General features: G+C 42.2%; 6 protein-coding genes across 12 annotated transcripts; 2 read left to right on the top strand and 4 right to left on the bottom strand.

The window, feature by feature from the left end:
- Positions 1-9,419: 9,419 nt before the first annotated feature.
- Positions 9,420-13,026, top strand: glrx2 (glutaredoxin 2). 4 transcript variants are annotated; one of them, XM_069153008.1, is made up of 4 exons: positions 9,420-9,439; positions 10,632-10,698; positions 11,242-11,418; positions 12,246-13,026. In XM_069153008.1, the coding sequence occupies exons 2-4, from the start codon at positions 10,633-10,635 to the stop codon at positions 12,402-12,404; spliced, it is 402 nt and encodes a 133-aa protein (XP_069009109.1). In that variant the 5' UTR covers positions 9,420-9,439; position 10,632; the 3' UTR covers positions 12,405-13,026. The 4 variants fall into 4 exon arrangements, with proteins under 4 accessions (XP_069009109.1, XP_069009105.1, XP_069009108.1 ...); XM_069153004.1 differs by lacking the exon at positions 9,420-9,439 and adding an exon at positions 9,450-9,676; XM_069153007.1 differs by lacking the exon at positions 9,420-9,439 and adding an exon at positions 9,474-9,650.
- A 335-nt stretch (positions 13,027-13,361) lies between these two features.
- On the top strand, positions 13,362-19,195 carry uchl5 (ubiquitin carboxyl-terminal hydrolase L5). The gene is made up of 11 exons (XM_069153001.1): positions 13,362-13,557; positions 13,946-14,009; positions 14,106-14,211; positions 14,510-14,635; positions 15,403-15,464; positions 15,905-16,035; positions 16,310-16,373; positions 16,487-16,589; positions 17,596-17,709; positions 17,936-18,034; positions 18,762-19,195. The coding sequence occupies exons 1-11, from the start codon at positions 13,482-13,484 to the stop codon at positions 18,804-18,806; spliced, it is 990 nt and encodes a 329-aa protein (XP_069009102.1). The 5' UTR covers positions 13,362-13,481; the 3' UTR covers positions 18,807-19,195.
- Positions 19,196-22,702: 3,507 nt separating this feature from the next.
- Positions 22,703-25,030, bottom strand: LOC138200391 (regulator of G-protein signaling 2-like). Its single transcript, XM_069153002.1, has 5 exons — positions 24,538-25,030; positions 24,329-24,418; positions 23,909-23,970; positions 23,569-23,735; positions 22,703-23,461 (listed from the first exon to the last, which is right to left on the bottom strand). The coding sequence occupies exons 1-5, from the start codon at positions 24,618-24,620 to the stop codon at positions 23,288-23,290; spliced, it is 576 nt and encodes a 191-aa protein (XP_069009103.1). The 5' UTR covers positions 24,621-25,030; the 3' UTR covers positions 22,703-23,287.
- Positions 25,031-33,674: 8,644 nt separating this feature from the next.
- LOC138200389 (regulator of G-protein signaling 5-like) lies at positions 33,675-36,264 on the bottom strand. Of its 4 annotated transcripts, none has more exons than XM_069152998.1 (5): positions 35,514-36,264; positions 35,112-35,171; positions 34,746-34,807; positions 34,389-34,555; positions 33,675-34,092 (listed from the first exon to the last, which is right to left on the bottom strand). In XM_069152998.1, exons 1-5 carry the CDS (start codon positions 35,591-35,593, stop codon positions 33,904-33,906), a joined length of 558 nt encoding a protein of 185 aa, XP_069009099.1. In that variant the 5' UTR covers positions 35,594-36,264; the 3' UTR covers positions 33,675-33,903. The 4 variants fall into 4 exon arrangements, with proteins under 4 accessions (XP_069009099.1, XP_069009098.1, XP_069009100.1 ...); XM_069152997.1 differs by having other exon boundaries at positions 34,746-34,810; positions 35,514-36,262; XM_069152999.1 differs by lacking the exon at positions 35,112-35,171 and having other exon boundaries at positions 34,746-34,810; positions 35,514-36,263.
- A 3,413-nt stretch (positions 36,265-39,677) lies between these two features.
- Positions 39,678-43,718, bottom strand: LOC138200388 (regulator of G-protein signaling 21). Its single transcript, XM_069152994.1, has 5 exons — positions 43,562-43,718; positions 43,344-43,439; positions 43,202-43,257; positions 42,941-43,107; positions 39,678-41,508 (listed from the first exon to the last, which is right to left on the bottom strand). Exons 1-5 carry the CDS (start codon positions 43,636-43,638, stop codon positions 41,323-41,325), a joined length of 582 nt encoding a protein of 193 aa, XP_069009095.1. The 5' UTR covers positions 43,639-43,718; the 3' UTR covers positions 39,678-41,322.
- Positions 43,719-57,173: 13,455 nt separating this feature from the next.
- Positions 57,174-64,276, bottom strand: LOC138200304 (regulator of G-protein signaling 5-like). Its single transcript, XM_069152870.1, has 5 exons — positions 64,188-64,276; positions 60,739-60,809; positions 60,411-60,472; positions 58,781-58,947; positions 57,174-58,539 (listed from the first exon to the last, which is right to left on the bottom strand). Coding segments are annotated over exons 2-5 (408 nt in total). The 5' UTR covers positions 60,741-60,809; positions 64,188-64,276; the 3' UTR covers positions 57,174-58,362.
- Positions 64,277-69,650: the final 5,374 nt, after the last annotated feature.

The raw sequence follows: 69,650 nt of genomic DNA, 5'->3' as shown, positions 1-69,650 counted from the left end.
ACCACAATGCTGTATCAGTCATTGTCCTGTTTATGTTCGCTTTTTACAAACAAGTCTGGGCTTCAATTTGAAAAAAAAGAAATGCATCTTCCAGGTTTTCTTAAATAAAAGCAAATGAGTGTTAACTCTAAATATGAACAGAGGGAATTTGCAACAGTGTCGGCGGTTTTAGTTGTTTCAGCTGCAAACTACGTTTTTAACCTCCCAGTTGATTAGATTAGTTTGTACACTACATTCAGTATGAGGCGTTGTTGTACAACAAAGCAACTCTGCCCTCTTCAGTGTGAAAGGAAAATTGCACAAAACAGCGAGTTCGGCCTCGACTGGAGAATTGATAAGAGATCAGGTAGAAAAAATAGTAACACTGTGAAATTACAGCTTATTTCTGTCAACATTTTAAGGTGTCTCATTATTCTTGTTGAAAGAAAAAAAAATAATGTGATGAATTTTAAATGCTTTGAATCACTTTTAAAATCATAATGTAGCTTATCTCAGACTTTGAAATAAAACACGTGTTGATCCCCAGCACTGCATCTGCATTAAATGTCAATCCAATATGAATGCAACAAAATGAGGGAAATCACAAGGTTTGCAGCCCAATTGAGCACCTTTGAACATTAAATGAGTGCGTGCACGCGTTAACACTTTAACGTGAAGCTCGCGTGATTGCCTGATAAATATATCTAATCAGTTCAGAGGAAAATAACAGCGTACAGCGAGGTGCCGCTGACCTTATTTGTAGGGGGACAAGAGCACTTCCCACTGCGGAGCGACACAGATCAGGGGAAGTAGGGTTCAGTGAGTGTTTCAGCATCTTCCAAGGGGCCGTTTTATTTGCCATCTTGTATCAAGAGCTCCAGGATTACTGTGCTCAAGGAGCTGTGAAATCTCTTCCGACACCTCGAGCCACTGAAACAACTGGTGTCCGCCTCTCCTATCACAGAAACACACACTGGCCGGCGTCCATCCTGAATAACAAGGAGACAACTCCCCCCCCCCCCATCCTCCCGGACCCCCTCCATCCCTCACACACACACACACACACACACACACACACACACACACACACACACACAAACCTCTGTCTCTCTCTCTGACACACACACACAGTCAAAAGAATTGGGACCTGTCCTTTTTAGACTTTCTAAACACTAACCTGACATGCCACCAATCCAATTTGTGTCAACTGCGGTCCGTCCACCCATCCCCTCCACAACAAAAACAGCAATTTGTGTTGACAGCAGTCAGGAGAATACTTACTTGACACATAACCTTCCCTAAAACAAATGTCACCGGCGATGGCACAGCCCGTCTCAGCTGACACAAGCCATGTCCTCTCTTTTAGCGGAGGCGTTTCAAAAACTAAAGATGACACATGAGCAGCAGAGGAATTCACTTAAAGCACACAAATAGAATTGTGAGCTCGTGTTTCTAATTTGTTTTTAATTTGTTTTTTAGTCTGGATGACAACGTGGTGGATTTATGTGATATAAGAAAACATATTTGCGCTCTTATTGAAGATTGTCCAAGATAACACCACGTAAAAACGTGTATTTTGGAGGGTTTAGACTCCTTTGTGATGTATAATTGAAAAAAATAAACAGGCTGTGCCCAACCCAAGGAAATATTCCTAATATATAAAGAAAATTGTTCCCCTGTAAAGTGTTCGCATCAAAACCAGTGCATTCATTTTTAATCGAACAACGCAAAGATCACAGAGAGCGCTGAAACATACATAAACAGACACCGTCCCAACAATTGATGAAGAGGTGCGGCTTAGACCTGTCACAAACATTTAGCATACTCATTGGAATCTTTCCATCTGTGTAAAAACAGCTGGACAGAAATGTCAACATTTCCACATCATTTTCCGCTGTTTGAGGTTAGATCGTTACTCTTTTGATGACGTCGTTGCATTTAATGGCACGGGAGTTGATATTTAGCGCCGACAACCATTTATCTTGAGGCGCCTGAACCTCTAAGTTTTGACCGACTGTATTTCAATGAGCATCTATCGACACAAACATCAGTGATTTTAGTTGCGAAGCCAAACACCAACAGCACTGCTGTGGGAAGATTTTGAATTTTAGCCAGAGGAAAAAGGACGGGCCAGTAACCTGGAGGGGGCGAGCTGTTGGATTTGCAGCAAAAAGCTTGCAGTCAAAGTAAGACGAAAAGAAAAAGACAATCAAATTTAGTTGTATACTAAAATCACCTTGTTTTAAAGTTACATTTTTATGTTCGCTGAGGCTAAATCAGTCCAGCAGTGGTTGTGGGGAGCAACTACTGGGTTGTTTTAGCCAAAACATTTGTGCAATTTTAAGGAACCAAAGTTCCACTGATTGTTTTCCCTCAGAACGTCACAGTCACACTCGCTGTTGACAGTCTGACCCTCGGGGGGGCGACTTCGCGCCGCACGACTCCCTCAAATGTCAAAGAAAACCCACCTGGTTGCTCCTGACCTGACGCACCGTCTTCGGTCTTGGACCAACAGGAAACAGGAATGCCGAGAGATTTTACTCTGAACCACAAATGTCATCCCGCTGCTGGCAATAGAGGAAATGTAAGAGAACCACTTAGTTCATTAGGATTCGCCAGAGGAACCATGAAACATTTCATCAGTGAATGTGAACAGAAGGTTACAGCAACAAAGGTTTCAGGTTACAGCAGAAAAACCTTCTGGTTATGTTGAAAACCGTTTTTTTTTTTTTTTTTTTTAATTTTTTTTTATCAAGTATTAGAGCCAGTCTTTTGTACGTGAGTCCTGGCTGTCACCGCCTGACTGCAACAAACTTTTCAATGACTTTGGTATTAAAACTTCCATCTTCCTTCCTCTTAATAATTGTATTTTTCGTGGGTTCATTTGCATTTCAAAGCATCGCGCTCACTCTTTTCTTCGAAACTTCAGGAGACAATGCTGCACCAAAAAACAAAAAAAAACAAAACAAAAAAAAAAGACAACAACTTGAAAATTGAAGCAAAGAAAGACGACCTGCATTTGTGATTGCACGCCGACGGCCAATCGGCAAGCTGAGTCACGAGTGTAAATCAGGAATGGCTGCTGGATCTGCCTCGTCCTGTTGGCGAGCCGCTGATTGTCCACGGTTGGGGTTGGGAATGGGAGGAGATGGGGGTGGGGGGGGGGGGGTAGACGGGGGTAACAGTGGAGCCAACGAGATTCATGGCCTCTTCTTGCAGAATCTTGTGGACTGATTACATGTCCAAGAAAATGCACACGGCAAACGGATATTAAATCAGCGCAGCTTATTGCCATGCCGGTACAGGAACCGGGCCTGAGCGCGGGCCAAATGCATCTGCAGCTAACCCCTATAAACACTCGAGGCAGTGGCAGAATTACATTTCTATGAGGGGGGGGGGGGGGGGGGCTTCGCACGTCCTTTCCGTTGCAATGATTAATAGTGATGGTACCATAAATTGCTCCGTCTGAGAATCTGTTGTTTTGCGCCGGGAAGCCTCTCTCTGCTTTTGAGGGCAGCGGTCGGATAAGCATGTCAACAGAATCCGTGCACTCACCCCTGCAGGAGGGGCCGAGGTTTGATCCGTCAAAATCTGACCGTCTGTCGCCAAGCACGGACTTTTGATGTGAAGCTAAGCTCTCCAAGACAAAGACTAAACACCGAGAAATCTGGCGGCATTATCTCATTTCATCTCTAACCCCGTGTGCTCTGACGGCGTTGTCTGCTGTCATCTGGACAAAAAGGAGTCTCTATTTTTAGCCGACTGCGGGGCTTATAGTCGCACTTCACTCCGGTCCCCTGACCGTTCTCTGAATCTGTCTGAATCATTGTTCAAAGTTGAGTCAGACGTGTGTAATGCGCGACCGCGTGGTCTCTGCTCGCAGCGTTGTCCCCACAGGACTACAGTACATGACCGAATGTATTTTATTCCATCGCATTGCACAGCATCAATTTATGGATGAATAATGGAGAAAGTTGTTTGCCTCTTAAAATCTATTTAATTTGTTAATTCGTCAAATTTGTGTTTTAAGGGATTTGGTTTGAGCTTAATCTTAAACGAAAGCTTAAATTAGCTTTGACTTTGTGATTTTAACGTGGTTGTTTTTTCTGTGTAGTGCTTGTGTAATTTCCCATTGAATATCTTTACATAGTCATGTACCCCTCTAAATGTAATTAACTCTTTTAATTGATAGTCCTTGATTCACCTAAAAGATTATTTTATCGAAACATAAATAGTTTAAAAGGTCTTCAAATGTCTGAAGAAACGTCTAAATGTCTTAAAGCTGCATTAATGAATTTTTGGCCACTAGGGGGCAAAATATAATTAAAGGTGGCAAACACACAAACACACGATTTGTGGCTTTTTTTGGGGGCAAATAGTTGCTTACTTCAATATCCAGCAATCAGTATTTACTTGAGGTTGGCGCCTCCGAACAAATGTTCATCCAATATTTATTTACCGGCAGGTTATCTTTTCTTAGCTCTGAGAAACAGACTTGCTATCTGTTAGATGTCAGGCAAGAGAAATTTGCCATTTGGGAAGCAGCTGTTTTATATTATTTTTGCCCGAATCATCTCAACTTTAAAGTGAAATTGTGGCAATAACATCAAATTAATGAGTGTTGGCAAAGGTTTTTGATAACTGCAAACATTAAAAACTGCCAACTGTTTTTTAATAATGCCCCCAAACGCCCAAATTGTTTATATTGACGAAAGTACCCCTCCCCAAAATATGTTTTACATTTCCACAGATTTTTAAGTTTGAAAAATATAATTCAGTACAATCTTTACAACCAATATTAGTTCTTAATAGGCCTTGATTTTCTCTCCTGTAGCCACAGCTCAGTCCTTCGGACCTGATCTGTCTTAAGCAGATCTGGATTTATCCCAGGCTCTCCTGACTGCAGTCAGTTCTGACTAACAGTTTTATCAACACATAAAAACAGAGAATCTGACAGCAGCTGAGCTCTATTTCTGACTGAAACTCACACAGAGTGAAAAATCACAGTGAGACATACTTTACTTATCTGCATGATAAGTGTTATAGATTTTAGTGTTAGCTTATTGATGAACTGACTAAAAAAATGTGAATTATTACGCTCTTTGCCAATTGCCTGTTAAGCAGAAACGCCACAGCACTCAATCATGCTGCGGCCGACAGCAACGCTTTGATCAATGGAGACTGCGGTTCTTTCAACTTCGGGCTACTTAGCCCGAAGCGACTGCAAACCGAAAAGAAAACACGATCACGAGCAGAGAAACTCACAAAACAAACAACTGAAAGCTCACCACTCGCTCTCCTCGAAGGCTGAGACAAGACGACAGAAATGAAATGATGTGTTAAAAATATAACAACTGACAACAGTCTGTTTGCACTTCGGTTTTCAAAGCTGGCAGAAAATAAATCAAAAAGGAAGACAAACAACTGAGCTTCAATAGGATTTCAATTAAAAATCAAATTACAGACACTGCTTAGTAAAATACTCATCAAATAAAGAGTCATCATAACACAATCCCATTAAAGTACTTTTCAAAAAAAGTCAATCTGAAATCTGAGTCAATCAAAGAGGCTGATTCTTAACCAGAGTCTCTCCACAGGAGGAAGAGGAGGCGGCGTCAGACAACCTGTCTCATCACTCACTTTTTACACGTAAAATTAAACACATATATTCCTGAAAGCTGTCAGTGTGCCTCTTCAGGAGTGTTTGTCAAACGATCAGGAAGCTTTCGAGCGTCTCCTATGTGAAAATGTGTGTTTTTATCCCCATATTTAGACGATAATGTGTCTCCTTTTATGTCGTTTCACTCGAGGGTGGTCGTTTTCGAACAACCCTCGACCCTTGACCTCAACCCTTTTAGTTTACATGTACTTTGTGTCCGTGTGGGCTTTCCTCGACCGAATCCAACGACACAAACGCAATCAGGTGGGACTCGAGGAGATGAATTGCTGATACGCGTGAGCGTGGCGGTTTTCTGTTTTCGTATGCCGGGATTGACTCTGACCCAGCGTGACCTCGACGAGGAGGAAATGACGCGGATAAATGGAGTCCGCGGAAAGACCCTCGGCAGATCTCTATCGCAAACGGTGTTAAACCAGAAGAAGCGATGTCAACGCATACCCCACGCTGGCTCCAATTTGTCAAAGTGAGGCCTAATGACAACGAGATGTGCGATATAGATCACACTTAATGGCGGCTCGTTCTTTTCCCAAAGACAAATGACCCGCTGCGAACAAAATCCATTTTAAGCTTCTCTTAAAATGTCCTAATCATCTGATGTAGTACCTAACAACCGTCCGTGTATGAGTTTCAGCTCCCTGTGAAGTTGTGATACTTCACCGATATCACAGAATATACATTCACCAAAAACATAAAGGCAACTCTTTTGTTTTTGCTCTCATTTTTTTGAGTTGAAGTTCGAGATTTAAGACTTCTTTTATGCACACAAAAGGTTTATTTCTCTCAAATTATGTTCACCGATTTTGAAAAAAAAAAAAAAATCGGTGTTTGAGAGCGCCTCAGCGTTGCCACGGTAACCAGTCCAGTGGCGCATTAAACGGCATGAATGTTGCACAGATGTGCGTTGGACTGGTCACAATAAAAGGCCTCTCTTGAATGTACAGTTGGACCGCACCCCCGGTCACGGAGCTGCATGTGGATTCCCGGCCCCACCGACAGTTCGTTGTCTTGGGTCTCCATGCTGCCCTTTTCCCCTCTCTGCTCTCCCCTCGCTCCAACCGGTCGAGGCAGACGGACGCGCACTCATCAGCCCGGCTCTGTCGGATGTTTTTCTTCCCGTTAAAAGGGGAGCTTGCTTTTTCCCGATTCCCACCGACATCCAGCAAGTTCACGCAGCCGCCGAAGAGGAGTGGATCAAAAGGAGTGTTTTATCTCGTGAAAAATAGGAACAAAAACAAACGTTTTCCCATTCATATTTTTGTCGAGTGTACATTCAACGCCGAGGGAACTGCATAGATGTTATGGAGGCCTTTCCATCGCATGCATCGTAGATTAGACGGTTCTGTGGTGCTCAGTCGTGCGAATACGTCCACCAACAATTTGTCAACAAGTGCCCGTTCCACACGTCGGCATTTCATCGCGGCTTGAAATGTTTTTCCACGCCTCATTACCGACCTGTTTTACATGAGGGAGTCGCACACATTTTCCTGACGGCGCCGGAAACAGTTCGTGATTTAAGCTGTTTTTGAATTCATGTCACCTTTAAAGTGTTGCAGCCTATTATCATATCTTCTGGCGAGCAGCTTCAAACAGCATTTTCGTCCATTTGTTCGTGTCTTTCTGCAGCTGTACTTGAAAAACACGGAGCTGTTCCATCTGAGTCAGCATATGAGCTGAGACTCCTCTGTGATGCTTAATTAGTCCGATAATAGAAGACGTAACGCTTTTTCTATCTAAGATCATAAAATCTAATTATGACGCAAATGCATTAAGATGTTATGTGCCTTTAAGTGGCTATTGCCATGGCAACGATCAGGCCAGCCAGTGGAAATTGGTTTTGCTCTCGCCTCCCGAACCAACCTTTGGGGAAGGTGCGATAAGTCCAATACGGGTGATGTTAAACTTCATCTACTTTAAAGAGAGACGATTCTTAGATCGCAGATCTGAAAACGTGTAATCTACATACGGACTCTCTCGGATGACGATGATGGACGAAGGCGTCTCACAACAGGAAGCATCCGGTCTCACAGAAATGACTGCGGTTGGACATTCGGTCTGCTTTATCCGATCCTTCTCATCACGTATAGCGATGCCGTGAGCAGGTGTTTGAACTCTAATTCTATTCTCCACATCTTTTATAACACTTTCTGCCTTTGTGTCTGAATATTATGCACTTCGGGGCAAAAACCCCTGATTTCTTTTGATGGCTTGAATCCATCCTGAAATGATGCATTTTCTCCCTTTGGCTTTGAAAAAAAAAAAATTGGAGTAAAGCACTTCTGTGCTGCCTCATCAGATATCTTCAGATTTGGGATTGATTTCCCGGCCTGTGAGCGTTCTTCGGGCTAACATGATAAAATGGGAACGCAGAGGTCTGAACTAATGCATTTTCTCCCTGCATTTGAAGAGGGGACGGAGAAACGGAAACCTTTGAGGATAAAGGAAGAGCGAATCTGAATTTGTGGCGGAGCCGAGCAGATGGAGTGAGATCGGATCCGCCTGCTGGCCACGTGGGATCAAGAACTATGTAGTCATTATCTGTGTCGCAAATAATAACACCACAATAACAGTAAACCAGACTGTAAAACTGACTAACTCGGCCTCTGAATGACAATAAGTGCTGATGCTGCTTGTACCTGTTGGTTGAATGCTGTTTGTCATGTTTACCTGAACTGCTGGTAGATAATTGATGATCAGTATCTTCCTCGTGCATCTGGGTTTCTCCACGCAGGAATTTCAGCACCGTTCCTGTATTTATAAAGAGATACAACAGGATGAATTGGCACAGACACGCAGAGTTAAATATGTTTTTAAGATACTCAACCTTCAGGACGTAACTGGGCGACGAGAAAGTTTAACCTTTAGTTTGAATACAGTAATCAAACAGTTATGACAGCTTGTTATTACTCGAACCTAATAAACATGATAAATAGGCAACAATTGTTTTCCTTAATCTGAATAAAAACGTTGTAATCCATGACAGATTGTTTTAAATACAAACCTAAATATGAAATTTTTTTTATTTAAAGACATCTTAATTGTCTTCTGGTGGTTATAACTTGATTTCACCAGCAGGTGTCAGCCTACACCATACATCAAAACCAACCTAGTGTCCGGTACGCTCGACACCGCACATGATTTTAATTTGAAAAGCGGGCTTAAGACATTAAAGGGATACAGGAAGTTTTGGCATTCAGCCAACCAATGGCGACGTCATCCGTTAGTCATGTGGTAAAAAATGTAATTGGTGTTACACGGACAGTAAAATCTGTCACGGTGCATCTGTCACATGCAGTCGAAGGGTAAGTGTCTGTAAACGTACCGCCTACAAGTTAGTAAGAGTATATCTTCCGTTTACTACGCGGTAGTATTTCGCAATCATGACGATTTCTAGCATTGGCTACCTGGCTGAGGGTGTTTCCTCACAAATTTTACAGTATTTTAAGCATTAACATTTGAAGATTTAGCTGCAAAGCGATGCACGAGCAAAATCCTGCAGTGTCATCTTATTTTTTTTTAATCTTCTCACATATTGAACGTGTCTATCACAAACTTTCTTGCCTCCATTGATATGTAGCAAATAAAATATAAAAACATTCAATAAAAAAAATAAAAAAAATAAAAAAAGAAGGTTAAAATGAGACAGAGACTACATTTACACCCATCAAATGGCAAATAAAGCTTTGAATTCAAATGTTTGCCACGCTTCCACGTTCGCGTTGATGACGTAAGGACGTCCACAACGCGGCTTGCGTCGGGAACTACTTCCGGTGGTCACGTAAGGTAGGCACGATGCGTAAACATTACAAACAAGTGGCCAAAGCGAGCGTACCTCTACAGAGTGGGTGACGCGTAACTTCAGAGCCGCTTGGACACTAACCGCATGTTTCGTCCAGGGCAGAAGCTCGATGCTCTTTTTAGCCGTGTGTTCATTTTTCACCATGTTTTTTCGGGTAGGATGTCTTTCCCGGGCGGCATGGACCGGCTGCCGAAGGTCATTCCCGCCAGCTTGCCTTACAAGTAACAGCTCGTTTGCTCATCAATAAATCAACCCAGAGTAAAAACAAAACAAAACAAAAATAATTAAACATGTCTGTACGCGTAAAAAAAACAACAACAACAGGTACAGTAGTCGTTGGTGAATTATACAACATGGTTGGAAATCTTTGTAGGTTCACCAAAAAGCTGCGTAAGAGTGTACGCGTGCTTCATGATAAAGTCAAAGCATTTTAAGCTGAATCGACTTAAAAGTGACTTTCTCGTTGACTGATACGCGCGATTTTTCTATTCACGATTGAGTGCGTTCCTCAGACAAATTCGGCATACATATCATCCATCAATATTGCATTATTTCTTAAAATATCAACCATCATCGTTGCGACGCCTGTCAACGTTAACCGACGTTGGCTTTCCCTGTCGCAGTGAGCGCTTGGCTGTGGGCGGTAGCTAAGGAAGCAGAAACGTCTACGTTTTTTTTTATTTAAACAGGCACCTAATGCATTCAAACAAAAAGACGGTCACGTTTCATTCATCATTTTTAATATCAAGTTTTGTGACGCGTCATTTGTTCCCTAATTGGCGTGCCGCGCGCCCACATCCAAACTCTCCGTCTGCGCACCAGCGCAGTGAAAAGCATGTGTGCTCCTAATCCAGGATTAACTAAGGTTTCGCTAAAACCCTTAATTGTACGCGTAGTCGAGGCGTTATAAGAAGTAAAACGGTGCTGGTGAAAAGCTGGTTTTTGTAGCTGACTGTGACAAAGGACATGGGTCTCTCCAGAGCAGCAGTTCTCCTTCAGTTAGTTGTTTTGATGGGAATTGTCTGCCTTCAGTTCGTCTCTGCCTTTGCTTCCTCCACGTGTCTAAGGTTACTGCGTGGACCTGCGCATGTATTCTGTTTTGTGATAGTTTCCACTGGGTTTTAATGTCAGATTCGTACTGCATGCTCCCAACATTGTGATTTTTGTGTTTTTCAGAATGGGGAATCTGACATCCTCCACTGCTGGGGGTCTGTCTAGCACAACCTGTGTACAATATGTCCAGGTAAGGACGCGTTTGCAGATCTGTTGTTACTTTGGGTCGTAGGACTCTCTTATAACGGCATTTTGACTGGCTTGTGTTAGATAAATATGGTTATTTCTGGTGACACGTCTCCATATTAGGATTTTCCTGGTGTTTTTCTTGCTGTCCACCTCCTTTCCTTGGTTTCTTAGTCAGTTGTGCCTCCTGACTTCTTCCAGTCTATTACCTCCTGTATGGTGGTTGGTTTTTTTTTTGGGGGGGGGGTATATTTTTGAGTTAAAAATCTATAATAAAGTGGACCCAAAAGTAGCATCTGTGACCCCCTCATGTAAACAAACAGAAAATATTCATAAGTTATGATAGACAAGGCCCGAAATGATCCAGAAAGTAACGCAATGTGATGCTGATTCCCCGCCCATTGATGGTTTATTCAACAATCCTTCATTCTTTGAATTCCTTGCCATTGTTGGACTCGCTGATTAAGAATAGGATCAGCAGCGATTTTTGAATTCTTCCTCTATTTAACGAAATCGTTCTCCCCCTCTCCCCCCCTCGACATTTTAGGAGGTGATAAAGCAGAACTGTGTCGTGATATTTTCCAAGACCACCTGTCCTTATTGTAAAATGGCCAAAAATGTGTTCAATGAAATCGGCGCCAACTACAAAGTGATCGAACTGGACGAGCACAACGACGGGAGGAGACTGCAAGAGGCCTTAACTCAGATGACTGGTGCCAGAACGGTGAGAACCTCGTGGCTTATTTTAGGATCAGAATTTCACATAACTTAAGAGGCATTTCGAATACATTTTCTTTTTTTCTTTTTTTTTTTTAAAAGAGCAATCAAAAACATGCATCTCTGACAGCTTGTTTGTTCTGGCAGCTCTGCAGTCCAGTTAAATTTAGGTTGACTTGATAGTGTTTTTGTTGCGGCCGCAGCCAAGAATTAGGACTTTATCTGGACTCCAAATAGCTGAATCTGAGTCAAGACCTCAGTATGTTGCATCTGTTTAGACTATAATCTCAACTCTTTTATTATTATTTTTTTTTTTTACTCATTTTCCGTTATGAAATGCTTCTGAAACATATGTGGGAGAAAAGATTACCCATATAGCAAACGCTGTATATACAGTAAGGACGCTGAACAGGGTATGAAAGGTACCAAATTGATTTTGAATGAAAATGAGATAAAGAAGATGAGATATTGATTTTAATTTATACGACAAGTACGTGTCTGCGTATTCACGACCCATTAATACACTATTTTTCGCTTTTATTTGACTCCTTTGCAAATTTACTGTGTTCTTCCTCTACGTCTTTGACTGCTGAGTTGTCGTTCAGGGAATTTTTCTTTTACGAGTTAAAATAGAAACAATTCAACTGTTTTTTTTTTTCTTTCTTTTTGGTAAAGTTACTTATTCACATCAAAACCAATTTTAGTAGTTTAATTTTTAACACACGATCCTCCAGTACAACTGGACAACAGATCTACTCCGCATTAAGCCAAATCTCAGTTTCTAGTAACCCGATCGTCCGTGCTGCGCTGATGCCGTGTGATTCATTCGTTCAGGTGCCGAGAGTCTTCATCAACGGGAACTGCATTGGGGGCGGCTCCGACACCAAACAGCTCCATCAGCAGGGGAGGCTGGTGCCCCTGATCGAGCAGTGCGCTCCCTGCTGTGCCGCGTCCGGCTCCGAAGGCTCAGGCAGCGGACAGTCCGCCAAATGACTAACCGTTCTTTTAATGTTTCTCAATCCTGTACTCGTTAAATGTTTGCTCGACGTCACGCTACAAGTCGTACATCGCTGCAGCTTGACTATGTTATTTATTTGTCAAACGCAGCGGATACTTGATGTTTAAAATACCTACACTTTCATCCAGGGATGTACAGTATTATTATTATTGTTGTTATTATTATTATTAAAGCCGTCATCTTTCAATCAAAACCTTTCATACTTCTCTTGTGCACAATTGTTTGATTTCGCAATATTACATTCTTAAATAAGCATCAGACATCATTGAACTGTGAACATAATGCACCGATTGATTTTCTATTTTTGCATTTTATTTGAGGTAACTTCCCCCGAACCTTGAAAGAGTGAGAGAACTTTAATTTGTATATTTAGCACATTTTATTGCGCTCTTATTACATAATCAGCATGTGAATAAATGTAGTCATTTTGTATTCTTTTTTATTTTATTTCTTGAAGCATTTTCTATTATGATGTGGTTGATAAGAATATAAAGAATAAAGGGCATTTTGTATAAACTCACAACCACTGAAAAGTGTTACCTAATGCCCTAAATGTACATTTCCAATTATGAATAAATATTAATGAAAGTCCCGTTATCCGCTGCCAATGTCTTTCTCTGCGTGTTCACACAAGGATGATGGATTTTGTTACCCGCGTCTCGCAGGCGGGCGGGTACTAGTTCATGTCCATAAGAACGCTAATTGTCAGTAATGTAAGTTAGCCATTTTCTATTTACAAAGTCAGACGTGTATAATAATAATAATAATAATAATAAAATACGTTCGTTACCAATGCTTATATTTATTTGACAATTCATAGTCGCCTTCTGCGGCGCACGCCGCGGTGCAAAACACGCGCTCCCAAAGCTTTGCCCACCACCACGTCGCAGGCGCGTCACGCTGACGTCACTCCGGTGCTTCAGTTAAATTAGCTCGACTAGCGGGGGGGGTGCGCGCTGCTAAGCTAAGACGTTAGCATCTTAGTACATGTCGCACGGGAGGTTTGAACAAGCAACGTGTTTAAAAAAGAAAAGAAAAGAAGAGAAGAGACGATGTCTGGCAGCGCGGGAGAATGGTGTCTGATGGAGAGCGACCCCGGGGTGTTCACGGAGCTCATAAAAGGTTTCGGTGAGTCGAGTCGCGCTTTAGCTTCTCATTCAAAGTAACGCGTGGCTACGTTAGCTGGTCGGCTAGCCGCAACGGAGCGTAACGGCAACTAACAACAACAAAAAAATTAAGAAACCTGCTGGTTGTTTTTGTTGTTGTTTTCTCCGCCTAAAAAAAGGGGGAAAAAAACAAACAACAACAACCGCAGGCTTTCCTTCCGTGAGCGGTCGTAGCTGCGAGGGAAGCTAAGTGGGCTAGCATTAGTCAGCGGTCAAAACAACGGCGCGTGACAAACACGACTTGCATGGATGGTGATGATGACGTATGTTGTTGTTGTTGTGGTTTAAATGTAAACAGGAGAGGGGGGGGTGGTGTTCAATGAAATGAACGATGCTTTGCTCGTCGTCAGGCTACAAAGGAGCTCAGGTGGAGGAGATCTGGAGCATGGAGCCCGAGAACTTCGACAATTTGAAGTATGTGCACACGTGCATCTTCTACTTTCTTATTTTATTTTCTGCATGCATTTTTTTATTTATATATTTTTTTAATGCATGTGTGTTCTGTTCCAGACCAGTTCACGGGTTGATTTTCCTGTTCAAGTGGCAGCCAGGTGAAGAGCCAGCAGGATCAATTGTCCAGGATTCAAGACTGGACCACATCTTCTTTGCAAAACAGGTATGTCAACAACAACAACAACAACAAAAAAAAGGATTTTTAACTGTAAATTGCTCTGCAGCTGCACTACAAATATCCCCAAAAACAATATCCCTGCAATAAGACACCTATTCTTTCTCAATAGAAGATCTTTGTTCTACATTGTGCACGTAAAAACACCTTTTAAAAGATTTAAAGGTCAGTTTATGACAGATGTACCCTTTATTTATTTATCTTTTTTATATCATGCATCAATTAAGGGGCGCTCTCCTATCTGTCTTTAATTTAAATATTGTGCATTTCCCGTGTGTGTTTTCAGGTCATTAACAACGCCTGCGCCACCCAGGCGATCGTCAGCGTCCTGCTCAACTGCTCCCATTCAGACATGTTGCTCGGAGACACACTGACAGAGTTCAGAGAGTTTTCGCAGAGTTTTGACGCAGCTGTAAGTTAATCACGTTTTTTATGAAGGAAGAAAACAATAAAAAAAAATGGTTCTTGATTGAACTGTTTGATGTAAATTCAGGATGTAATGATTTTTTTTTTTTCTCAGAATATTTGTTACCTGGAAACTTATAAACATCAGGCTTTAAAGTTTGATTAAGGAATACATTATTCATTGTGCTTTCTAAAAATAACACCCTCCTCCCCCCTCGGAGCAGTAATTCATTACATCCATATCTCCCTATGTTTCCGGCACTGACTGTTTTTTTTATCCTTTTACCGTTTAAAAAAAAAAAAAAAAAAAAAAAAGTTTTGTAACTATGGTGACTCAGTCATCTGCCCTGCGTGTCTTCAGGAGAGTCACACTGACTTATGACGCTGGACTTGGTTGAGAAAAATCAAAAGTATTTTGTGTACTTCTTACTTTCGTGCTATTTTTGTTTATTTATTTAAGTCCAGGCCTGTTCAGAAATACTAACCATTGATTACGATGAAATCATTTTATCGTAGAATCTGTACTTTCATTGTCATTTATATAAAGTAGACGCAACAAATTGAGTCATTTACGAAATAGATTATTGGTAAATGGAAAATCTGATTTGAATGCTTGACTTGTTACTAGTACAAATGAATAACTGGTGTTTTCTCTCCAGCTATTTTTTTTTTTCTTCCACCACTGCATTTTGTAAGGCAGGCGGTTGTTCAGTCAGCATCATAATCCTGCATCTCTCCCCCACCCCTCCTCCCCCTCCTCCTCCCCCACCCCAGATGAAAGGTTTGGCTCTCAGCAACTCTGAAGTGATCCGACAAGTTCACAACAGCTTTGCCAGGTAAGCTCCCCCTCACATCACATCCAGCTGGAGAGGTTAGGTTTGATTGGCTTCATGTTATTTTTAGCTTCTCGTACGAACTTGGTGGAAAATGATTGGACCCCGTCCGTCCGTCCGTCCGACCGTCCGCTGTTGTAACTGTCTGGTTCGGCAAAATGGGCAAACGTGAGAAGGCTTCATCTGTTGGTCAGCGCTGATTCTCCGATTTGATCCAATGAGCGGAAAATCTAGAAAAAACATTCCTCACATGAAGCACATTTGTGCGCCATTTTTAGACACAAATATTTCAAATTCAATCGCTGGCTTTGCAGCAAATTTGTGTTTTCTCGGAGCAGGGTGCATACCGATGTCTGTACTTGCAGGTTTTTCAACAGACTAAACGCTGGCGTCTCTGTTTGCTCGCATGATAACTTATCTATTGTGACTTTTCCTTTCCGCAGACAGCAAATGTTTGAATTTGACGCAAAGTCGTCGGCGAAGGACGAGGACGCCTTCCACTTCGTGAGTTACGTCCCCGTCAACGGCAGACTATACGAGCTGGATGGACTTCGGGAGGGACCGATCGACCTGGGTAAGCAGGAAAATATCATGTTGGTATTTTTTCTTTTATTGCTTCAAGGTCTCGGCGCAAATTGTCAGTTTAACGTTTAAAGTCCCTCGGCGTGAGCCCCCCCCCCCCTCCCCACCCCGCACACAGCTGATTCATGCCTTCTTGGCCGTCGTCCATTTCCCATAAAACTGCCAGTTTTATGATTATGTACGGCCTTGTGCTTGCGGTTAGAGCAGATGTCCATATATACAGCAGTGTTTAGTCTTATTTTTATTTTAGTTTTGTTTATCACCAGGTGCGTGCAACCAGGATGACTGGATCAGCGCCGTGCGCCCGGTGATCGAGAAAAGAATACAGAAGTAAACATCTTCTTCTACGTAAAAATGTCCATCCATCGTAGGTTGACCGAATACTTTTCAAATTATCGTTTGTTGCCCCCCCCCCCCCCCCCCTTCCCTCCCTCCTCCCTCAGGTACAGTGAAGGAGAGATCCGATTCAACCTCATGGCCATCGTGTCAGACAGAAAGATGATATACGAGAGGAAGATCGCAGAGCTCCAGACTCAGCTCACCGAGGTGAGCGGCGGCGGCGAGAGAAGCTGAAATCCAGCGCCGACATGACGGAGAATAATTCATCCTTTTTGCTTTTCTCCCCTCGGAGGCTGCATGTAAAATGCATCAGCTCTCGGGGAAAAAAAAAAGTTTGGAGATCACAGCTGCCCAAGTTGAAAATCCACAGCGCCGCGTTTTGCATACTCCGTCTGATAGTTTGTTGGCTGCACGTCCAATACATCTGTTTTGGTTTGGAGGAAAGCGGTTTGTTATGAAACTGGAGATCTCGGAATATTATGATGTTTCTGATTGTTATGATGTTCAGGTTAGGAAATCAGTTTAAAGAATCGCGTGGATTTCGAAGAAGTAGTCATTGGGGAGGGAAAACAAAAATTACATTTAACACGCGTTTAATTGTGGAGTTAAATGGTAGTTGTCGCTTCTGTTTCTTCGTGGACAAAAACTGCTGATAATTGCTGAAGAGAGCGTTAAAAGACCGACTTCACTCCGAGCTGGAAATCCTTGTTTTTCTTCTGGCTGGCGCTACACCCCGTGTTGTTTTTGGATGCTGTCGTGACTAACCGCACCTAATAATGCCGTCAAGGTTTTACTGATCACAGCCCGGGCACATATCTGTGTTACCGCGGCAACGCGTGACACCTTCAACTAGAAATGATCTTAAAATCAACGGTCTAAAGGTCATCGGTGTTGTTCGATATACAGATTGTACACAGTGACACCACGTATTGGGTTGGTTTTTTTGCACTAAGAATGGTTTATATTGTTTTTTACTAATAAAATATATACATATCTAGTTTCTTTCCCCCATATTGCTTTTGAATGCAAATGGCAATTATATCAATATTAGAATGATGCGAGTTGCTTAAGAATCTCCATCACCATCTGTCCTCAAATCCGAGTGCACTTTTTTTTTTTTTTCTTCTTCTGCCAACTAAACTTGTGAGGATACACAGCATCTCCAAAAGATTAGAAACTTTTTTTCTGTTTTCTTTCTCCTCCTGTTTTCCAGGATGAGCCGATGGACACGGACCAGAGCAGCACGTTTCTCAGCTCCATCCAGTCAGAGATCGCCAAGTACCAGCTCCTTATCGAAGAGGAGAATCAGAAGCTTAAAAGATATAAGGTGGCTCTCTACTCGGCAATTACATTCCTTCTAGAAGTACATTTAGTGCATCACGTTTATTATGACGGCTCATGAGGGGGAAAAAAAACAACATCTTTTTAAATGAGGACATGTGCGGTAATTTTCAGCCACCTCCTTGAAGAACTTTTGAACCGCAGGGATTTTATATTGATGTCGGTTCGTTTATTTTCTTTCCCAGTTTGTTGATTTTTCTGTGTTTCTCCAGATCGAAAACATCCGACGAAAGCACAACTACCTTCCTTTCATCATGGAGCTGCTGAAGACGCTGGCAGAGTACCAGCAGTTAATACCGCTGGTGGAGAAGGTACATTTAGTTTTTTTTTTTCTTTTCTTCCTTTCTGCGGCCTTTGCAGCCCTGTTTACTCGTCTGGGAAGAAATAAGTACTTTGACATTTCAAAACCTCGGTGGGGAACCCGCCATTAAACATGCACATTATTTTTAATGAGCTATTTGAGTGCTCCCGACAGGTAGGTGCCTCGATGGAGACATAAACTTTGAAGCGTCTCTGCAAAGGGAAAAATAAATAACAAATGTGATGGAGGCGTTTTTTTGTTTTAGTTTTTTTTTTTTAGAAGTAAACACACAGAGTGTCAGTGGTTATTCTGTCCACTAGAGGGCGAACTTTCTTACCTATCTTGTTTATGGCCTTTATTTTTGTTTCTCAGTGCTGTGTGTGTGTGTGTGTGTGTGTGTGTGTGTGTGTGTGTGTGTGTATTGCTACAGCATTTATAGTTTAACATCTGAAAGTGTGTGATCTTAAGTGATTAGATTCTGTATTTTTTTTTTCTCCTAATTTCTGTGTGGATATGAAACATTTAATGGAAATGAGTCTAAAGTATTTAAATAATCGACATCCAGCTGGACAATAAAAACATGAATGCATGCAGTAACCCATAAATAAGTATCGCTCACTCACTGCATGATGTCGTAACGGCCGATAAGAAGAGGATTCATAAAAAGATGTTACAGATGAAAATCTCATGGTTCACGGCCGACAATAATGAAACTATCTCTGGGTTTGTCTCACCAGGCAAAGGAGAAACAAAGCGCCAAAAAAGCCCAGGAGGCCAAGTGAAACAACAACAACAACAACAACAACAACAACACACACTTCACCAGACCAGCCTCTGATTGCACGCACACACACACACACACACACACACACACACACACATCCATCCAGAACCCTACAGTCACTCTCTCATCAGTGAGCCGCACACACACACACACACACACAAGCTACACTGTACATCACCTTGTCATATCCACGGTAACGACCGCGGACGGTCTGCAGCTCGTTGTCCCTGTGGCATCCATCCATTTACGTTAAGAAGTGCACTGCAGGTGTAGCAGAGAGACCGTCTCTCCATGTGTGTCCCATCGGCCCCTAACGCATGATAGAAGGAAAAAGATGTGCTCAAAAGTATGTTCTGTCTTATTTTCATAATAAAATGTTTAGATGTTTGCGAACTGTTTGGTGTCATAGACGGATTTCCAAAAACAAATATCTCCCCTCCCTCCCCCCCTCATCTCAGCCTTTTATACTCAGGCTCGAAGCAGCTATTTGTCAGGTGGATCTTTGCTGCCACCTAGTGGTGCAGCAGTGGAATAACACAAAATGCTCAGTGCACTTTAAAAGGACATCTAACAAACTTAGTTTAGGAGTTATAAATTAATCAGTGAAGCTGCGGGATCTTTTTAATTTTTTTAATTTTTTTTTTAGAAAGAATAAGATGAAATCTTATGTAGAAATTGAATATTCTCACCTAATATGAGCATAAAATACAGCTGATTAGTGCAGCATAAGGTAACGAAGTCAGAAGTGACTTTTTTTTGTTTTGTTTTTTTGTATAGCACCTTTCACAGGTATAAAATCACAAATTGCTTCACGTGAATTAAAAAACAGCCGGCAAACAGGATTTTGAACAAATCACAGTTAAAATCACAACAACAGTTAAAATCACAACGACAACAAACAAACGAGCGCGCTATTGGAAATGTTTTAAATGTAGCGGGAGTGGAGAGATCGTCGTGACACGGGAGGAGAGCGGTGCGCGTCTTCGGCGCAAACGGTTTGAAAAGCTCGGTTTTAAAACGGGGTCGGAGGGGGCCGGGTCGGTACTTTTCGATCCTCCGACCTCAGCGTGCGTTTCGGCGTGCAGGTTTTGACCCGCGGAGAGCTCTCAAGGTTTCGCAGCAGTATTGTAAAATGAAAGTTTATTGGAACCCGGTGACGTGAGGACAGAATCGGACTGTGAGATCTTTTTATTTTTAGTTTTTTGGAAAGTTTAAACCCGGGTTCGAGGAGGCCTGACTTAAAACGGCAAAAGAAAAAAAGAGCCTTACAGTAGGAGAAGAAATCAAAACACGAATCATCATCTTAATCTCCGTAGAAAGGACTACGTGTGTGTGTGTGTGTGTTTTTTTTGCAGTACGTTGCTGTTTTGAAGACGGGAGTCTGTTCCTCCGAGGTTGTTTTCGGGATCGCACCGTACGGAGAGGCTCGGCTCGTTTTACCGGCTGCGCTCGAACACGATGTACCGAGGACGCCGGGTGAAGTCTGACGCATCTGCAAGTCGGCTGACCGAAGTAGGACGTGGCCCGTTTCTAATTTTGGATCTGGTGTTTACGTACGAGTACTCCTTGGACCCGATCCCAGTAGTCTTGTTGCGAAGATCGTGCGATGCAACGGTGTGTGTGTGTGTGTGTGTGTGTGTGTGTGTGTGCGTGCGTGTGTGTGTGTGTTTTACGATCCTGTGTCCGGCCGTGCGGATGAGCAAACAAAAAAAAAAGAGTACTCCAGCTCGCCAACACCTTTTACGTCGACTCGTGCGTTTTCATTAAACGCGCCCCTTTTCGTCGCTCTTGAGTCAGACGCTACCAAAAAGAAAAAAAGAATTTGGTCTCGTAAATAACTCGACTGCTGCGTGATGGAATGTGTGCCGGGTCGTCCCGCTTTAAGGTTCAAGGAAAGTTTATTTGTACAGCTCATTATCACATGCAAGCGCCTCAAAGTGTTTTTCGAGGCCCATGGCAACAACGGCTCGGTGTCCAGATGTGGAAACAAGTCTTTGAACAACAACATTCAGATAGATAGGTATGTTACAGCAGCGGCATGTACGGGGCAAAGCAATCAATTACAGAATGTAAAATAGAGGTAGTAAAAATATATATAAAAAAAAAAAGCATTTAGAGCTGCAAATCAAGACTTTTTTTGTTGTTTTTTTTAGCTTCGGTTACTTTTCTGACGAATACTTCTGTTATCTGAGGTCGGGAAAGGAAGCCGGCGTGGTCGGGAGATGCTTGTTTCTTTAGTTTGACCAGCTGTCCCAATATTCAAATCGATCAAATTTTTACGAAATACAAAAAGGTTAATAGTTTTTTTTTCTTCATAATTAACATTTACAAAAAAAAAAATTGATTGCAAAAAGCCTGAAGGAAGTCGCCCAAACAGAAATCCTCTGTTCACATGCCGGATGTGTAATCAGTGTGAAAGAAATTTACAAAAATGAGAAAAACAGAAGTTTCAACTTTTCATAAAAGAATTCCGATCAGACGGGATTTAGAAACGTTTGCATTTTCGAGACGCTTTGAGCGGAAGTGCTTTTTGAATAACGCTAATTAAACACGTTTTGTATGCATGAAAACAACAGTCTCAATCAAACAATCTCTTACATCTGTAACGTTGTGTGAAACTCGTGTAATTTAAGACTTCCTGAATGACTTGCATGATGAGTGATATCCTGTCGGACCACTGTTCTCCTCAACGGGCTCACTTTGTGTTTGTGTTTTTTTCCATCGGCCCGTCGGCGTGCGGTTTTGTTTTTTTTGATGAAAGAGAGACGTTGAAGAGCCTCCTTGACGCTAAATGCGGATTTACGTTTGCTGATTAAGCAAGTTTTGTTTGCAGAAATTCTGCAGGATAAAAAAAAAAAAAAAAGCTCTGAAAAACTGCTTTTTTTTGATCCAGCAGGCCTTGAGGAGAGACAGAGAGAGAGGAGGGAAGCTGTCGGGAGCATCGTCCGCCGTCCGCCTCAGCTCGTGAGTTCACGGCCTTCGTATCAGAGAGCAGACACACACTCTCTCTCTCTGCTGTCACTCAGGGTGCTCCTCTCTTCTCCCGGCTTCAAACACAGGGCGGCGATGTTACGGTACGGGGAACTCAAAAGTGCAACGGAAATGTTCCCAGAAAAGACGAGGCACGTTTTTGGTTGCGCAACATCGAACGCAACATCTCGTGGAAATAAGTCGGGTGTGGATGCGCGCACGAGTGTCGATCTTAGTGTCTTATTTCCACTTTTTAACACTGTAGATAGATAACAGGGTACATTTGCTCCAGATTTGTTGTTATTTTGCGGATCACATCGTGTCATCAGCTCATCGGCTTCCTCTTTGCCGCTTTGATTCGTTCTCAGCGCTCGTCGGCACCGTTTTCATCCAGTTAAAACCTGCTGCTCCACGACCTCACCGCCTCCAACTGGATCGGAGGTAAAGTTGGTGAGTAGCTGGTTTACTGATATTTCCACTGGGAGATTGGTGGTGACCGAAATTTGAATTAGGAGAGTGAATAGTGCACTTAATATCAAACACGACTCTGAAATGAATGTTTTTACCCGCGTCGGCTTTAAAGGGGATCGTTTGTTTATGCTGCCCCCAAGTGGCCAAAACGTTACCTCAGATAAAGTTAGTTGAGGTTTTTAATTGAATCAGGAATATAGATTTGTGAGTAAACTAGATGTTACAGCGTTGAAGTCATCAAGCAGTAGTTTGCTGAATGAAGATGGTGTCGTGGATGAAAGCCCAAAAAAAGCAAGTAAGTGAACCTTTGAGCCTAAATTATTTTCTTGACGCATACATGTTCTCAAAGAAGTCTCATTGTTGAATTTATAAACAAAAGCATCAGAAACGTTTCAGCACTGAAGAATACATTTTATTTCCCAGCAGTCCAGCTGCCCCCCCCCCCCCCCCCCCGCCCCGAGCTTCAACTCACATTAAACACATCCAGCAATATCACAATATTTACAGTGTTGTCACAGTTAATTTCAGGCCAAACACGGCCGTCGGTAGAAACAGTGAATATTATCATATAAATAAGATAAATAAGTTGCGCTTTTTGTGTGAACTGGCGCAAATACAGCAGAGAAGTTTACGTGAAAGTCTTCAAGTGGGTTTTCAAAACGGAAAATACATTCTGATGTCGGTTTAAAAGAGATGTTGAATTCGGCGTTTGGACTTCTCTGCTTCAACGACAACATATTTCTTGAGCTGCATCGTTGCGCAAAAAGAGCGAACACTTGTAACAAAGGTGCCCGGTGATGGAAATGTCACCTTTCTTTTTTTTTTAAATCCCAGCCGATGGAAATACATCTGCGCACCGCCCACGGCAACCAAAGCAGCGTCCGACCGCACCGTCCCAGCTTCCTCGTTGAACGGCTTCGGTTTTTGCATCCCCCCCCCCCCCCCCGCTCGTCGTTAACTTTGCATTTGAGGTTCTGTGACGCGGCGGCGGAGACGTCGTCTGCGTTCCCGGCAGTAAACTTTTAAAACGCGCTCGCTCTACGCCCGGGCGGCCGCGCACAGGTCTCTGTAGAGGTCGGAGTGGATGAACCTGGGGTAGGAGTTGTTCTCCATCAGGCTGTAGACTTTCCGCTGAGCCGCCAGGAAGCTGGTCGCCGTCGGCTGGTGGAGGATTTGGACGATGGCGTTTTTGGTTTGAAAATCCAAGTTAATCTGTGGAGAGAGCGAGAGAGAGAGAGAATGAGCCTTTTGATGTCCAAATTTGAATAAAGGAAAACTCACAGGTGCATAAAAATCAATTGCCGTCTGTTCTCCGCTACCTCTTTGGGTGCTTCGTTTTGAATGAACTCCTCGTAGATGCTGTTGGCCTTGGACGACAGGTCGCGGTGCGACGACAGCACCCTGAAATCCTCGCAGGCCGTCCAGAACTCGATGTTCTCCTCGCAGAACTCCGACTTCAGGAAGATGCAAAAGGCCGCTTTCCCGTCTGTGCGCGGGCGAGACGGGAGAGGTGTTAAGAGACGAAGGACAGCGAAGCCGCTTCTGGCTTTTGTTTTACTGAGGCCAATAAAACGCCGTCATTCGGCTCCGGGTTGCCGTGTGACCTTTGAGACGCTTTTATGCAACAATGAGTTGTTCGGGGAGGTGAAGGATACTCACATTTATGACTGAGTAGTTTGTCAAGCGACTGCGCCCACTGGTTCACGTCATCAGTGCTCGGCCTGAGGGAAGAGGACGGAGCGTGAGGAAGACGTTAAAAAAAAAAAAAAGATTTTCTTTGCAAAAAGTTTTGGCTAATTACTCCGTTAAATTAAGTGCATGATTTATTTCTCTTCAGGTATTTAGTTTTACTTGAGTGTGCATGCTGTCACACATTTAAATTGGAATTAAATAAATGATAAAATAACAGTGTATTCATACAACAATATATATACATATGTGCAAAATAGGTTAAAAACTTCATCAAATACAAAATGAATTGTCGATTTAAAATGAAAGAAAACTAGAGATGGAGTGTAGCACAGACACACATGCCACGCATGATAATTAATTATAATCCTTAGAATAAAAAGATCTCACCTGTACGATCGTCTTTTCATCGGATGAAGTATCGAGTGAGAAGAGTTTGTCTTCAAGAGGAATCTGATTCTGTTCCTCCAGTTTTTCCTCCTGTTAGAAAAAAGAAGAAGAGTTCACTCGTCAGTACGGTTCCTTTTTTCTTTTCTTTTTTAAAATTTATTACAAGGTCATCGCGACCAGGAACGTCCTCCATTTAAACGCCGACTCACTTCATCCCCTTCTTGTCTGCGGGCAGGTCGCTGGGCTTCGTGCAGTCGGAGAACGCCATGTCGTGGGATGAGATCTCTCTCATGGTTCAGTCTCCTTCTTCTCCTCTCTTTGACTCGTCAGGCGATCTTTATAGTTCCTCTCCAGCCCCGCAGTGCAGAGTGTGACAGGCTTGGTGGGGGGGGCACGACGGATCTTCAACGTGATTGGCTCTCGTTGTGTAAACAGCGACGTGCCCTGGTATGACTGTGCGGGCCTGAGGCAATCACAGGCTGTCACCGCATAAACATTCCCTCCCCGAGCAGCCCGGCGGGCTTTCATCTTTTTTTTTTTTTTTTTAGGTCGAGGCGTGACGTCCGCGGTGGCACTCGATGCACCTTATTCTTAAAATAAAAGTTACGACGGTGAGCGGGGTGAACTTTTCCCTCATTTTATTTTTTTTTACGGGGGGGGAACTTCGCATCAGTTTCTGTGATTTCTATCCAGGTGTGTCCAGTTTAAAATTGTGGAAACACATTATAGTTATAAATAAACCAGATGCCAAAACAACACACGAGACAAGTACAGTGTGCTCCTGCCAAAAAAAAAAAAAAAAAAAGTGCCTGCCGTTGCCAGGGGCGACTGTCCCTAGACCAACTCTCCTTTTTACAACCGATTCATTGCAATGTTGAAACACGACCTCGCCGTGTTCTTGCTCGGTTAATTACTCACGGAGGGCGTGGGTGCGTGACGCATGGGCGACTTCAGTCGCGGTGGCAGGTTGACAGACGGGTACAAATAGTGGTGATGTAATAACCTCACACCTGTAGAGATGAATGTGAAGACATTCGTTTTAATCCTCACCCCCACGCCTCCCCCGTATCAACTGCAGTTCCTAAAAAGCTTCGGCGGTTACTTCGAATGTTGTTAAAGGTTACGCGTCACCTATTTTTGGAGAAGCTCTAAATCGGCGTGTTTCAGAGAGCCGTTCGCTTGAAATGCGGCTCAGTCAGACGGACGCACTTCAGGCGAGGAATTGACCATTTATAGAAAAAGGTCGCGGAGTCAGATTTTTTTGCGGATCAGGGCCTTTTCAGGGAGCTCTCGGAGGGATCCGAGCGGCGGGGGGAAGCTGATCCTCCTTCAACAAACACACGCGCAAAACACAAGTTCTTATTAAAGTCAACAGCGCAGAAGCTTCAGTACCGGAGGAGGAGGAGGAGGAGGAAGAGGAGGAGGAAGAGGAGGAGGAATGCGTCTTACGCGTTGCCGGTCGGCTGACGGATGAGATCTGTGGAAGCGTGAACGAAGCGGTCGATAGCGATCTTGTTCGAGTTTCTTATCTGAAACCATCCAGTCGTTGACATCCTGTTATTCTGTGCAAATACGACATCTTGAACATATTTTTTTATCTCTATATCGGCTTCGTCATGAAGACGTATCTCGACGGCCAAAAATCTGCATTGGTGTCATCGGCCGCGTCGGAGCCGAAGGACTCTTGGCAAAAAAAACCTGAAAATACGTACTTCGAACGCACGTCTGAAGTTCGTTCTGGCGAACACAGATTTTAAACATCAGGAGCATTTTTTTGCATTAGTTTTGAGTTTACTTACTTTACTTTAGTTGCTTTCTATTTTTCCCTGATGTTTGCAAGGCGCTTTTCTTCTCACTTTTACTTGTACTTTCATTCAGGTGATTTCTGTGCTCATCGCATGTTGAGACAAATCTCACCGAAACATTTAATTCATTTTTTTTTGGTAGAAAAAGACAGATTCTTGGCCCTAAATATTTCTAAAGATGTAATAATAATAAACTTTATTTGAATGGCACTTTTCATACAAGAATAGCAGCTCAAAGTGCTTCACAGCAAGAAAACGACATGCAGTGTTTCACATAAAAACAGATATAAAGGAACAATATAGAAAAGAAACGAGAGGCATAAGAAACAGATCAAATGCATAAAATTAAAAATGCGCAATATGCATTTTAAAGGCGCGGTAGTTCACGTAGATCATATAGATTCGATTTGACTAATATGAATACTGCGTTTCTAAGATGATGATAATATAACAACTAAATTCAGTTTCTTTAGTAAATGTTTCCAATCCCAGGTTTTAAGAAGCTGACAACGTGCCAGTTATGTGTTCTTGAACACTCATCACGGACACATCCACGTTGATGAAAGCATCCGTTTCATGACACACACCACGTACCGACTTGTGTATAGTATGTTCTTTTTTTTTTTTTTGGTATTTGTACAGATGCACCGTGTCGGATGAATCAAATGTCTCGTTGTTGCACAGCTGAACCTGCTGGTCCGGTTTTTGTTCTCTACACCGCTGATGAGTAACCCGCCTCCACTCGGCGCCAACGCTGACATCTTTCCGCTCGCTTTGTTTGCATTCGAAGCTGCGGCCGTGAAAAATGTTTGTCTTGCCGTCGTAGCGACGAGAAGTCTGCGTGAGTTTTCAGTGGGAAAGTAAACGGGAGGATAAAAATGATTTCCATGTTTCACAAATAAAACAAATTAAAAATAAAAAATAAAAAAAGACGTTATAACGGAGCAGCGGTTGGTGCACCAACACGGCACGGTCTGGTTGGTTTAACAATGTGGATAACGGCTTGAGAAAGTTACCCATAAAGCACCACGGCAGGTCCTCGGTCCGGTAACAATACGGGCTGACGATGACATCATGTCCCAGAAGCAGTAAAAAAAAAAAAGAGGCTTTCTGTTGTGGAACAGGGAACAGCCCGCATATACAACGAATCATCACAATTTGTTCTATATCATCAAGCGCTTTAATGCATCTGCGTCACCTGCTGTGCTCTGTTGCCCCCCCGGGCCCCCCCGGGCCCCCCATTCCCTCCCTCCTGCACCCGGTTTGGAGCTCCGCTGGGTGAAAACACCTCATGTGTTTATTATGATGTGCAGACTGTGTGTAAGCAGCCGGTCTGTTTAGAAGTGGACGAAGAGCAGAGCCAAGTTTCCACTGAGGCACGAGGTCCGTCCGGAGGTGCCTTTTTTTTTTTACGTAGGTGATTCCCAGCACGGTGACTTGCAGAGTTTTGGGCTCTTTTTTTTTTTTTTTTTTGGTGTGTGTGTGTGGAAAAGATGCAAAATTCACAAACGTCCCGATGCACTCTCAACCCGACCGGGAGCTTTTTTTTTTTTCCATGTTGGCATGATGTCTGTCAGCACCAAAACCAACCCTGCATTCAGACTCGCGTACTATTTTTTTTTTTACGTTTTAGTACGTACTGCGGCTACCCTTAAAAAGCATCTACTGCTGCATGTACTACATTTACAACTGGGACGTACGACTTCATCATGTGTCTTGGACTTTGACCCACTTTGTCATATCCGTCTCAATCCGACATTTGTAGCTGAAAGAAAAAAAAGGTGCGATTTGAAACGAGTACGCTTCCTTTTAAAGCCTCTTTTTCTTCTCCACCTTGTTCCTTTTGTGGGCGGAGCATCAGCGCCACCAGCTGTCTCGGCGGCTCAGTCGATGCTACGTATCGTGTGCGCCGCAAAGGATTGTGGGTCAGAACAGTCAGAGTAGCATGCTGGCCTTCACTTTCATTAAAGTAGAAGAAAAAAAATGTATATATTTTTTTCCTGCGAGTAAAAAAACATTAGAAGTAAATTTCTTGTACACAAACAGGAAAAATGTAGTTTGAAAGTGTGTGTGTGTGTCGACAAGGGCAGGTCGAAAGGTCACAGAAGCATCGCGGCAGCATCGTTACCGTGACGAGTGGAGGGGTGTCACCTCCTGACCCGTCCCGTGAAGATGCGTCTCCGTTAATGGACTCGTGACGGTCGATTCCCCCCGCCCGCCCGCCCGCCATCTACAGTACGTCGAACGTGCCCACAGCGACGGTGAACGGTTTGTGAGCCGTGACCTCCCTCGCTCTTCAAATGTACAATGTTGCGGAAAGCTTAGACAGGAAACAGCAGATACCGTCTCTCTGCCCCGCTGCGCTGCTGGGATGGCATCACGTCTCCAACGGTGACCGAATCTGTTACTTTTTGTTTTGGTGTCACAACAGGAAACGCAGTCATTGTCTTTTTTTTTGTTGCCTCAGTTAAAAAAAACAAAAAAACCTGTGAGACACCAGAGCCAAACAGAAACAGTTAGACAGTGTGACGGTGTTTTAGTCACAGCGTTCTCCAAATGTGTCACAAATACCGAGCGACTTGATGGATGCAGGAAAAAAAAAAAGAAGCTCCTGGGCAAGATTTGGCAGCAGGAAAAGAGTTTTCATGACCCAGCTGAGAGAGTATATGCAAATCTCAGCTCGCTATGCACTAAAAAATGTGTCCATCCTGTGGTCGCAATATGAAACCACTGTACACGTTATTATTTATGTATCCCTTCAATCATCCTTTTTCCCCACTTGGTCATAAAAATCATAGTCGGCCACTGGCAGAGGTGGAAGGTGAACTTTATTGATCCTAAGAGGGAAACTCAGTCAGTCAACAACATAAAGTGCAGCTCCGACCCATAAAAACACACAGAAAAAGAAATAGTGGACATTATGTTGCTCTACCTAAGCCAGTAAAACAAAATCCCTAGGGTTTCAATAAAATACAACACAACAATAATAATACAGGTCAATACAAAGACCGGAAATAATAAAAAGTCAAGTACTCCTAAAAACTAAAAGGCTAAATATTCACGTGGATACAAGCTGAAGTCAGCTGACACACAAGCTGTTTTATGAAGCATCTTCAAATGGGTCAATCGATGCTATTTTCTTTTCAAATGAACTATAAATTCTTAAAAGGCAATTTCCCCCTTTTTATGTGGATGTCCTCTCAGTGTTGATAGCAGTAGTTAAACTGGAGCAGTAAATTCCTCAGTGTGGGATACTGACCGTGGAAGTGGACTTTTTCTGTGCTTTGTATTTTTCTTGCTGGCTGATGTACCAGGACACGTTGCGAGCGAGCCTCCGATGCCGAAAGACTTGTCTGTCTTTTCGAGACAACAGGAGACATGACTGATTGATTGCCCGTCATTAACACGCATTCGTAGTCCAGCTGAACCAAATGAAAAGTGTTTGTACGAGCAGCCAGTTTGAATCCTGAAACCTGACGGGGCAACGTGTCGACTTACCAATTCGATATTTTGCATAACAGCTCTGTGAGGTTTGTTTTACAGGTTCAGCTGCTTCACCGCTTTGACACCTTCATGTGGGAGTTTGGTTTGAAATGGTTTTCAGAGACGAAGGGGTTTCAATTCATAACCAAATTTTTGTTTTTGAAAAAAAGTTGTCCTAATGAATAATGGCGTGTTAAATGCAAATTAAACATCAGTGAACCTTCAGCTCCACCGAAGAGACGACAGACGAAAACATATCCGTGTTGCAGAGACTTCGCACTTTATAATTACGGCCTTTTTCTTGCACCCTCTTTCTTCTGCGATCGCTTTAGTAGCACCCGACTGCAGCAATTTATCTCAATAAACCAACTCCTTATTAACAGCAGTGAATTAAAACGCACGTTAAATGACATTTTCTTTTAACAATTTTCTCCCAATCTTGTTAAAATCTGCGTTTACAAATTTGTTGTTATAAACAAATGGATTGTCCGTGCCGTGTTTAGCCAATGAATATTAATAGTAAGAGTCAGTCAGTATTAACTTGTTGCATTAAAACTTTCATTTACCTGTAATTCAGTGTTTGCATGGAAAACTGCAGCCTGCATCGCCACCAGTGGTGGTTCAGACATGAAATCTAAGATGTGGCCAAAATTGCACAATGATAAATTCCAACCGTGTAAAGGCGTGCGTGTGTGTGCGCGTGTGCACGTGTGTGTGTGTGTGTGTGTGTGTACTATATGTGGAGGTCAGCACGAGCAGCACATGAGGAAAGCTTTGCCGAACCTCCCTTTTTTTAACAGAAGCTGACATTAGGAAACCAACACTTCCTGTGAGAGAAGAAAAAGTTTGAAACAGTAGGACTGGTTTATCTGTAGCGATCGAGGCTCCCCCTCTTCTCACCCCCCCTCCCCCCCCTCCCGTCCACCCCCCTCACCCACCAGTGAATACGTCACAAATGTAGACCCAGCAATTCTTCAAATACTCCACATTGTACGGATATTTTTTGTTGTTGCTCACGGCTTCGGGTTGACAGAGAGTTTCCACTCGTTATTGAGGCGTTGTCCCCGCTTCGTCGGCGTGTCCAACGTGAAGTCGCCGACAGTGTATTTGTACAGCGAGCACATAATTAAGCTGCCACAGCGTTGATGAGGGAGCACTTTCATCAATCGCAGACTGCAGCACAGTTAATCACCAGGTGCACTATTGGCAAACCACACAAACCCCCGCCTGCTTCTATTTCTGCACGTAGACACATTTCAAAGGAGGAAAAAAGTAAGTTAGCGTTGCTTTTATGAAGCCGTCCGTACCTGAATACTTACTTGCTGCAGTCCACCTCGAAGCCTTACTGAATTTATAAATATAGTTTTTGTCGTTTTCAAGCCATTGTGTTTTTTTTTTTTTTTTTTTTTCCTGAAGAATTAGCTGACTTGAATCTAAGTTTTTTTTTTTTGTTGAAATATTTTGAAAACTATTGCAAAATGAAATCGCTGCAGGTACGAATAGTTCTGATGTCAAATATTCGCCTCCGATATTTCATAGTTTTGTGTCGTTTATTCGCCCCCGGCGTGAAATGACCTTCAGTTTGTGAAGGAACGTAACGGATATGAAACTCAACCTAAAGCAATGCTAACGTTAGTTAATGCTGATTATATTACTGCCGTGTTTCCCATCTTACTGGAACCTGTTTGTATTTGTTGGAAATGAGAATATTTCTATGTAAAATTCATAAACTTTGGGTATATGAGTATGATAATGTTGATGCTGCATCATTTAAATGTAAAGCTGTAAACTGTCGATATAATTGGTTATGAAGGGAGCACGAGTCGAGAAGTAGCTGCAAAAATGTTGAATAAGTTGTCATCAAAGCACAAAAACATTTGCGAACACTTTTCAGTATAAAACATAATCTGTTCAAAGAAAATGGCGCCGTGCTTCTAATTTCAAAATCCGATCAGCGACCTGCTCACGTCTTTGAATGTTTTTTTTTTTTATATTTACCTGCATCTACATTTTTCATTTCCTCCAGCAGAACGTTACTTCACCTCTTCGATCTGTGAGAGTTTTGATAACCGGCTGAAATAAAACCAGTTCAGCAGGACTGCATTCCTCTGAGGAACAGAGAAGGTTCACAGTCAAGCAGAGAAAATCTCATTTCTCACAACGCACGACAATTCACAAGAAACTGGAAGTCCAGGCCTTCCTGTTTCAGACGATTTTCTGAGGAAACTGCAAGCACAGGATAGTGTTTTCTTTCATGTAATTTCTCTTCAACTTTAAGAAGAGAAATTACTACTCAAAGACACCAAAGTAACACTCATTTGGATATTTTTAAATATTTTGTCACTTTGGGTAGATTGCTGTGAGTTTGTACCTATTTGTATGTTTTCTAAAACATTTCTCAGTTAAAAGGCTGAAATATCTAAATATGTGAGACGTTTATAAAAAAAAAAAAAAAATCTAAAAAAAAAATCTGTATATATTTAGTGATGTAGCAAATCCATCCAACGCGGTGCTGTAACTCTTGGCTTCACCAGGTCTTGGCACAGATTTTGTATTTCCATGCTTACGCGTTGCAGCATTACTTATAAACATATAACAAACGGTCATATGCAAACATCCATTAATTTCCAAACGCAATGTTTTGAAGATCCCTCACTGTGAGTGTGTTGCCGTCTTCTTTAAACACACCGCGAGGCTGAAATCGGAGCACGTGGCACTAAAAGCTGCAACTAAAACCGTAGTGGTGTGTGCCATTAAAAAAACAAAACAAAAAAAACAACAACAAAAAAAAAAAAAACGTGCAAGCAGGCAATTTAAATAATTTAATGTAATTTAAATCACTAACACGTTAACAAGCACTTCACACACCGCAGCAAACTTTGTACTCAAATGGTGACGATGAATAATAAATAATAGCATGTTTAACTTTTAAGGTAACTACGAACTCCCGTAGAGTACATTCACACAACGTGCTTTGGAAAGCAGTAATAAGGCCTATTCTCAGGGTATACACAGAGTTTTAACATCCTTATCATGCAATGTGAAACATCCTACTTCTATATTTATTCCACTCAAACAGTTCATAACACAAAATCCCAAAGTCTTTGACTTCTGAGTGCTTCGACAGACTTTTTGGCCAGCGGTCGTGCGCCGAGGAATTCAGTTTCGACGCCACCGGCAGCAAGTGGACAGTTTGTAGCTGCTACGGTGCAACTGGGCTCCACACGAAAAATGTGCACGATTATGTAATCATAAAAAATAAACTGACTTCTTCAGGGGTTTGTATCGAAAGAAACTACTTGTACTTTTTTTTGTAGTTTGGAAACAATCAACCTTAAAAGATATTAAATAATTGGCACAAAATATTGCAAAATAAGGAGCCTAAATCTAAAAAAAATATGTGTATATATCTGCTTCGATCCCATCTAGATTAAAAAGACAGATCGTTTTAAAGTGTCCCAGAATGCCTCTCGGCGGACTAAGTGGCTCTCTTGCGACCTCTCGCCACAGATGACGTATCGGCATTGAATAAGTCGGTCTGCGATAGATTTGTTGTCGTCCTCCGTGCCGTCATCAGATAATCGGGCCATCTCTTTTGCGACAGCTTATTCTGAGTCAGTGGCGGTTAAACCGCCACAGATAAATTCTCGTACTCACACATACACGCACGCACGCACGCACGCACACAGTTAATCAAGTACATCGTCCATCCTCTATATCTTTATCTGCATAGGAAACACCTCTGCAAAGAAGGCCAAAGGGGCGTCTGTTGAAGGGTTCGCTTACGCAAAGAGCGGGAGTCGGTCGCCCCGCTGGTTCCGTCGCCGTCGGAGACGTTCGGTTCGCTTACGCACGCAAACTTATCATCCGGTGCGAAGCGCACGCTTTGCAGGGGGTCGTCACCGTCGAGGCTGGTTCGTGCGTCTCCTTCGTCCTCGGCCCTGAGGTGCGCGGCGCTCGATTGTCGGGGGTCCTCCCACGACGCGACTAAAGAGCAGTTTGCTTCTATGCCGAGGTGTGAGGCCCCTCCCACCCACCCCCCACCACCACCACCACCCCTCACCGCACCCCGTCCCGCATGTGTCCGCGTGCCGGCGCCGGTTCGACCCTCCTTCCTTCTTTGTCGTCAGTCCTTCCTCCCCGAAGGAGCTCAAACATTTCCAGTTATGTTTTTTTCGTTCTTTTTTTTTTTTAATACGTCCTTTCTCTCTCTGTCTCTCTCTCTCTCCGTCTCTCTCGCTCTCTCTCTCTCTCGCTCTCTCGCTCTCTCCCCCCGGCCCGGCGGCTTCATCCCTTCGTGGCGTCGGCGGCGAGGTTTTCCAGGAGAGTTCTGTAAATGTCCGAGCGGAGGAACCGCGGGTACGAGTCTCTTTCCATCAGCCCGTAAACGATCTTCTGAGCGTCGTCAAAGCTGTGCACGGTGGGAGTCTTGACGTTCCTTTTGATCTGCTCTCGGGTGTGATAGTCAATGTTGATCTGGAATGAGGCACACAGGCAGGAATGAGGGGATTTGAGGCAGGAGCCAGAGATGTGAGATTTAACATTTGAGCCGGCATATACAGTATATATACGGCACTGGACAAAGTATGCGGATCTTGTACCAATACAGCAACGTAAAAATACCCCATTACAAGTCCCGCATGAAAAAACCCCAACGTAAGTGCTGGTTTGATCCCTCTGACTGATATATTCTTACACAAAACATCGTGGCATTATTAATACCAGAGCATCAGTGCGTCAGCAGCTGCGAGACCTCTCCGAGTTGGACGTACCTCTTTGGGCGATTCTGCTTTAATGAACTGCTCGTAAATCTTCTTGGCTCTTGAGGACATTCGAAAGGAAGACTTGATCTTCTTGTAATCCTCGCAGGTGAGCCAGAACTCAATATTCTCATCGCTGTACTCAGATTTGAGAAAGTTTCGAAAAGTGGCCAGTCCATCTGAGGGAAGCACCGGGGGGGAAAAAAAAACAGGCAATGAAGCACGGATGACAACCCCGTTTTATCCCATTTTTATAAAAAAGAAAAAAACAACCGAAAAAAACACAAGTACTCTCTTCAAACTTTCATTCTCACAAACATGATTTACTGTTCTTGAAGTATTCTCGTTCTCAGGGGAAAAGGAACCTACATTTAGACTCCAGAAGCCTTTCCAGTGACTGTGACCATTGTTGGGTATCTTCTAAACTTAGCCTGCTGGGAGAGAATGCAAGTTGGATCACTCAACCAGAATCAAATTTGGGTAAAATAAAGCTGCGAAGGGGGCGGCAAAGGACACAGAAAGCAGCCCCTAATCAAGAAGGCAGAGCACATGTGCTTATCAAATTCAAAGAAAAATGTCAAACCCTGGGATACGTTGGGCGTGCGCTGCCAAAGCAAACACGGTTGTCTCTCGATCACTCGAATCCTTTCGGGATGCCATAGATGGAAATGATAGGAGCAGGGCCGGCTATTTTAGAACCGAGATGTATGCAAAACACTCCATAAGTCTCCTTACCTCTCAGAGCTTGATGAGTGTGAGAACATGCACTGGAGTCGGCACATGAAGTTCTTTCCGCTGCGCAGAAACGAGAAATACATGAGCATCTATCCCTGCTGGATTTACCGCTGTTAAATTAGCTCCCAGTAAATCTGTCAAAGCATGTTGGGCATGTAAAGTAATTAGGGCAGGAAAGCATGTGACATTTAAAGTTAGATTACATTATTTTCAGAAGATGCTGTGAAGCATTCATGATATTCTCTATATGTGCCCCGCTTCGTTTTGACCGTCGAACTGCATTATCTCGTATGAAATGGAAAAACGTCAACTAAAAAAAGAAGAAACCCCAAAAACTCGTCATGCATCAGCACATTTACTGGACAAGCCGGCTCGGTTTATTAAAGTGACGGTTTCACTCACATGTTCTTGTTTCTCTTTCTGTCATCTCTGTCCATGATGAAGTGCTGCGTGTTGGGTGGGTCGACGATTAGGCTGGGCATTGTTTTGTTAAGTCCACACTCTCGGGCTCTCCGTCTTGGTCATGCTGCGGCTGCGAGACACTTAGGAGGGTTCCCCCTGCGATGCAGCTTTTTATACCGAGGTTTCCTGTTGCTATGTGCCGGGGCTGCTGGGATACATCAGCAGCTCAGACTAAAGAGGAAGCACCCCTTCCTCCTCCTCCTCCCGATTCCTCCTCTCCTCCCACCTCACAGCTAGAAACAACACATACTCACACTGTACCGCATGTATGCCTCCCCTCCCCTCGATGCCTTACACCCTATTATGTCTCGCTGCCTCTTCTCCTCTCCTTCTGCTGTCGCGGCTCCTTCCCGTTAAATGGACCTGCCAAAAAAACAGCCCTCGCTGCGGCTGAAAGCATGCTGTGTTCCCATTATTTTTAGTCAGGCAGCACAGATGCAAATGACAGTGACAGTGACTGTGATAGGCAAATCGTGACCTCGGCTCCCTGTGTGTGTGTGTGTGTGTGTGTGTGTTTCGGTCGGCCACTGGCGAAGACAAATGGGCGAGCTCGTTCGTCCTTCGTGGCGAGAAGACACAGGCTTTTTAGCATTTATTGATGCCACAATAGGGAAATTGATCGAAAATCTGGCGGAAATTCATGCAACACGAGGCCACGGCCACGTGTGAGAAAGAGGAAACGGCAAAACGATTGCAACAGAGGTTCAGCAAGGCGACAGGAAGTCAGAAAGACTGTCAGATCATCATATCATGACCACTCTCTTGTATCACACGCAAAGATATTGTTGGAAACTTTTTCGGCGCGGTCAAACCGTAGACTTCAAATCCTGATACGATGAGCAGAATAATTGGAAGTCTGTGTTGTTTTGAATATTTAATCAATATCACAAATATGGAAAACATTGGAAAACCCTGAAAACAGAGGCCACGCTCTCAGCTGGCAGGTTTTTAGAGGAGCAACGTGAGCAAATGAAGAAGGAAAACGAGTATAAACGCTTGCATCATCTTTTAGATTGATTTCTGTGGCTGACTCACCTCAAAATGCAGAAACTGTAACATCAAATCACACAAAAGGACAGAAATCCAACGAGATCAAATACTACAATAATGAACACGGACATCATTGCCAATGTCAACAGACTCGTACGTATTTTGACGGACCACAGCCGGTTAGACGTTCATGGGACCGGGAACGGACCGGGATGAAGAGAAACAACCCGGGGTCGGCCAGAAACCGAGTTGCGGTGTGAGAACTTGTAGTGAGCTGGACAGCGTCTTGGCGAGGGACTAGCTCTAGCTGAGATTAGTGTTAGCAGCGCTGACCCTTGACTTTTCATGTTTCCTTGAAACCAGCGGCGATCTGTGACAGATGTTTTGGCTGGCGTTAAAGTGCCTGCTGATAAAAAAAGGAACAGAAGAAAGAACTGTGGGAATTTACCGGCTTCGACATCCAATGCTGGACTCGTGTCTCGGCTTCAAAGCGGCGGTGTGTTTGAACGAGTTCCTGTGTGTGGAGTCTGTGCCGGTGGACGTTCGTGGTGTCGAACTTGACGGCACACGCACAAAATTGAGGAGGTAGTTAGAGCGTATCCAGCTTTCTTTGCACGGCTGGCTGATTGCTTTGTGTGAATATCAGTTTCAAAAAGTTAAAAGAATTTATCGGAAGCAACGCCCCACTTGTGGTGTGGCCGCTCGATGTGTTGGGACACGGGCTTCAGACGTGTGTTTGAACCAACGAGCACTTTGTTTGAAACACGCCTTAAGCCGGAGGTCTGAAACCTGTAGAAAAATGTAGCGTTCTTGGATCGTGAAATGGATTCTTCCAGGAGCGTTACATGTCTGTTATGCTACCTGTAATGAAAATAGAAAAGGTCAGGGGTCAGAGGTAGAACACGGGCAGCGAAGGTCCCAGCCAACGTCATCATACGACTATAAATCTTGACTTGGAAGAGCGCCAGTACTTCTGTGACTGAGACTGTGAGCTCTCAAATTAGCCAACATGTTGGTCCCCAAAGACGCCTTTTCCAGTCCCCATTCATGTTGCTAATAATACTAATCCTGAACCCCAAATGTCAATGTTGCCTAATAACCTTGACTCGAACAGTTTGAGGACTAGCCTGGTGTTACCAGACCCAATCTGTTTATATTAACCGGACTCAGTCGTTGCATCATACTGGGCGTAGACCTCGGGTCGATTAAGCAATTATCGGAGCAGCCTTTAACCAATCGGCATTGACCACCGTACGCACCGCGACCGTACGGAACCCTACCACTGCTGCAACTATATTTAGGAAATTGCTTTACTTCACTTCACCGCCAACGCCGATTGCTGATTGGTCCGCCCCTTCGGAGCCGCTGTGCAAACATTGATGCGAACGAAGGTTTCCAGACTACAATCACAACAAAGAAAACTGAACCTCCGAACAAATTCTGGCAAAGCTCCAGAACCTGCATTAGACTACTAATCCTTTGACACACCGCAACCTGCTAATCCAGGTGTAAAGATGCCGTATAAAACTGCTATGGTAAGTTTTAAGTTGAGAAGAAAAGAGATCAAATCCCTGCAAATGTCGCCACTCGCCTCGCTCCAATTCAGGCTGTGATTTGAGGTGTGACAGGACAGAGTCGCACCATCTGCCTCTGACTTCACATTGGTTTGAAGGGTGTCTGCACACTTCACTTTGAGATAGAGCTGAGGGTGCTTTATTCTGCCGCTTAACACAGAAACGTTTTTTTCATTGTACATTCAATTTTCCAAACTCCGTACGTGTCGGTCGATTAAAATCAGCTTTCAAGTGACATCGTTGGGAATTACGCTGGTGGATGAATCTGAACATGTGCTGTCAGAGGTGTCGAAGGAATGCAAATATATTTCATGCTGAGCTTCTAGATTGACACTTTGTAAATGCTCTGATTTAAATTGCAGCGTACATGAATGTAGTTACAGATTTAAACAGGTGACGCCTGACAGAATATGACGATGTTATGTTTAATCACGCTGTCAGTAAATGTTACAAAAAGGTTAGCAAACAAGAAAAGCTTCTTTGAAAGCCGCCCCTGTTCACAACCTGTTGCCACAGGCTGCCCTCTTACAATCAGCCCTTTGGCTCGGCTTCACTGATGCTGCTTTCCCCTCTTTTGCCCAAACACGGTTATAAGTACTGAAGCGGTACGAAGAGTCATCAAACACTGCGAACCGAGAGGTTCTTCTGCGTCTACGGTTACAACATGGAGGTACGCCGCGGCGTGTGAAGGTTTAACATTCGGGACGTTAGCCTCCGGCATCCAGATCTGTTAGTAAAGATCCCCCAACTGTGACTGTCTTGACTAACACCCTGCCACCGACAGTACTCACTTCCTTTTTTTCCGCTACCATGGCAACGGCGCCGGGGCTTTGAGAAAACAGTGACAGATTGTGCGCGAGGAATCGTGCGCCGTGTGATGGAGGAGATGTGTGACCTTTGTCGTTTATCAGGGACAACCCCTGACATCCCGCCTGTACTCTGAGTTACTGACGTACGACTGTGAAATAACTGTGGAGGTCATAAATAAAAGCCCACGAAACCAGGCTGTTAAATTCAGCCCGAAGCCCAAAGTCACGTTTAAATGCTCCTCATCAACAACAGCAAACTAGTTCCATAGATTTTGACTAATGCATTTCCTGCAATATCCGCTCTTGCAATACAACCTCCACTTGCAGATGTAGCACTTTTTAGCTTTCAAGATTAGAGAAAAATGTGGGTGTCGGTTACATACTGAAAACATCAACTTGAAACATGAGTCATAAAGTGTTTATTAAAACACTTTTTCCCCTACTCCCCCCCCCCCCCCCCCCCCCCCCCCCCCCCCCGAACTTTTACCAATTTGCTTTTGGTGCCTAAACCTAACTGGACATCGGATTCAGGATACAAACTGCAGTTTCTGGTATCAAATTCTATTAAGTCAGCTCTTAAACATAACTGGCCAAAAGTTTTTTTTTTTTTTTTGTGGCATTCGCTTTTCACTGTCCAAAACCGAATACGGCACTTCAGGTCGGGAGCGCAACCAAGAGCACGCTGCTGGTATTCATGCCAAATGTCACAAAAACGGGTGTAATACAGATGCTGATGTTCATCAAGCGACATAACTTTATTAATATTTGGGAAAATTATAGCTTACCCCTACTACAGTCTCAGAGCTTTTTGATCGCCCCTCACATACTGAACTACAGACTGTAGTTTGAGGTCAAAAAAGAGCAGTTACACTGTTATACTCAAAATTTTACTTTAAAGAGGATTTACAGTCAGTCCACATACATTTAGCTTTTAGGCTTTTACCAAATAAGGTTTAAAAACCTTTTCACATATAAGATGCAATGCGTACGCACGCTGAAAATACCTAAGTAATATACCTTTTTCACAAGCTCTCAAAGTGAGCAAGTGTTCTTCAAAGTAATATTTCATATTAACGATATTGTTTTTGCACCATGGCATTTATTATGCTTGGAAAGTCTGCTCCGTTTTAACCAGATCCGGCCAGGAGTAGATCAACAGGCCATATCACATTAATCTTTATTAAAGTGGAATAATAAAAAAAAAAAAAAAAAAAAGGTTATTATCCACTTTTCAAACTTTTATTTGAGCAAAAGACTTTTCCCGCATTACTATTTTTAAAGCTTATTTTTCTAAATAACATACTTGTGTATCTCTCCCGTCATTGTCTGCGGGTGATGAGGTTATTCCCCTAACAAGGCAGCACATTCAGGCTGATCTGTTACGCATCAGGTTGTCTGATGACTCCAGTGTTGTCGTTTAAGCCCCCTGAGTTATTATTAGCTGCCTCAGTACTCCTTTTTAAGGCACAATTCTCAGGAATAAAGCCATCTACAGAACAGAGTGGGATCAAGGGTTACAGCAGGGTTACTTTTTTCCAGTTTGGTAAACCCTATTGCTGGTGTATAGAGTTATATCTGCACCTAATTAGAGGATATATCAGACATGTGACCAAAAACAGAATCTCCTTGCTGGGTGAGCTGCGGAAACTGTTTGCCTTTTTTTTTTTTTTTTTTTTTTTTTTTTTGACTCATGCCCATCACCATGTCTCCACTTAGTCAGTCAGTCAGATAAATATAAATTCTGACAGTGTGGAAATAGTCAGGATAATAGGAATAGTTATAGACGATGAGTATTGACCACAATCATCCGCTGAAAAGAAGCCAAAGTTGGTAAATGGGGTTTTATATATTATATATATATATATACGATTCTGAATTGATTACACATTTATGAAACTAGGTCATTTCATTCCACATATCAGAAACCATTTTTTTTAAAAACATACCACTCTTTATTACTGTGCTCACTGCACCTAAACTTACTTCAACTTTCAGTTAACACATACAGCATTTTAAACAACTCTGAACCTCTGCACAACCATCCAAAGTACTGACACGTACAGAAACATTCTCTCTCCTCTAACTCACACGACTTCTGTCTTATTGTATCTGCCCTGCTTTACTCTTGTCCACAACGTTTCATCAATACATCATCTTGCCATCATGAAAAAAAAAAAAGAAAAAAAGAAATCTATGTTGCACAGGGTTGAAAACATCCTTTCAGTTTGGGTTTAAGAGATGCTCTACCCTGAGGGGAAAAAAAAAATGTTTTTGAAGCTTTGCCTCCACAGTGTGAATTATCAATTCAGCCAAATAGACGAGATAAAAGGAGGTGGGTTGAAACAGCATTTTGATGCCGCCATCTTTCTTTTTGAACTAAATGTACCACAGAGTCCTGGATTTGCGCTTCAGACTCAGGTAGGCATCAGAGTGCAGGAATCTGGGGCAAGAGTCTCTCGCCATCAACAAGTAAACATGTTTCTGGGCCTCGTCGAAGCACGAGATGCTCGGTTGCTCCAACGACTTCCTGATCTTCTCTCTAATGTGGTGGTCGACGTTGATCTAAGGAAGAGACAAATAGGAAAGTCAATATATACTTTGTACTGAAGATTCAGGTGGAATATAGACTATACCAACTTCATTTCATTTTTTAAGGTCATCTGTATTGCAACATTTTTGATCTAAAACTTAAATCTTATGGTACGACTTAAGAAAAGACAACTTTGTTTGGGCATTATTATCACATGCAAAGATTTCTCTCCATGTGTTCAAACCTTTGACAGGAATCATAAATAAATGAAATAGCCGCAAGCAGTAATTCGCAGGTTTCGAGCCCTTTGGCGCTCAAGAGAAGGAAGCAGCTCATTTGTCTAAAGCTAAAACTGCAAGCAGCAACGAGCTGGTCGAACTTAAAAATCTACCAATCTTTCACATTTCTATTCACATTTTGACTGTTAATTGTATGACACCATCTGACCAATTGTGATCATATTTCTTGGGATGCATTAGCAGTTCATGTCTAGTTGTTTTATCGTCTAGCTCACGGGAATTTGAGCCGCAACAAGACAAACACAAATAATAAACCGATAAAAAACAAAACAATTGATTGAACCCTAAAAATCGAACCTCAAAGTCCCCTCATGTCTTACAGTCACCAGGTGAAGTTGGAGTGAGAACTTCCTTCATCGAGACAGAACATTAGAAATCAAACTACTCTTTCCAGAAGACTACTTTCACAAGAATAAATTTTCACACCTGGTTTTCTATATTCTGAATCTAAGTAATTACAGCAAAAGTATGTGCTTCATACGGCTCCATATTGTCATCTGGCTTTACTCGTGTTTCAAAACCTCCTAATGGCTGTGCTGTTCGTAGCTCGCTAAAGACATCCTCCCTTTTGCTGTGTGCTTGTGTGTGCGGTTGTGTGTTTGAATGTGTGTTACAGCTCAGACTCAAAGATTTGGATTACAGTTGCTGGTTTTACTTTCTAAGTTGATAAAGTATGTATGTATTTGTTGTTGTTGTTGAAAAAAAACAACATTGAATAATGCACAAACATTCAGTTAATCATTTAGGAAACGGGAAATACTTCAAACCAGATCATTTCACTGTTTTTCTAGGACTTGTAGCTAAATTCCAATCTCTCTAAATAGATTTAAGGGGTTCACATTTGAACAGATGATTTAGTTGTGATTAACAGGTACAGGCAGTCCTTCACCAGGACTGACAGATATGGAGAATGCAGCGCTACAAGCAGTGGAAGTTATGACATTCAGGAGTCATCAGTATTGCTTCACTGACTTTATGCATTTTCTCATTCCTCTTCTTCATATGAGGGTGCAGTTTGTTGTGCTGATGAAGTAATACATCCTCCTGTTCTGTTTGGAAAGATGCACTTCATATTTGAGATTGTGTTCAGCGCGCTTAATTATGCCAAAGGCCAAAGAAAGCTACTTTTTATTCGATCACGCACCTCCAACCCTGCCAAACTGACCTCTCTGCAGGCTGAAGGCCGGATGAACTCCTCATAAATCTCCTCCGCTCTCCAGCGAAGGTCGTCCGGCGAGGCGTTCGAGCGAAAGTCTTCGCACGCGAGCCAGAACTCGATGTTTTCCTCACTGAACTCAGACTTTAGAAAAGACCGGAACGCCACTAAATACTCTGTAGAGGTAGGAAGAGTTAAACAAGTTTATAATTATTCATAATTTAAAAGCCATGAAAAGATCTTGACGGTCATCTTTGCGAGAATTCTTACTTTTATCCTTTAGCAGTTTTTCCAGAGTCTGGTGGAGTTTATGGTCAGTCTGCCAACTGTAATTAAAACAAAATTGACTGTTAACTTTCCCTCCAATGAAAAACATGATGACTGAGGTAATTAGCGGTGCAACATCTTCTACCTGAGGTTTGGAGGATCCATCTCATCATTCACTTTCTGTACAGAGATGCACTGCATGTCCTTCTTACGCCTCTTTCGTTTAAGTACAATATCAATCCTGCAAAACCAATACAGTTAAATTACTGTAGCGTTGTACATTTCACCACTAATTAAAACAAATGTAAACCAGTCCACCTCCACTCGAAGCCTTACTCTGTGTTATTAGTCTGTTTGGCTTACCTTCTGGGCCGCTTCACATTTGGCATTAAATCCATAATTTCATGAAACCGAAACTTTGAAAACAAAAGTTTAGGCATTTTAACATCTCGTTTATGTCTTCTGAAGAGATTCAGTACTCCTGTTGTGATGGGTGTAAATAGTACTGTTCCCTCCTGGGCTCGCCTTAAACCTGGCAGGAAAGGTATAATACCAATGACGCTGAGGGCCTGCTGGTACAGGTACCTGAATGCCATTTGGATAAGCATTCAGACGGCTGCTGGTTAGACTCAGCTGCTGTTGTCACTGACTCACAGCTGTAAAATTTCCAGTTGGAACAGATTTTTTTTACTTTAATTTTTGCAAAAAAGGTCATTTGTCTTGACTCTGTGATGGGCCTGCTGTGCATGAACATATGGACACCTGTTTAGAAAAATTCAAAGTGTGCTGAATGTAAGGTACTTGAAGTGATTTATTGGCCCAGAGCTGTACAATAATTAAGGTTGGGTGATATGATATGATGAGAAATGTATGATAGAAACTACTATTATACATTTTCTACTGAGGTAGTTATTAAAATCTGTGTTTGTTTCAGACAGAGATTGTTGGATCAATGTTAAGAAGAATCTCAATTTGGGGGGTAAATAACTAGTAAATAAGTAATAAACTAGTAAAATAATGAACATAACAACGTAAGTTGGAATGACTAAAATGAAAGATATAAACAAAATTGGAAGAGTCGGAAAATTCCTTCTGCTAAAAATAATATGCTCACATAACACCCGATTTGACCAACAATGAATTGATCCAATTATCAAATACTGACCCTGTCGTCAAAGCTAGTTATACATAACTTCTTCCTGTGTGCCACAGAGTTCTACTGTTTTCCAAAAATGATGAAAAACACATCAGTGTGTTTGTGACATGTTACTTCATTATCATGAATTTGGTTAATTTGGCAACAATCCCACGTACACCATCTTGCTGCTGTTCTATGACACCAAATCCAAAGCGGTAAAGTCCCAGACAGATACACGATTTACCACTCTTTGTAAAATATTTGGTAAAAACCAAAGTGCCAATGTAGTTTAAGAGACCTCTTTCAGTGAATCTGGACTCGTCTCCCAAAGATGAAAATTTAAACCATTGTCCTCAGGTGAAGTAAGCGTCATCGTAACACCCCAAATAATTGGTTGCCAAACTACATTAAATATATATATAAGTATAAGATTTTGGGTTCCTTTATATGGGATGACAGACAACCAAGTTGGGACTGTAGGTGACCTGTCAAGGAATGGGGACAATTTAAATAGACCTTCAGATTTAGAGTCATTTACAGAAAGCTTTTAAGATCAAAGACCGTGTCGGACTACATTTGCTGTGTCAGCAGATTTGAGGAGAGCAACTGAAAACTGAAGAAGAACAACTTACAAACAACATAAAAAAAAAAAACCCTGTTATAGCTAGAAAATATACTTGCAGAAAGTGAAACCTGCACGGAGTCACGTCAGTAGAGCGTAATGGTGTTAAAAGAGACAGGAAGTTAGCGGGGAAGTTTCTATTGGGACTGAAACTAAGCAGCTGACCCAGACAGTTCTCAGAATGGAGCCACTGGCGAGAACATCCTCCCATCTTTCCTGTCATAAATTCTTTGCATTGATGCACTGGTGCATATACTCTTTCTATCAGCCTTAGATATGTAAATCAGCAGGACGAAGTTCCTCTTATCCTGATGACCGATGAAACAGGTTGACAGATCATGGAAATTTTACGAAATGCAATGCCAGTTAGTGTCTTGTGTTTTTGTGTTCATGTGGGTGTGTTTGTGGGGGGTGGGGGTGCTAACCCTTCCCTCAGGGGTCTCGCTGCTGGTTATGCTGGTGTGTTTGTGGTTGGGGGAACGCTGAGGTGGGTTTATTTCAAACTTTCCACTCGACTTGTCAGCGGCCGACACCCTTAATATCGCATGCTTGATTGAACTGTTCTTTCACGTGAGGACATGAGAAAGTTCAGATGATGCAAAACGGCTTCATGATAACCACAGTGTCATCACGATCGGTCCAGAGATTGTGAAAAGTCAGTGTTGTTTCCCATGTTTGTAATGTTACAAAGAGTGAGAATGACCATCTTTTAGTAAAATCTGAATTTGATTTTTTTACATGTTGATAAAAGTCTAAAAGACAGAAAAAGGTGCGTAAAAGCTAAAAAAAAACAAACAAACAGCTGGTGGAACATCTCGCAACTAATTAAGTTACTTGGGAACAGATCAGTAACATTATTGGTTATAAAAAGAGCATTTCAGAGAGGAAGAGTCTCTCAGCAGTGAAGATGTTGAGAGGTCCACCACTCTTGTGAAAGACTGTGGTAAAATAGTGCAACAAGCTAAGACTAATGTTCTTCAACGTAAAATTGCAAAGAATTTGAGGATTTCATCATCTACTGTCCATAAACATTACAAGATTCAGAGAATCTGGAGAAATATCAGAAAAGCAGCAAACCATTATTGGATAGCTGTGATCTTCAGGCCCTCAGGCAGCAGTCCTTTAAAAACAGACACAATTCTGCAGTGGAAATCGTAGCAAAATGTCAGTTTCACAGTATTAAGTTTAATTCAATTCCCTTCTATTTATATTCTGTAGCTCCAAATGACAACAAACGGCATCTCAAGGCACTTAACATGAACACTTCATACAACAGAACCTTACAACATTATAGAGAGGAACCCAACAACTCAGCAATTCCTATCTGAGCGACAGCTGGAAGGAAAAAATGTCTTTTAACAGGAAGAAAAAAACTCCGATAGAATTAGACTCGGAGGTCTTGACCGGTTGGGTTGAGGAAAGAGCGGAGGGAGAAAAGAACAGCATAGAGTGACAACAAACGATAAACACCGGGCAGGTTGGCGGGGCAGATCAGCGACATGCCACAGATACCTGCAGAAAAAGAACAGCCTATGACGGAGAGAGAAGACGTAAAGCAATTTATCCGCTGGTTTACAGCTGCAACAGTAGCGATCCGGTAGTCTACGGTGAAGTCGATGATGTCAGCACATGTTGACGGGGGTTTCTGGGATTACTCTCACTGGCAGAATGGGGAGGCTGTAGTTCCACACTGCAGGTTGAACTCATTGATGATTTCCTGGGCCCTTTGCCGAGTACAGAAGTTTACTCAATCAACCCAGACAGTTAACGATGTGGGCCATTGACCAATGTTGCGTCTTCGCTTGCGACACTGAACAAATGCTGGGTAGGGCGCTTCCACTTCTGTGGCAGGCTGGTGACACTTGCTAAACACTGTGGCGACACTACTTGGCCTTTTTTTTTTTTTTTTTTCTTGCACGTGAACAACTTAACTGAACTGACAGTTTGATTAATACAAATGTGGTTATATTTCCTCCTGCACACCGGTCGGTGCAGTAGTGGAAAATATATCACTGAGATTACACGAAGAGTCACGTGACAGAACAGTGTGCCTTTTGTTGTGACACTCGCGTGTTGTACTGTTTTGAATGACGGCATTTGAATGGTTCAGTTTGACAACAAGCCTAAACACAAAGATATTCTTGGCAAAAACAAAGCAACATTTTTAATTTATTAGCCACTCTGTGTCAGTTTATTTGAGGATTTTCTCTTATATATCATTTGTATGTGCACTTTCTTCCTCTTTTTTTTGCATCTCTAGTGACATCCAGTAGTTTATAATCCCATTAGGAAAACGATTATAGCTGCCAGTCCAAATGTGGCAAAATGATGAAAACTGAATTAAATAATCACTACTCTATCTGTTTGGACTTATAGCTGAAATAGGTGGCAATTCATATTTCCCACTTCAGAGTGTCTTTAGTTATGCATCTTTAGTAACAGGCAGGAAACTTAAAAAAAAGAAAACAATTGCAATCAGTCAAGACTGTAGTGTTAACAAGGTAACAAATACATATAAATTACTCCCATTGCACCATATAAATCAAAGGAAATCTGAGCCCAGTTTTTCTACAATTTATTCCTCTTTTGTTGTTTCTATTTTTAATCCCTTTTCTAGTAATCCAGAGGCTTATAAAAGAAAGCGCTTCGACCAGTTTTGTCCGGGTTGGGCTCTAATAATAACCCGATCAATGGCAGACTCTGTTCTGCGGTGACTGCAAAAAGAACACAAAACCAATTTAGTCATCTCAATGCTAATAAATCAAACATTCCACTGACTTCCTGCAGTGAAAAAAAAATAAAATATAATGATAGTCATCTGACGTGCTCAAGGAAGATGTTAACTGAACGTCTCAAACAATCATTCTTCTCATACTGGGACATCAACACGGGCTATTTTTAGACTGTACTGATTGTGATGTGAATTTTTTTTAAAGTCCACCCATCCTTCTCCGTCCGAAGCAGGATCCTACCTGCGTCGTATGAATAGATATTTGTGTTGCGTTGCAATTTACCACTTTTGTCGGGATTCGTGTTTTCAGTTTCAGTAACAACGCACGTTTCTCACGTAGTCGTAACGAAAGACACTTTGGACAAAGAACTGTTTTCAAGAAGTTTTGTGGTTTGAGGTATTTATAAGAGACACATAATTGAGTTTTCTGGTATAAAACTCCGCGCTGCAAAATCATTTAACATGTTTTTAGAAAGATAATAAGAGCTCAAGGTTTTTTTTTTTTTAAACGTCCACATCTCTTTGACAAAACTCGCCTTGTGTTCACTGTTCTGGCACGTTTGACCACATCGCCCTTCCTTTGTCAGCAGGTGTAGTTTGATAAAAAGGTCAAACTTTAAGATTAGTCTCAGCACTTTTACAGCTTCTCATCCATGTTGTCTCCATAACTAAATAAGAAGTGGACCATAAGTTACATCTATCTGCTTATTCTAATGTCAAGACTGGACTGTGAATCAGGTTGTTTTTTTTCTTTATCTGTGAGATCAAACACTGGCAGCAGATTTTCTAACCATCTATTTGAGATTTAATATTTAATGTGTCTTCTGTTTGACCCAATATGTTTCAAAGATTTTCACAGTGTGTTCATAACACCAGAATTTCCCCTGATTTTCAGCAATATCCCCTTTTCGTCAGTCTACTGTACCCTGCGTACTACCAGCTTTTCAGAGGTGCTGTTGTGACATTAGCATTACATAATAGTGGAAAATTAAAAACACATTTCAACAGACTAGGCCTGACTGATTGACAGGAAGTATGCTTCCTGAGATATGACTGCTCGCAGCAGCAATAATATACATCCAAGATAACTAGATAATATGTGGTTGTATGGTACTTTCACTTTTATTTATAGGAACATGTTAGACTTATTTGAATGAAAAAAAAAAAGGTCGAAGGTCAGGGTCGCCGTGGCCTGAATTCTACACATTCACGTGAAAGCTCAGTAACGCCCAAATGGAATTACTCAAACGTGACACAGTTGTTCACTCGGGCCTCAAGGAGGAGCTGATTGGAGTTTGGCGGTCAAAGGTCAAAGTTCAAGGTCACCGTGACCTCACGTCCCGTTCTCGTGAATGCAATATCTCAACAACGGTTTGAGGAAATTTCTTGAAAATTGGCGAAGTCATTCACCCGGTAACAACGACAGACTGCTAAGATTTCGGTGGTCAAAGGTCAAAGGTTAACGTCACTGTCCCGTCACATCGGCCTATTCTTGGGAACGTGGCATTTCAGCAACGTCTGGAGGGAATGTCTTCAAATTAGACACAAATGTTCACGTTAACTTCAGGGTGACCTGATACGTTTTTTTGCGGTGAAAGGTCAAAAGGTCACGACGAGTTCATATCCATCTCCCACTGTGGACGTGATTCCTTGGAAACGTCTGGATGAAATTTCAACAAATTGTGGCACAAACACTCGTGTACATGAACTGCATGTACACGACAACCTGAGTGGTGAGCGGGAGGCATACCACAGCGTGGCGGTAACTCGAGTTCCTTTTTGAAGTAGGCTGCCAGCAAAAGTGGCCATTTCTGTGTTTGTATGTGCGTGCTTGTGCACTTGAGAGTTCTGCTCTTGTTTTGTCTCGCTGTGTGTCTGAAGGAACTGGCTTATCTTCTATCAGACCAAACAAAAACTCAACTAAAATTAGCACCGAGGCTTTTTACGTATGACTGGAGACAAGATCGTCTGCTATGCGAGGCATGATACTCGCAGTCTTTATCAGCTGGACGAGGCTTTTAAAAAGTCACACGATGGTGGTAGTATCCTCTCTGTGGAGGGTTCACGGTGTCGGGACACTTAAGCTGCTTTTAGTGAGTCTGCGTTTTGCTTATGGAAATGATTTCTGCAAGCCACACGAATACTGATGACCCAAAACAAACGTGGTCCCTGAAATAATTCAGTATTTGACATCTCATCACGCTCAGGGTCATGCATGAAAGTGCTGCTGAGAGGTTGGAGGGAATACACAGAGCGGGTTTCTGTTGATCTCGCCGTTGTGACCAGCCCGTGTCCGTCTGTGTGACCGGGCCTCGATCCCTCTGTTTGTCTGAAATGAGCTTTTCCGTCACGCTGGGCAACATCTCATCTATATGAGTGACGAGCGCGAGTGAGTTGACCAGCGGGAGCGAAATACTCCCATTACTCTTTTTTTCTCCAGCGAGGCAACTGAAAGGGTTTCTGATTATTTTGTAGTTTCTCGTACTAAAAAAAAAGAAAAAAAAAAATTGCAGACAGCGAGATGAATCATATCTGCAAAGGAAGTGGTGGTTTAGGTTTTGGTCACAGATGAGAGATGTGATGACATGGCATAATCGCAACTTCTTTAAAGTATTAAATTATCGAGGCTCTTACACATTTTCCTTTCTTTTCCCTGATGCGACTCTCCCGGCTCGCTCTCCGTCATCCTTTTGTCGTGATTGCAGAAAACCGCTACTGTACCCACCGCCTGGCAGGGTGAGTAATCGGTGTCACATGCGTTTCGCCAGAAGACTGTGTGGAAGTGAAACATCGTTCGGTAGCCGTGAGACATGAGGCCGGTAGAGGGAAAATTCAGGGGAAGTCGGACTGACGGGTTCCTATTATGCCGCCGTCAGTCCCCCAGACAGAAGTCCCGGCTTCGAGCGTCACACTTCAACTCCTGTCGTGTTTCACTTTGGTCAGCAGGAATCTTTAAGCCACTTCACTGTGTCCATTTTCCTCATAATGATTAAATCTCTCAACATCGACCACTGCTGATCCAACCGATGATAAAACAGAGACGTAACGCAATATTGACACTCAGTACTGTGTGCCCAACTCATTCCTGCAGTGTTTTTTTACTCTTTAATGTTTAATTGCAGTTCATTATACTGTATACAATTAGCTGACTCATTATACTCTAATTGCAGCACTGACAGGACATTTTAATAATAAAATGTAGCTCTAAAATGTCAAAGATGCCAACTTAACACAAACATTATGTGATAAACATGAAAAATATAGTTCAATATGTCAAAATTCATTTTAGACAGTGACGCTTCCACCTGCAGTTAAACCTCCTGTTCAGTTATGACCAGGCTGTTGCTGTACATTTGATAAGAGCAGGCATTTGTCTCCATCTAGTGGTCTCGTGTACACACTGATTTATGATGAGGATTATGCAGAGTGAGGAGTGAGTGAAGGTGCAGTAGTTAGAGATTGAAGCGAGGGTGAATTACGGACAGAGGCCCCGCAGGCACCATTCCCCCCCCCCCCCTGTGTTGTTTGGTTTTTCGAAGACTCCGTTCATAAAATACTGAATACATTTCACTAACATATGTCTGCAACAACTTATTCTCACTATTCATTATTCTCTTGATTTATTCAATTTATCTCAAAGTCTATGAAACGAAACTGGATCCAAAGTGTTCATTCCGTAGGACCAACAGTCTCAAACCAAAAATGTTTAATGTTTGGCATTTTATTTTGTTAAATGACTTGCACAACCTTCTGCCTAACCACCAGTTAGATACATACATAGATAGATATACTTTATTAATCCTGCAAGGAGTACATTTTTCCACTACAGCAGAGGTAATACAAAATGAACAGTATATACAAATAAAATAGAATGACATTAAACAGAGATGATAATGGTGAGCAGTTTAGTGCATCCAAAAAAAAAAGTTGATCAATGCTATAAAGTGAAATTAGCAGCAGAAAACAACAAACATGTGTAATCGAGAGCAACACAAACGTACGCTAAAGGTCAAAGGTCCGCTATACTGAGAGGGATCCTGTGTCGATGCAATAATGAAATTGCAATCTTTATGCATTTTCAGTGTTAAGCTTCGATTTCAATGATGAGAACACTGTAAAACATTTATTGTGAATGACAGCAGCCCGGCTGCAGGGCCTCCCTCTTTTGTTGTGCACACAAACGCACTCGCTAGCACACTCGCTGGGAGGAAGCTGCAGGAGAAAAATCTGTTGGGGTCCTGAGATTAGAAGATAGAGAGAGAGCAAATAAACAAACAAACAAAAACCACACTCTCCTGTATCTTTAAAGCCCCTACATTAAAGCCTGCCACAGGAGGAGAGTTCATTTTTGGGAGTTTCTGTGTTCAGGCTGTGTTAAGTCCGTCCCCCCCCCCAGTCGGGAAGACAGAACAGTTTGTGGCCGTCAGCAGAGACTCGGTGGCCTTATCTCCCACCCACTGCTAACGCCACTCCCCCCTTCTCCCCCTAGCCCAAAGTCCCGTGGCATTATCTCTGCCGCCGCCGCTCCCATTACACCAACCTGCTGGTGCTTTCCTGCCCCCTGTGCCCCCCCTCTCCTCCCCTCCCTCCCACCCTTGACCTGCAGTTCTTCCCCCTTCCATCATTTCCTGCCTCCCTCCTTACTTTCAGCCCCACTTCCCTCCCGCCGCCCAAGTTTGTGCTTTGAATTAATTCCCTTTGTCTTACATCCTTCCTGCCAAACCTAACACCTTCACCCTTCATTTCATTGTAAAGTCTCTACAAATCCGTCCTTTTCTCATTACACACACCTACCTCTCCTTCTCCTCCCTGTTCTTAATCCCTCTCTGAACTCCTCTTTCTAATGAGAGATTCCCCCTTTTCTTTTCTCTCCACTCCTCCCACTTTGTGACCTGTTCTGTCAAACTGCTTTGCTTTCCTTTCCTTTCCTTTCCTTTCCTTTCCTTTCCTTTCCTTTCCTTTCCTTTCCTTTCCTTTCCTTTCCTTTCCTTTCCTTTCCTTTCCTTTCCTTTCCTTTCCTTTCCTTTCCTGAGTATAAGCCCATGCGAGTCCCACCAGGGTCAGAAATACAATCAGATAACTCTCGACCAATCAGACTGGGGAACGTTAGTCCCCTGCAGCATGCCCGGGGTGACTTCACTCTACAGATGCACATACAAACCTGCTGTGTGTGAGGTCTGAGGAAGGTTTAAAGCATGCATCATTGCTGAGAAACATGCACAGTCACACCCCAAAATCATAATTGCTCAAAGTGCCCAGTCAGAGGAGAGAGAAAAAAAAAAAGTTAGCTTCTAAGGGTGGAAACGTATTTGCAATGTCTCACCTGGAGAAGCAGTGGTTGAATCCAACTCTTCCTCTTCCTCTGTGCACAGAATGCATAAAAAGTCCCGTTTCCCACATCGCCCAGAGCTGTCGGGGAGATTTCATGCAAATATTCACACCATGGTGGTTTTTGTGGGTATGAAAACAGAAATTTAGGTTTCGCCACAGTCACAATCAGAGTCATAATTATTTTTGCTCTTTCCTTGTTTAAGATATTCTACTCCAGCTGTCCATGGAGTCACGGAAAGATAATTAAATGTAAATGGTGACTGGAATACCGAAGCATACTATCATGAAAGCAACAAGCTGGGTGACTCGGGATAATTGGAGAACTTCTCCTTTAAATAAGGTTAAAGGGAGGGTTTGACATTTTGGGAAATTCTCTTATTCCTTTCTTGGCAAGAGGTAAATGATAGATGATACCACTCTGTACATTTATTAAGAAGCTACAGCTGCTTGGTTTAGCATGAAGTTAGAACACCTGTCTGTCCAAAGGCCACAGAATCCACCTCTAAAGCTCACTTACTAATGTCCTGGAGTCTCGGGTGATGACTAAACTCCAGGAAAACATCGCCATTCAAAGTGTTCTTTTTCCGATTAAGCAAATAACATCTTAATTTATGAACTTTACAGATGTTAGTTGGTGTATTTTGTCCGAACGAGGCTAGCTGTTTCTCATTTACAGTCATTGCTGCTGGCTGCTTCACGGACTTAAAAATGTTGGACTACTCCTTTAAATCTACGGCTGAAGGAAGTTAGGAAAGTGCTGAGATTAGATAACACAGGGATGATGACGCCATGAATTCTGCTGGAAAACCTCATTTTATTTGATTCCCGTTGGATGTTTGTGCCGCGTGAGCCGACACTCGATGGATAAATGACTTCCTGTTACATCAGCCACAAAGCTACTGGATTGTTGTTGATTGTTTTTATCGCTGTAGCTGCCGACTCATCACCTGTTAACAGAAGCCTCTGCTGGTTTTGGATGTTATTGGTGGGAACGTTACTGTTTGACTGAGCTACAGAACATATGTTGCTTTGCACCAACATCGGCAGCAGAACATTATCGATGATTTTTTTTATGGCATGCAGGAGGTTGGCTTCTCAAAGCAGTGCGGCAGCAGCGTGTGAACATCCAGACCTGTTGTTTTTCTATGTACGGTCCAGCTCACCTGTGTGTCTTCTTGGCCCATAAAAGCCTCACTTTGGACCGCCAGTGTTAACTTTGGCACCTTATTTTGACAAAAATTAAAAAAAAAAGTGTTTTACTTTGAGTGTAATTTCTCAATTTGATGATGCAGTTTAGTTTCCTTTTTGTGTGACGAGTTTTTACTTTTTTGTTTTCCAGGCGTTTTGAGGCTGCAGTGTGGTTGCCATGGTTACGGGCGTCACTCTCGTCCATCGTGTAAGGTAAGCGGAGAAGGTACAGTTTACACTTTTTCACACACACACACACACACACACACACACACACACACACACACACACACACACACACACACACACGCGCACACACACACACACACACACACACACACACACACACGCACACACGCACACACACACACCGTGGCCATGTCTCTCTGCACTGATACAATAAGCTGGTCTTAAGCGTTCGACCAGTCTGAACTCTGCTCTTAGATTAGTCTAACACCAGTTGGACAGTTTCACATAGATAAGACTGCATTATAGTTAGCCACCTTACTCCCTGCTCAACGAACTAAAACCTACAGTGTGTTTCCACGGTAACAATAAGTGATACCTGCTGAACAGCAAAATGGAGCTCATTATTTTATATTGTAAACCGCTAGAAATACTCTGCAATGAAGGGTCTGTCAGTTGTTTTTGTTTTCCCCTAAAAACTAGCCTGGAATATAGATTGTATGTAAAAGTAGTAAAAATGAAGCCGATGTGGAAGTGCCCCGAGCTGCAATACCACCGAGTGCCACTAGAGGTTGGCTCCAAAAAGCCTCCAGCTCCACAGACTCCCATTCAACTAGTCTGCAATTTCTCCACGAGTTATTTCGGTGTTGTTAGCTAAAGTCGCTCCATTTTATTAATTTTCTCTTAATCTGAAAATAATCCCGTCGCTGATTAGAAAATACATTTCAAAAAGCTGTGTTTTTGGGGGCGTGTCTGTTTGATGAACAGGACGTACTATCGTCAGGTTTCCAAACAGATTGAGTCTGAAAAAAAGGAAAGAAGTAGTTGAAATGTGAATAAATACCCTCCATAATTTCCCTGAGCCAGCGGTGATCCTGTCAGAGAACTCAAATTATTCAAGTTGCAATATAATAAAATGTGTTTTCAGCTGCGGTAGATGAGAAATCATGTAGATTAGTGGAAGCCATTTTTTACCAGCTCCTTATGAAAAAAGAAGAAAACAACATCGGTCTGTGTCTGTGGCGTTAAATCCTGAATCACTCATAAACTGGGACTCCTTGCTGGGATTTTTTAGGCTGAGCAGCCGATCTTATTTTTAGTCTGTTTGTGAAAACAGGCCCCGGAGTCTTAACCTCTATTGTTAGAATCTCCTTGCTTATCATGGCAGGCTGTGGTGCTGCGATTAGAAGAGGGGGTTCGCAGCTGAGTCAATAACTTTAAAGAGCACCTTAGCCTACGTCTTCTCTTTTAACTGACTGACGTTCTCAATTTCATCCAAATATTTTCACTATTAAGCCTTTCATGACACTTAAGCGCACTTCATCAGCTTTCCATCTATGGTTAGTTTTCATTCAGACATACTCTCTTCACAGTCTGAGTGTTAAACTCATTTACTCACTGAAGAAGTGGAAGCTTTGTTTCGATTTTCTTGTTTTGTTTTGTCCGTAATGAATTAATGAAAATTTGATTTGTTTTTGCCTTCTCGTTGTTAAAAACAATTTAAAAGTTTGAAAAAAACATTTGACAAAACTAAGAACTGGATTCAAAAGCCCAACAGTCAGTCGAGGCAATGTTTAATACATCAATGTAGACTGGAAGCTTTGTTATAAAGGCAAAAATCCAAAACACAAACGAGGATCTAAACCGGTTGTAACTGCACAGCAGGAAAACACACCATTATCATGTAATCTAAGTCGGAAACACACTAAGAAAATGTAATTAGCGATGACTGAATTCCTTTTCGCTGCTTCAGTTTCGAGGTCTTGGTATTACGCATGCTGGCTCACCATCATGCTGTCACAGCTTATTGCTAATGTTATTAATAACACTGGGATTGGTACCTTGGCTACAGGGCGAGCACATATTCTGGGAAAAGATAAAAAGGTAACGGAGGAACAGAAAAACTACTGTCCTCACGACAGTGAGTCGGCTTACTGCGGCTTTAGTCGGCTATATTTCATGTTTTATGAGGTATTTCTTGTGTCACATTAGTTTGCTTGAAACCAGACGTTGTTTTTCAGTCATTTTTTGCTAATATGTTAGATTTATCTTCTATCTGATCTTCTGGGCAGATGTGAACTGAATAAGTTGATCTGAATCATTTTTCTGTTGCTTCTGCAGTAATTTCAACTTATTTACAAATTCAACATGATTTTCTTACAGATTCAGATGAATAACATGTTCTAATAGAAGTCTAAATTTAGAGGATTAAGAGGCCTTGATGGAGGGATTCATTCTCTGTAGTTTATTAAATCACTTTGGAGGACGGCTACGCTAAGCCACACACACATCATTTTCTCCCCTTTAAGGAGAATTGGTTATCTTCTCACAGATCACGGGGCTTAATGTTCAGCTCAGGCAGTTTGTTGTGCAACATTTCCCAAATGATGGTGCTTATGGTGCAAAAGAATAATCATGCCCGGGATGCCAGCCGTGTTCAGGTGTTCAGTCAAACATCTGTCAAAGAACATTTGATCCAGAAGCCTTAACCTGACTTCAGGGCTGTAGCTCTCACTGACGTCACGCACTCTGTTCCTTTGACTCTGAGCTTTTTTTTTTTTAATAACCAGATTTCTTAGCTGAAATATCTGGAAAGTTGGCCGTTTTCAGATCTCTTCTTATGAGGTCAGAGTTTCCTAAAATCCATAATATGACCCAGATGTTATTCTTGTCCTCAATTAATTCCTTAATTCCACATCCCCAATCTTAACGCAGATTTAATTAGTTGTAACTAGAATATTTTCTCATTTTCTATCATTGCATCGCTTTATTTGTGCTCATAAATTAGACACAGGCTCATGCAGTTGCACACATCATTTGCATGTGTTCATTCGTACAACCATTTGTTAATGATTATAATCAGCCATCTCAGATGCAGCACTTCAACAAAAACAACAACGCAGCAGTTTTAAACATGATATTTACTCTTTAGAATACATTTTGACAGGGAGTGTGCGATGCTCTAAAGTTACAGGTGTTGTACACTAATCACATGATTGATAGTTTGATTCCCAGCTTGCCAAAACAATAAGCCCAAATTGCTGCTGATGGTCAGACCACCACGTTGAATGGTAGTTTGCTGCCATCTGAGTGTAAACGGGTAAATGAGGGGCAAAAAGCTCTATACACAGGCAGCCATTTATATATAGCCAAAGTAATATGGATGTAGACTGAGTACCCCGCTGCAACAAGATATTAACAGATTTCCTATTAGAATACTGCACGAAATGAGAAGGTAATATCACTTATTAGATGTAAACATACCAACCCGGTATCACGGCAAAACGTGAAATAGCCGCGTTTTGGCCTGTCTAGGCATGACAGTTACACGTTTTCCTGTAGTGAACGAAAATGAAACCTTCCGCATCCAAAAGCGTGGCTATTTCACATTTTGCTGTAGTGTCTATTTCACGCTTTGCCGTGATACTGGGTCGAGCATACAGAATTTTAGCAGGCAAAAAAAGATGACATCACACTTTAAAGAGTTCCAAAAAATATTAGTCGTCGGGCCGTTTTCTTTGCTTCTGTGGTTGTAAAACACACCAAAGTGTTCTGAAAATTAAATATACTGCGTTCTAAATAATTAAAATGTGTGTATCACTAATTTCTGCTCACAAATTAGAAACATTTCACCCTCGGTACTTGTCCAATCAAATGTCACCCTTTCAAAAGATGATCCGCACCTTTTTCTCTGAATTACAGGAGTTTGTGCAACATAAAGCAATCCAAACAAAAATTGACATCTAACGGAGCTTAATACATTATTTAAATCATGTCTGGCTTTTAGATGCTGTCAGTCCCCATAACAACAGCTCCGGAGCTCCTATCACTTCTGTTTCTTCTGACAGGCAGGCCCCCTTTTTTGTTTAAACTGAGATTCTAAGGAGAGTCTTCTGAAGTGCAGAATCAATCATTCAGAGAGGCGTCGGACGAGATTTTATTTTATTTTTTTCTTCTTCACGTCGCTTTCATTGCTGTTCAGCCTGTTCCAGGAGAGCTTGGTAGATTTCTGATTTCAGAAATCGCGGATAACAGTCGTTTTCCATCAGACCGTATATCAGTCTCTGCGCCACGTCGAAGCAATTTGGTCCTGGTTGAGAGATATTTTCACTGATTCCTTCTCTCGTCGCACAGTCAATGTTTATCTGTGTTTAGAAAGAAGCGACTTTTATTTCACTCTCGAGTTTTGCTGTTCGGATACATTTTCTATATGATGATGTGTTCAGAAACATAACGATATATTACAATAGTAAGTAGCATATAAACATGTTCTTCAGAATAAAGGCGAGTGAAACCGGTGGAGAATTGACGGAGACAACGAGCAAGCCGGCGATTGAGGCTGATTTGGAGTTACACAGGTCCGACTTCATTCATGTTTCACTTTACCTGTCTAGGCGCATCAACTTGGACGAACTTGACGTAAATCCTGCTGGCAGCGGCTGTCATTTCTTTCACGCTGGTCATTCTTTTATAGTCCTCGCAGGCCAGCCAGAATTGAAGGTTCTCCTCGCTGTATTCTGTCCTCAGAAAGTCCTCGAACACCAGCTGGCCCGCTGCACAAAGGGGAACAGACACCCTTTGAAATCAGGACAGTTTCATTTCAAACCCTGAACACGGGCTGCCATAATCCTCCCTGTTTCGTTTAAACAGAGGGTGTTAATCTGCAGCAAACTGAGAGACAGGTTGGAACAGGTTTTCTTAGTATTATAACCAGATTTACTACAGACATTATGCATGCAGACAACACCTAAAGGTACCCTATAACTCCATGGAGCTAGTTTTTATTGCAGAAATACACGAGCTCTGTTTTTGAGGCTTTGGCAACTCAAAATTGGGTGAAAAAGAAGTTTAAAACAAATCGGCCTCTGTTAAATGTGTAAAAAGTATTAAAGGTGGAAATAGTAAGGGTAGTGAGCCCACACTAAAGGTTAAGCAATTCCGTTATCTTTCACTCACATTCTTCCTTCCTCTTTATGGCGTTTGTGAGCTCAAAGAAGTCAGTGAATAAAGCCACGATGCAGAAAACCGCCAGGCATTGTGTTGGATGTCTGCAGGGCCCGTTTTAACTTCTAAAACCTTCAGAACCCAAACCCTGCATCCTGATACGTTCTGCCTCAGCATCGTATAATTGTACACCCATATTTCTTGTTATCTGCTCCTCACACCCACCTTCACCTTTGTTTAAGGGTGCGTTCACGGCGTTGTGACTCCAGCGCAGGTGTTAAATACTTAGCACGTCTTCTGGGAGCTCAAACAAACAGCTAACTGCGAGCACCGGCGTTATTCCCGCAAATTGCTTTACATAAATCACAGCTGGTGCTCTGACAATAATTGACAGGAAACAAAACACATCCAGAGGCCGCTTGTTCCCATCTACAAATCACTCCGTATCTGAGCCTTCAATCATAACAGCCGAATCTTTAAAAACCGAACGATACGTATGCCACATACACAACTATTTACTTTTTTGCTGCTGTTTACCTATTTATCATACGTGTCGTCGCATTTCCTCAAAGGAAAATGGAGCAACTGGGATGCAAGACTAAATGAATCTTCTGGAGGGCAGTTCATCTTGGCGAAGGAGGCAACAGGCTAAAATATTACAGCGAAGTAATGAGAGAAGAAAGACGGCAGAGAGAGAGAGAGAGAGAGAGAGAGAAGGAACTTATCTGCTCCTTCTGTCATTTTCAAATAGAGGCCAGGAATATGGTCAGGTGACAGCCGTGAGTGAGCGCCGGCTTTAGAAATGAATCAGCGCCGGCTGGAATCGCCCTATCTCCACCGGCGGCTTAGATTACGCCTCTTATCTCTGCCGGCGTCGTCCTCCTTAAATATATCTCCAAATGGGTTTGATGAACTTGAGGGAGGAATATATCCCCGATCCTCGGAGAGAAGCCCGAGGGGCAATTCAAAGATGATGTGCGGGGCCGGGCAGCGGAGAATTGAGAGGATGGAGAATTGAGAGCGCGGCATTGGACAGCGGAGATGAGAGGAGTAAATCTCAAAGTGCGCTTACTTTTACACTCCAGAAGATGGTTGAGTGACTCTCGCCATGCTATGACATCATCAACAGGAGCCCTGCACAGCAAAATGGTCACGAAATGTTCATTTTGTCAAACATTTGAATTACATTGGACTAATATATATTACTAATAAAAAAAATTTAAAAAAATACAACATTTTATCGACTTATTACATCAGATCAACTAATTATTAATGTTTTATCTCTTAGATTTCAAATTAACTGATATAAATCATTCAGATTGTGAATGTAATAACAAATAGTGACAGACACCTCATTTTGTCATCAAGTCTAAAGGATGAAATTAATGACGGTGACTCACATGTCAGCTGATATTGGCTCTTAATTGAAAAGATAGCAGATCACTCAGTGTTGTCCGCCGGATTGGAGTTCCTTCCCGACCACAGAGAGATGAAAATAGATCAGAAGTATGGCAAAAGTTAATTAGTGGAAGAAGCGTTAAGATTTTACTTTCAGTAACACAAAAATATATTATTTTTTCCTGAAAATGAATCAGAGTGATATGTGAAATGGGAAAGCACCCATCTTTAAAGTTTCCCTCAGCCCCCCGAGTTCAGAGAGAAATTGTTAAACATGGTGTGGCATTTAGCAGCTATAGACAATACATATTTTCCCAAGAGTTGGTGGAGACCAAAGTAGATTTACCCCTTAACAATGCAGTAAAATTTGCCTATTCAAGGAATACCCAAAGTGAATTGAAAGCTGTTCTTGAACTGTTTGAAATGTATAACTTTGGTCTCTTTCGAAAGGTAACACTCAAAAGTTTTCTCCACAACTATCAGAACCGCTGTAGGCGCTTTTGGCATTGAGTTATAGAAGTTTGAACACACTAGTGTAGAAGGTTTTTTATCTCTGCCTAAATCTTTTGTTTTTGCAAACAAATGCCTGCAGATGACTGTAGCCTGTCCCGCAGGCGGGTCGTTGGAGGGTTAAGTGTTGGAGGGACTTACACTTTTTAGGTGAGCAGAGACACCACTGCAAACTCAAATAAATGGAAAAAAAAAATGGAAACAAACAATTCAGCTTATCCACTAAAATGAAAAATACAACAATGTGAAAAAAATGAAATGATAAACATCACAAGTAAAAATGCATTTAGAATTCAACTTGAATATATATACTGTTTTACATTATGCAAAATCTAATTGACTTTCAAAAATAAAAGTACTCATTAGGCTGGACTTCCTTAGTTTGACAATCTGTTAATTACCCCACATTTAGTACATAAGTAAATGTAGACTACTTTTCACAATTTCCACCAAAGGCTATAATTAACCATTTGTCACATAAGCCCCTGATGGGTTTACCTTGATGTTTTAATAAGATTAATATTCTGCAGCAGTCACTTACTGTAAACCCCAGAGGAGTTTGTGTTCACTGACACATTGTGCAAATCGTATTTCCATAAGTTTAATTGTAACTTGTCATCAGGGAGTTGGATTTATGTCAAAATCTCTTTTTCTTTATGCCGAACTAGCAGAATCTTCTTGTCATTAGTTTACTTGTTCGGAGATTCCTAAATTAGATGAAATTTTAATGATCCCAACGGGGAAAGTGGGTCGTTGCAGCACAGATTCAGATAAGAATAAGTCAGAGTAATGAATGTTGTATGAGAAATTACAGCAAGTGAACATGCTGAAAAGTAGAGCAAATAAATTAAAAAAAAAAAAAAAAAAAAATAGCATCTCTGCTGACAGATTCACAGGCTGAAGTGGTTGTTGCAAGACCTGCTCACATTATCTGACGTCTGGATGGCATGAGAGCTGCATGCACAGATAATGTCTCTGACAGATACAAACATGCATCTTAAGCAGGCACTACGTGAGTATGTTATTTTTTTATCTGTAAGTTACGTGACAACTCTGTTAAATATGATGTATTTAACACAGACTACATATTCCCACCGGATCTATTCTTCTCAGATTACACGAGATAACTGCAGCCTATACATATTCAAATGACCCCCGGTGTGTTTAGCATAATATGAATTAACTGCTTGTACCTTAAAGTACTGATTGTTCACAACCTTGTAAAGTCTGAAATAAGAAGCAACGATAAGAGGTAAAAAAAAATGCCCGAGACGTAAAAGGGAGAATTTTACGTTAATCTAATCAATAATTTTACTTTTACATAAGTCATTTTATCTCAAGTACTGTGCTGTAATGATAACATTATAGTGAAAGATTTGAGGATGGAAAAAAATAAAGGAGCCAAATCAGCAGCTGATGGATAAAAACTGGAAGACAGAGCTGCACAGATGAGACACTCTCATCTCCTGTCAGCTCGCCTTCTGTAAGAGGATGTACGTTTAGCAGCCAACAGAGGATGCGAGGGTTGCTTTCACATCCGGTAAAAATACATGGAGCAGTTTATAAACTAAATGAAGTATATATTTTGATATACGATGTCTTTAAAGCAACAGCACTCAAGTATAATTTCCCAGTATGATTACAACACTTGTAGCTGTCAGCGTGGAGACATATGGTCCCAAGAACATCAAGAACACTTCCTGATATTGGCAGTACGTTTGTTTTTTTTTGCCTTTGGCATGTTACTAAGCCAGCAGCACCAGCCTGTCTGACTGTGTCAGCCAGGCACCAGTACCTGGAGTTAGGACTGCTCAGCCGGCAGCACAGTCCAGCAGCACTGCAGCACCGAGCCAACACTGCTTAGTGAGTGTCCCACAGTTCTTCTCTGCTGTGACAGCTGCCCAACTGAGTGAAAATTACAGACAGGTGCTGGAGACATGTGTTGCTTGGAAACTTGCAGATTTACAGTTATTTTTCTGTCAGGTTCCAGTGAACAGAATCAAATTAATTTTTTGTCTAATTTTGTGGCAGGAGACGTGTGGTGCTACAAAACCTGCAGGTTTCCATTTATTTTTCCATCAGATTCTAGTGAGCAGAATCAAATTAATTGTTTGTCTAGTTTTGCAGCAGATGTGCTGCTACAAAACTTGCAGATTTCCAGTTAGTTTTCTGTGACTTTCCAGTGAACAGAACCCCATAGATTTATTTGCCTAATTCTGCAGCTCATTCAGTTTAGCCAGTCTTTTATTTATTTGCCTTTTAACAGGAATGTAGGTCACTTGCCCAAGCACTGTTGTCCTAAATCCCTAGAGTCCTAAAAATGCTGAGAACGAAAATAAAAACGAAACAAAAAAATGTGTTCACCTAAAGCCACTGTATGAAAATGTACCCCGAAAATGTCGACAGCCTTGAGGGAGCTGTATTACTTTTTAGGGATGAATTATCAATCAGTTCCCTCAGAAGTATTGGACGAGGCATCAGAAAAAAAAGGCTGCATCCTAATACAGGCACACATTTTTTGGATTGCGTCATATAAAGCACAGAGCACAGCCAGCTCAAAGAATTCTCACTCGACCTTTTTCATGTTTTCTCAGGGAGGGACGGGAAAGAGAGCTGCAGGCACACTGAGAAACAGAGAAACACAGAGGAAGAAACTTCCAATAAAAAAAAGTACAGATCACAGGAGCCCCATCAGAAACACTTGCTCGAAAACCCGCAGACAAGAGAGAACCATCCAGCAGAACACATCCCGGTTTTATTTTAGCAACATGCTGGCAGGGCGGGATCAGAGAAAGTCAGTCATTACTGAAGAACAAGGCAGACCACAGGGGAACTAAAACATTCACAACGCTCAACAGAACCCCCCAAAACATGCTCGGTGCCAAACGACCAGTTTGTCCAAAGTCTTAAAGCGTAAAGCCTATTTGGAGCTCATACTTACGACATGTGTTTTCGGCTGCCAAAAAGACTGAAGTATGTTTCGTTGTTGTGAAGTTGTGTGTTCAACAACTTCTCAGACTTCTCTTTTTCCCTGCCCGACTTACCCTGGAGGTGCAAGCCTGTGCATGTTGAGCTGCGGTACAGGCATGCCCGGGCTCCGCAGAAATTTCAGTTTTCACTTCTGGTTTTTTGACCTGCAGCTCTTCAACAGAAATAAGGTTTTTCCCACAGCATGCTGCCAGCACATACACACATTTGTTGTTTTCCATGTTTGTGTTTTCTGAACACAGGCGTGGCACAGACCATGAATGTGAGCCTGAATATGAATGATGTGAATGAAAAAAAAAAAGTTTAAAAAAAGCCCTTGGGACTTCGATAAAACCATTAGTTTACAGTAAAAAATAGGAGGAGACAGGCAGGCACGCCTGTGACTGACCCTGAACTGACACCACTGCGGTAGAACTGGCTTTGCTTTTAGATTTTGAAACCTAAAAATGATCTGTTGTGTGCAGTTTCCAAAGAAATATGCACATTTGACAATCAAGAGGCAACGTCTCTTTCACACCGTCCCAGACTAAATCTGAAAATGCCTGATATAATCATGGATAAATATCACTTAAGGACAACTTTTGTCTTCGATATTGGTGCAAATAAGTTTTTAAGATATTGTCATTGCCTTCAGCGATAGAATATGAATTTTGACAAACTTTTTAATTTGGAGCCACTGACATTGGGAATGCCTGAAGTTAATGTCTTAGTGATTAAAAACACAATCGAATAAATATTCCTTGAATCTGAAAATTATAAAAGAAAAAAAAAATAGCATGTGCCTCGGAAGGCAGGTTCATATTGAGTAGCTGCTTTATTAAACCCAAAAATTAACACCTCTATCCCAGTGGCAATGTGATTACGATTATACCAAAAGGGATCTCACCTGCACACTGGTAATCCTTATTGGTAATTCTCTCAGCTAACCATAATAATCATTCATGCCTTTCAGTTAATTAATGATTTCATCATTTAATGAGATTTGTTTCCTGATGAAAAGGCGTAGTGACGGATACATTTTTCTGCATACACAAAAGGCCATGAATTATGGAAAGACAGTTTAATTAAAAGGCTCAATTGTTGAATTTAGGGATGACCTTATTGATTGGATGCTTTAGTTTGACCTGTAAGAGGTCACCCGATGAAGACTTTTATTATTGGTGCAGAGAAATCGGTTGTTAATTAAATTTATGTGAATGTACACACACAAGCACTAAAAGCAGACTGAGGACGCTTCCTAAAATATTGCTGTGAATAGTTTTTATTTATCAAGTAGCTTCATAGGAAGTGCAGCAGGAAGAAATAAACTAAATCAAACCGATAATCGCCGTGACCGACCATCTGCCTTTGAAATAGCACCAGTTCTACTAGTGCACGGTTTTTCATGGTACTTGGCAGGCAGGTTGTTCCAAGCCTCTCGGAGAGCTTGCCACAGTTCATGTGTGGATTTAGGTTGACTCAGCTGCTTCTGTTTCTTTGCGTAATTTCTCGTCACTCAAGCCAGTTCTTTATGACCCTGAATGTTTGGGGTTGTTGTCGTACCAGAGAACTGAATAGAAAGCCTAATCCTTCTATTCTACGACATAAACAACAAATCCAAGCACCGTTTCTCTTGTCTGTTGTGGTTGTCTGATTAAGCACGGCTTTGTTAGCTAGCGACCTCCATTTTTTTTGTATGTGTCAGTCAGTGAATTGTGAAGTGTTGAATCCCATAAACACAGACAGGGCAGTTTTTAGAAAGTAGGACACATCCCCTCTTTTAACATCCAATCAGCTCGTAGCAAAGTCAGCTGGTCTCTTCTAAACTGGCTGATTCGTCAGAGTTTATTGACAGAATAAAGAGAGGATCACCTCATCTAAATAGTTATACTCAAACTAGAGCAAAAAACAAACCTTCCTTTGTTACAGTCACTCAATATCGCTATTCTCATTCACGTTTTAACAAATTATACACGGCTACGAAAAAGCCGGAAAAGCCAGTAGTTAAAATATGAGAGTTGTTGCTATGGAGATGTTACACCGTCTTTTCGAGTTGCTTTGGTGTAAACTGGCAGGTTTTCTGAATGTCAGAGAGTGGCGAATTGAGAGTAGTTGCAAGTTTCACATCATCTCGTCGTGAATCTTTGGTGAGAACTGGGTTTTTACGTGGTCGTGAATTGGGTCATCTTACCTTTGGGAGACCGAACCTTCTTTACTGATGCAGCCTCATTTTGCGATTCACTGGAGAGGCAATGGTGCTGGCAGGTTTTCCAGTGCAGTTCCTACCCTCACCTATAGCACAGTAATCTCTCTTATTAGAGCCGATTTCCTTCGCATGAACCAAAACATCTGTTCAGGAAATAAGGAGACTCTTTTGACCCAGTTCACACAGCAGCCCCCCCCCCCCGAAAACATCAGAGTCCTCGGAGGAAAACTGCCATCAGAAAAGAGGCAGATGCTCAAGTATCAGGCAGAAGGTGGAGTGCGATGTCCTCATCTAACACAAGTAGAGCGACGCGGAGAGGGATGGGGCTATGAAAATGACTGATGGTAGCGCAAATGGCAGAGCTGTGATCAGGATGGGGAGGGAAGGGGAGGGCGGGGTTGGAGAGGGGTGTGGGAGGGAAGCGAAGGGAGACGGGGGACGCCGCTGACAGCTGAGCGAGCCTACCTGTCCGCCCATCCCTCGTTTTCTGTCTTGATTTGCAAGTCCTCGACGGGACGCTCGCCGGGGCCGACCCCGGAAAACAAGAACAGGTGTCATAAAATACCGCTGCGACTGGGATTTGCATCTGTAATGACCTCGCCGGAGATGCAGAGAGTATGATGTTCCTAACAAAAACCTGTCAGATCGGCACTCCGAGTGGTATTCATCACCAGCTCGGCTGCAACCTACCCGCCGTCCTCTCACTCAATAATATGGAAAACAGCTTTTCTTTTTTTTTTTGTCTTCTCGACGTTATAACATGTTGCTCATCTTTGCATTTTTCTTTTCCTCACGGGGCCACCTTTGTGTTGATTTGTGCCAGAGTCCTGTTTAATAATATGTCATCTTGAAGCATGAATTTTCTATAAGACACCTAGTGAACACACTGCATGTATAGCTGGGAAAAAGATCCCACCTATGCTGAGCGCGAGACTTTTACAGATTCAGTCAATCCCGGGCAGATCGCCTCACTTGTTTTGAGGCGCCCTGATTTCATATTTATGACCAGGCGTCTATCTGCAGGTTACTAAGTAAGTCCTTCAGTGTGCGGGGATCAGGCGGTTCAGATCAAAAGCGAGAGGGATTGCTAAATAAAGCCCAGTTTACAGCGAGATGGAATTGCTTCATGTCTGACTCAGATCCACTGTATGTTTTTTAAACGTACAACAGACATATTATCAAAGAAGCAGAGCGGATTTCAAAGACAACTTCAGCCTCTGTGACCTCTATTTCATTTCCATTTGTGTACCTCTGCACAGGCATCCCAGCTGTTACGTGTGTGGCACTATTATATCGCAGCCCGATACCACACCTAAGCATGCAATACACCCGTCTGTCCACTAGATGGTACCGTGTCAGTTTCACGTCAGTTTCGTTGCACGTTGTCACGTGACCTTCTTCGACCCCGGTAACACGTTCACGTATTTTTCACGCTTCGGTGAGACAAAATGTGACACCGACCGAGTATCCTCCTGTGGACTGATGGTCGGTCTTTGAGTCATCAAAAGTCAATGTGGATTTTTTTTTTTTTTTTTTAAAGTAACACAAGTAAGTTACTTACACAACATAACAAATTGAATTTATGTGACTTAAGTTTAGTAACTTGCAGGATGTTCACGCTCAGGCGAAACAAAACGTGGCACTGATACCGTCCGCTGGTATAAACACGCTTCGGCAACAAATCGGGTTGGTTTGTGTCGGCTAAATGTGTAAATGGTTCATCATTATCAAATGCTAATTCGTCATTGCTGTATCCCAACTTGCATCTGTTGCACCCGTGTGACCAAATAATCAGTAAAAGGTTGTTTAAAGTCCAGGCATTGATGCAAATGGAAACAATTAAGAGCAACTAATAAAATGTCCTTTAACTATTATTCAAAACTGCATCATCTGACCTTACTTCATGACCTCGGCTTAATTGAATGAATCAGGGCACTTACTCGACGTGAAATGCACATTTCACATACCGACAAGGACTTTCAATGTGTTTTTGTCATTTAGAGACTGAAGTTGTTGATGCCTTCCATTACCAAAGCATCTGAGTAATGTTTTTTTTACTATGTGCTACTGAAGGGCATTTCTCCTCTGCTTGCTCATCAGGCCAACACTGTACAATGGGAATATGATAATAACAGTTGTGCATGGGGAGAACATCTGTTTGGAATAGTGTGCATCAAGGTCTGTTTTAAATTGCCCACCTTCGCTTATGAGATCTTGATAATTAAACCGTACATACAAATGTTAATTTATATTAATGCAAGATTCAAATAATTTAGGCGGTGAAGGCCACAGGAGGACCACGCAGGGCCTAATGTCAACCTTGGTTCGGGAGAAGCTATTAAAAACTACACGGAAAAGCAGTTTCAGTTCGTTATTAATTCAGCTACAGTATTTTCGATAATGTCAAAAAGGTTAGTCATGTTTTGTCCTGATTAATTAGATCCCTTTATGCTGACAACCACTTGTGTAATCAAATAAAATCCACATTCTGTCCACGGAGCAAATATTTAAATATTTTCTACTTATTGTCTATAGACAGTTGAAAATATATTGGAAAACATAAAGGAAAAGCAAAATGGTGTTTTAATTGTTCTACATTACAAGCCTTCGTACATGAATAGACTAAACAACCTCGACCCTAAGGAAACAAAAAAGAAAAAACAACACACTCTAAGAGGGTCTAATGTATAGCCAGCGGATTAGAAAAAGACTAATTTACAAATATTTGAATTGGCAACAGAAACTCTCAGGTTGCAGCCTTTTCACACGGCACTGCTAATTTGAATAATGCCAATGCGGCTCATGCATACTGAGCAGATAACGGACTGTTCTCCAGACCTCGGTCTGACTTTTGATTGTCCCCTCTCTGAAGTTAAACGCACACTTTAACATACAGCAGACCCATTGGGACGGCTGCGACAGGGGAAAAGCCGTTTCACACGTCAATTAAAACACTGACACGTAAAGACGGAGGGAATGATGGTAGTAGTATCACGGCAAAGCGTGAAATAGACACGCCCGTCCGCTACAGCAAAAAACGTGAGATAGTCCACGCTGAGGTCTGTCTTGGCGTGACAGTTACCCGTTTTGTGAGCATGAATGGTTGTTTAATTTACCTGTAAATCACATGGTTGAAAGCAGTAGGTTTTCATTTTCATCCACTACAGGACGATGTGTAACTTCCACACCTAGAAATCGCCAAGCGTGGCTATCTCACGTTTTGCTATAGTG

The sequence above is a fragment of the Embiotoca jacksoni genome, unplaced genomic scaffold (assembly GCF_022577435.1).
Source record: "Embiotoca jacksoni isolate LCO1_2020_lvr unplaced genomic scaffold, fEmbJac1.0.p SCAF_19, whole genome shotgun sequence".
Lineage (NCBI taxonomy): Eukaryota > Metazoa > Chordata > Actinopteri > Embiotocidae > Embiotoca > Embiotoca jacksoni.
This window is presented reverse-complemented; position numbering and strand designations above follow the sequence as displayed.

Bases quoted from the DNA above. Each gene is read 5' to 3' on its own strand.
- LOC138200389 (XM_069152997.1), bottom strand. From the start codon at position 35,593: ATGCCCAGCCTAATCGTCGACCCACCCAACACGCAGCACTTCATCATG. The intron at 35,172-35,513 runs GTGAGTGAAACC...GTTTCTGCGCAG, and splicing joins AGAAAGAGAAACAAGAACAT to CGGAAAGAACTTCATGTGCC. The intron at 34,811-35,111 runs GTAAGGAGACTT...ATTCTCTCCCAG, and splicing joins CACTCATCAAGCTCTGAGAG to CAGGCTAAGTTTAGAAGATA.
- LOC138200304 (XM_069152870.1), bottom strand. The intron at 58,948-60,410 runs GTAAGCGCACTT...CCCTTTGTGCAG, and splicing joins CCATCTTCTGGAGTGTAAAA to CGGGCCAGCTGGTGTTCGAG. The intron at 58,540-58,780 runs GTAAAGTGAAAC...TTCTAAACACAG, and splicing joins AAGTTGATGCGCCTAGACAG to ATAAACATTGACTGTGCGAC.
- glrx2 (XM_069153004.1), top strand. From the start codon at position 9,540: ATGTTTCGTCCAGGGCAGAAGCTCGATGCTCTTTTTAGCCGTGTGTTC. The intron at 9,677-10,631 runs GTAACAGCTCGT...TGTGTTTTTCAG, and splicing joins CCCGCCAGCTTGCCTTACAA to AATGGGGAATCTGACATCCT. The intron at 10,699-11,241 runs GTAAGGACGCGT...TCGACATTTTAG, and splicing joins CCTGTGTACAATATGTCCAG to GAGGTGATAAAGCAGAACTG.
- LOC138200391 (XM_069153002.1), bottom strand. From the start codon at position 24,620: ATGAGAGAGATCTCATCCCACGACATGGCGTTCTCCGACTGCACGAAG. The intron at 24,419-24,537 runs GTGAGTCGGCGT...TTTTTCTAACAG, and splicing joins GCAGACAAGAAGGGGATGAA to GAGGAAAAACTGGAGGAACA. The intron at 23,971-24,328 runs GTGAGATCTTTT...CTCTTCCCTCAG, and splicing joins ATGAAAAGACGATCGTACAG to GCCGAGCACTGATGACGTGA.
- uchl5 (XM_069153001.1), top strand. From the start codon at position 13,482: ATGTCTGGCAGCGCGGGAGAATGGTGTCTGATGGAGAGCGACCCCGGG. The intron at 15,465-15,904 runs GTAAGCTCCCCC...TCCTTTCCGCAG, and splicing joins GTTCACAACAGCTTTGCCAG to ACAGCAAATGTTTGAATTTG. The intron at 17,710-17,935 runs GTGGCTCTCTAC...GTGTTTCTCCAG, and splicing joins AGAAGCTTAAAAGATATAAG to ATCGAAAACATCCGACGAAA.
- LOC138200388 (XM_069152994.1), bottom strand. From the start codon at position 43,638: ATGCCTAAACTTTTGTTTTCAAAGTTTCGGTTTCATGAAATTATGGAT. The intron at 43,108-43,201 runs GTAAGAATTCTC...CTACCTCTACAG, and splicing joins AAAACTGCTAAAGGATAAAA to AGTATTTAGTGGCGTTCCGG. The intron at 41,509-42,940 runs GTCAGTTTGGCA...TCTCTTCCTTAG, and splicing joins GGCCTTCAGCCTGCAGAGAG to ATCAACGTCGACCACCACAT.